This window comes from Lottia gigantea (genome assembly GCF_000327385.1).
Source record: "Lottia gigantea unplaced genomic scaffold LOTGIsca_4, whole genome shotgun sequence".
Lineage (NCBI taxonomy): Eukaryota > Metazoa > Mollusca > Gastropoda > Lottiidae > Lottia > Lottia gigantea.
The window spans coordinates 584,086-656,174 of record NW_008709379.1 but is presented as its reverse complement, the minus strand read 5'-3'; the positions used below and the strand labels follow the sequence as shown (position 1 = coordinate 656,174).

The 72,089-nt window shown below is 32.3% G+C and overlaps 4 protein-coding genes across 4 annotated transcripts; all 4 read right to left on the bottom strand.

Annotated features, from left to right (window-relative positions):
* Positions 1-1,374: 1,374 nt before the first annotated feature.
* On the bottom strand, positions 1,375-7,433 carry LOTGIDRAFT_153592 (hypothetical protein; the record flags this gene model as incomplete). The annotated part of the gene is made up of 2 exons (XM_009059619.1): positions 1,375-2,318; positions 7,373-7,433. The coding sequence occupies 2 exons, from the start codon at positions 7,431-7,433 to the stop codon at positions 1,375-1,377; spliced, it is 1,005 nt and encodes a 334-aa protein (XP_009057867.1).
* A 4,848-nt stretch (positions 7,434-12,281) lies between these two features.
* Positions 12,282-19,778, bottom strand: LOTGIDRAFT_105656 (hypothetical protein; the record flags this gene model as incomplete). The annotated part of the gene is made up of 3 exons (XM_009059618.1): positions 12,282-12,471; positions 18,047-18,220; positions 19,087-19,778. The coding sequence occupies 3 exons, from the start codon at positions 19,776-19,778 to the stop codon at positions 12,282-12,284; spliced, it is 1,056 nt and encodes a 351-aa protein (XP_009057866.1).
* A 1,287-nt stretch (positions 19,779-21,065) lies between these two features.
* LOTGIDRAFT_228707 (hypothetical protein) lies at positions 21,066-28,871 on the bottom strand (the record flags this gene model as incomplete). Its single annotated transcript, XM_009059617.1, has 7 exons — positions 21,066-21,921; positions 23,809-23,902; positions 24,121-24,313; positions 24,545-25,002; positions 25,297-25,419; positions 26,643-26,747; positions 28,794-28,871. The coding sequence occupies 7 exons, from the start codon at positions 28,869-28,871 to the stop codon at positions 21,821-21,823; spliced, it is 1,152 nt and encodes a 383-aa protein (XP_009057865.1). The 3' UTR covers positions 21,066-21,820.
* An 11,905-nt stretch (positions 28,872-40,776) lies between these two features.
* Positions 40,777-42,096, bottom strand: LOTGIDRAFT_153588 (hypothetical protein; the record flags this gene model as incomplete). Its single annotated transcript, XM_009059616.1, has 1 exon — positions 40,777-42,096. The coding sequence occupies one exon, from the start codon at positions 42,094-42,096 to the stop codon at positions 40,777-40,779; it is 1,320 nt and encodes a 439-aa protein (XP_009057864.1).
* Between the last annotated feature and the right edge of the window lie 29,993 nt (positions 42,097-72,089).

Here is a 72,089-nt window from a genome sequence, read left to right as displayed (position 1 = left end):
TGTCACGCATTGGAATTCTGCTGGTAATCCTCTTCTAATTTAGATAATTATCAAACTATTTATGGAGACAATGTGAGAAAAACTGGTATTTTTGACTTCGCGTAGGCTGTTTTTATAACAGCAATTTTCAAAAAAAGGTTGTTATTAGCTTTTATTAGCCGAGAAAGACAGGATGCTATACCGATTAGTTCAGACAAACTTGGCTCGTGCACTAGACCAGTAATCTGTCCCTTAGAATGATACTACGTCTTAGAATAAACATAAAATTTAAAAATTTTAAACTTGACCGTGGACAGACTCATCAGTGATATATTCCCCTCCGTTGAGATGTCTCATTAGTTCATCGACAACCATTCAAAAGAGGTAGATCTGTGGAATAATACAACTGTTTAATGGAGAAAATTCATACAGTAGCGGATGGTAAATATAGACAAAAACATGTCAATATGCATATTCATTTTTTTTTACGATGGTTCTAAATTAGGACAAAATCCTAATTTTATTATCAAAACAAAAGATGGTTCATTTAAAAAGCGATTTATAATCAGACTTGTAGGCTTATATAAAAATATCTAAACACTAAAATATCTCATGAGTAAAATTTCAAATATAGGCCTAAAACAGATCCTTTTTTAATTAAAAAATGTTCTCTCATATCAGGCCTACTTGACATATTTTGACATTTGGTGTATGGAAATAGATGAAATACAACAAGAATCTAAAACAAGATGCAATTTGAGAATAAAGAATTTGATCCTGTCTCTATTATCAAGATCAAGATATTCAATGCCCACAGAGTCAAGATGGAAAATCACTAAAATCTGAGGAACAGGCCCGTAGTCTGACTTGATTGTTCGATGGGGCAAGTAATATATGCGGCGGGGCAGCTATTTTGAACATATTTTGATTTGACTTAAATATCTAAAACACAGAATTACAGATATAGAAATAGATATAGATATTTAGATATGTCAAATTTGATGAAAAGTGAAATTCAGATATAATGAAAGTAGCGCTAAGCAATAATTTCATTTTCAATGAACTCAATGATAGAATTTATTCAACAAATTAAAAGATAATTATAATGTCTAGATCTTTCAATAATTAGATTAAGAAAAATGGACTACTTTCAGAAAATTAATTTTTGTTTCTATTAAAGGTAGGCTCATTTTATGTATCCATTGGTACCATTTTATCAAAATTTATTTTGTCAACTCTCACTCTCACAATTCGTATATAAAAAGCATAAATATTCACGAAAATTGGTGTCATCGGTCCATATCCCATAAAAGGTCACTTACGGTGTTATCATGGAGAGATTTGTGAATTTCAGGCATGATGACGTGACGAAGGGTCCTAAGAGGGGGGAACCCTTCAATATGAAGTGGGCTTCTGTAACATCAATTTAGTTGTTTCGAAGCCTTTGATGTCAACGTCTTTCAACGCGACTTTAGCAACGTATTGTTCAGTTGCTGATTTGAAAATTCCCGTCTTTTGGTAAATTTTGATGATAACTGAGCAGCTCTCTAATTGTCCTATTGTTAATTTTTTAAATACAAAGTCCTCCTCCCAACGTTTAACTTTTTGCAAATCTATTCTCTGTCCTTTCTGTGTCTGTTTTTGTGCCGGTTGTATGGACACTTTAGCGAATAATTTTTCAGAATCTTCAAGGACAGGTGTAGCACGGTGTATAGATACAGTTAACAAATTACGTTTGTGTTCATGAAATATAGTAATCTGTATCTCATTATCGTCCAACTCGTGGTCGCTTATAGAGTCTTTAGTCGCAACATTAAAGTCAAAGAAAACATCATCCTCCTCGCTAAAGACTTCATCCAAACCGGAATTTGTGTAGGATGACGTGGGTGGTGTGGTCCTTGTGAGATAAATTTGTCCATGACTGGATGATTTCAAAATTTGGCCACAGTTCTGGGGATCGTGATTTGAATTATAGGATAACCAATCTTTAGTTTGGCTACAAGTTGATTGTCTTGAAATCGAACTTGTACATCGCATCCTGAATGTACGTAAATCGGAGAGGGCTTTGTTATTATTTTCTGATACTGTGCTCATTGACCTTTTAGTCAAGTTTTTCCGGGACACGATGATCCCTACCGCTGGTTCGACATTTTGGCGCCTTGAGTGATTTTTTAAATAATATTCCTCGTAATTTCGAATTTTTTCTTCCCGTTCAGACTTAGTACGGTGACGACTAGCACGAGTTCCCATCATATTGTACGTTCTTTTCAAGTCCTGGAACCTATCGCTCAGGTTTTCCAGTACTGACACAATCCCCGAGTTGAGAAAAACATCCATACCTGAAATGACAATAATTACAATGATATATGTACATGTCGGCCTCAATAAGATGTCCCAGGTCGAGCTGTCGACTGGCAGAATAGGAGAACAACAACTGGTACTGCTAGCACTTGGTGGCAAACCATGAAAATTGAATCTTTGCCGAACTGAGAAAACCGACGGCTGCAAAATCACAGTTTCTGTTGTGGATGAAGTCGTTGACCTGAATCATTTCGGTTTCAGTCAATGAAAAGTCTTCTCAATTCTTAGATGTGAGTTGAAAGCACATATCAACTACATCGGACATCGCAAGTACAATTAAAGCATGAGGAACTCACCTGTTTGAAATGGGAATTGAAAACAGTAAAGTTGTCTGACAGACCCTGATAATCTTCAGGATAATCCCCGAGGCGTCACAAATCTTGGAACTGGTACTGAAACACCGCAAGGTGCTATCTGGAAATTCTGTAATGTCCCGAAACGAATATCCAAAATCTAAGAACTGGAACTAGATCACTGTTGGAATATTTGAAGCGTGCTTACTGGACAGAAGCGAATTCTGTGTTGACTTCAGAACGTTTTAACTGAAATGACCAAACTGCAATGTCTTATTTGCAACAGGCATCCGAATCAAGATTCCAAAATATTTAGATGCGTCTTGTCTACTAAATTAACCTATGTCTTTAGTGAAGCAGGAATTTACTAATGCGAACTCCTGGATCAAACTAAATGCAAAAACCTCTGATGCCTTTCTTTAAATAAACCCGAAGGTGATAAGTGTCATTAAAGATGTAAATGGAACACCTATACACAACCAGAAAGAAAAAAAAACAGTTTGATGCTTTAATTTCTGAAAATTATTTACTATGGATGTTTTATTAAAGGACAACACTTTATTATGCAAAAGCAACCCGAAACATTAAAATTTAGAAAAACTCTTATGGCGAAATTGTGTGAAATTTACTCTTTTTCACCAAAGGGACATAGTCGTCTTTTCCTTCGCCTGCCCAATATGTTTCCGCGTGAATTTAATCTGGTTAAGATGTAGATGTAGGAGTATGATTGCATATTCATATAAGTTCACATTATTATTTTACACTTTATCATTAACTATTTATTACATAACATATAATTATATTAGCTTACAGTTTCAAGGTAAAACTAAAGTATCATTACAATGTAGCCTAGGTTTCATCTGTAATAACTATCTTTATTTGAGCTGTTAATGTTCTATTGTTTAGGTTAATATAAGTTAGTTTTGTTTTAAAACCACGTTACAGGGTAGGTTATTATTCAGCATTTATTAATATTTAACAGGCATAACTTCTACCTGTACCACATAAATGGAATAATGTAGTTACCTCCCTTTACGACAGCTCCCTACTATTGGCATTGTATCATTGTTATATAATATTCTGTAAGCTATATTAATCTGTACGGTGGCTCACTTACGACATATTTCACTTTTAATTTTGAATTAAAAACATTAATTATCACCTAGGTGAAAATTAATTTTGAATTAAAAACTTTAATTCACTTGGGTGATAATTCAACGAATCTTGTAAAAAAAGTTTTTAATTCAAAATTCTTCAATTATCACCTTGGTGAAAATTAAAGTTTTTAATAAAAAATTACACGAATTATCACCTAATTTTCTCCTGGGTGAAAATTGAAGTTTTTAATTAAAAAAAAAAGTGGAAAATGTCGTATGTGAGCCACCGTAAATCTGTGATATTTGAATATATATTTTAAAGGTTGTATTATATTGTTAATTTTGTAAATATATATTTCAGGGTTTTAAATACATGTTTGATAAAACATAAAACTGAACTGTGTTTTTGCAAACCACAATACTCCGAGATATTACAGGTGTATCATATTGTGTTTTATCTATAGAGTACAATACTTCTTATCTTTGAGATCCCTCTTTAAATCATTTCAATTTAAAATCTTTTCAATAGCCAGTCAATTACAGTGGAGTCATATATAAATTATAAACACTGTGTTCGAAACAGGCCATTTTTGTTTAACTCTTTACAATCGCTTTAAGAAATAGACAGGATCGCAGCTAGACTTGAATGAAATGCACTTCGGAAGAATATGGGAGAGAAAGAAATTATTAACATGTATGAGACAGTATATCAATTCTACAATAAAGTCCAACAATGATAAATGTTTAATTTTCTCAATTTCAAAGAGATAAAGTTTGATTCGACACTATCTCAATGTCATACAATGTCACACTTAATTAATCCGTCCGTATTTTTAGAAAAATTATTTCATAAGTTTGAATTATCATGAACAATTGGCAGAAAGGTGTGATGAAGTCTTGCGAACTATTTCACAAGATTTCTGGGGGCAATCGACGCAACTATACACATCAATTTTCAAGCGTGAAATTCCGACATCAGATTATCTTGCAATAAAAAAGTATCACGAAAGTCCTACGTGCCACTGATATTCTACCTTTGCACTTTTGGCCCAACACGAAACTGATGACAAATTCAAATTTGATAGAATATAGCGCAATACAAATACTTGTAAAGACGATTTTCAGTACGATTTATAGACATAACACTATGGAACAACAATCATGGTTAAAAAAAAATTATGCATAGTACAGGTACAGAGGTCTCTTGTGTTTTTTTCATAATAGTACAGGTACAGAGGTCTCTTGTGTTTTCTTCATAATAGTACAGGTACAGAGGTCTCTTGTGTTTTCTTCATAATAGTACAGGTACAGAGGTCTCTTGTGTTTTCTTCATAATAGGTGTAAATGTATATATAGTTTGCCTGTCACTTGAGACGTTGCTTAAAACTTTAACCAGTGGGTGTTGTTCCATCAAGCTGTGTCTATCTAACATGTACTTATCTGTATAGTTTAACTTTGTTGGTATACACAATAAACAATATTCATATTAGAGTTAATATTATAAGAGTGAAGAAGTTCCTACAAACTCCTATATAAAGCACTGGTCATCTGCTAGATCTTAACGCTCCCTTCACCCTCGGCGAGCTGAAGAAAGCACTGTACAGTAAGAAAGACAGCGCTACTGGTGAAGATAATATCAAGTACAGCATGTTAAAGGAGTTACCAATGGAAGCGTCTACAGTTCTACTAGAATTATTCAACAAATCAGTTGGAAAAGTTGGAAAACGGCAATGGTCATTCCTCTACCAAAACCGCAGAAAGATAAAAGTCTATGCAGTTCATACAGGCCTATTTCTCTGACCTCGACTCTATGTAAAACATTTGAGACGATGGTCAATAATAGACTTAGATACCACTGTGAACTACATGGTCTTATCGATCCCAACCAAAGCGGCTACAGAGAGAAACGGTCAACAATGGATCAAATCGTTCGACTTCAACACGACATGGCCGCCCAACTCGGAAAGAAGAACTACTTCAGCGCAGTATTCCTGGATCTGTCCAAGGCCTTTGACTTAGTCTGGGTTGATGGTTTGCTTTTTAAACTTAATAAACTTGGCATTCGGGGTCGCATGTTCAGGTGGATCCAAGACTTCTTAAGGGATCGCCAGGTACAAGTGAACGTCGCCAATTCTCTCAGTGAGAAGCACTCGTTGGAGAATGGCACCCCGCAAGGCTCTGTTATTAGCCCTACCCTCTTCAGCATTATGATCAATGATCTGGCCCTGGATTATGTAAAGCATATAGAGCTCTCGGTTAGCACGGCTCTATATGCAGATGACAGTTCGATATGGACTGGTCACAATGACCTCAATAAAGTTAAATGGCGTATGCAAACTGCTCTGAACCAAGTTGTTAAATGGGCAAACGACTGGGGCTTCATTATTTCGGAAGCTAAAACCGTCGGTTTGTTCTGCAGCAGAAAGAAAGATCACGACAGTATTGATCTTAGACTGAATGGTGTGAAGATTAAGCATGAGAATTCAGTAAGATTCCTGAGAGTACACTTTGACAAGTGTCTGACTTGGAGTACGCACATTGACTATATCTGTAACGGGTCTACAAAAATCTTAAATGTTATGCGTTATGTTTCAGGTACCACATGGGGAGCAAACAGAGAAACTCTAATGATGATGTACAGGTCACTGGTTCGTTCAGTTATTGATTATGGTTGTATTGCCTATAGCAAAGCAAGTGATACTCAACTGAAGAAACTCGACGTTCTACACATGAAAGCTATACGTATTGCCACCAGGGCAGCCGTAGGTACGAAGAATGAGGCGCTACTTCAGGAGTTGGGAGAGAAACCCCTCTGTCTTCGGAGGGAGGAGCTATCTCTCAAATTCTGGGGGAAACTTCAGTATTTGTCCGAAAGCTGTCCAACGTATTTCAGCATCAGAAGATTTACTCGTGTCGGAAATAACCAGAAGAATCGGAGTATTTTTTACGGGCAAGCGGTCACTGATCTATTGAGAAAGCATCAGCTCGATCAAGTAACGATCCTTGAACGACGCCTATCGGCTACTCCGTTTTGGAAGGTTACCAACCCGACAGTCAATACCCAGCTGATCCAAGCACGAGAACCCAGTGGGAGCAAGAGCTCGCGCTCTTGATCTCATTGATTCCGTGTACGTCGACCATTTGAAGATCTACACCGATGGTTCCAAGAGTAGTACCGCAACAGGTTACGGTTTGTGCATCCCAGCAAAAGGCATCCGCATCAATAAAAGGATCCCCCCGCACTGTTCAGTGTTCACAGCAGAACTTTTTGCCATCAGGGACGCGGTAGCATGGCTGTCCGTCAATTACACGGAGCATGCCGCGATTCTATCCGACTCGCTAAGCAGCCTCCAATCTACTTTTCTCACCTCTTCTAATTGCAGGTCAGAAGTTATTTCCGAAATAAGAAGAATGATCCACAACTACCAAACCAACAACGACCAGAAGATTGAATTAGTATGGGTTCCATCGCACGTCTCCATTCCTGGCAATGATCAAGCAGACCGTTGTGCCAAGGAAAGTCTGAGTCTGGAGGATATCGAGCTTGTAGAATACTCCTATTTGGAATTCTGCAGTATCGTGTCTTCTAGGATCAACCAGAAATGGTCCGACATGCTACGGAACCTCGACACCGCAAGATACCAGATTGATCCGAAGATACCAAACCAAACCAAACCAAACCAAACCATCCATCTGTAGCCATCTGCAAAGTGGCAACCAGACTCCGGACCAACAACTACTAAGTCAAGTCAAATCTTGCCCCCTCTAGAAAAATGTACCGGTCGCTTTTTTAAAATACACCTTTGCTTTTTCCAGATTCAATAGGAGCGGCAGGTAACTAGGTCTGAGTGAATGGCCAACAGTGGTCATTCTGGTCAGGCATTTTATGGTAGATTAAGTGCACCAGTCAGCTGCTCTTGCATTGTCGATCATATGATGAGTATTTTGGTATTTTGATTTTACGTAACGAAAAATAAGGTTATGGCTTTCAGGGCTGCGCTATGCGTAATGGTTCAACAAAATACTAAGTATTCCTATCTGTAGGCCTACTTAAGAACTGTTTTTAAATATCTTTCTGTTTATACTTAGCTGAAGATGAAACCAGACATCATAGCTTTTAATAACATTTTTAAATTTAATTACATTAGAATAGACAATTTGATACAATTGGGTTCGTTGAAAATCATAAAAAGTCTGCAGTAAAGTGTCGTTGGTGACAAAATTATTGGTCTGATACTGGATTGTAATCTGTCCCGTCTCAAAATTCAAAAGATATGATTTGTTTATTATAAATACTAACCAATAGACATATATTATCCTAAATTGTATTCATATGAATCAAACAACCCAAAGCAGGAAAATGGATAAATATTTGATCAAAAAAGACAAATTGCTTGATGGTTCAGACACTACTACGACTGACACTGGTATCAAAACCACAGCGGGCAACACTATAATAACATTAGCACAACTACACGAATATTCTTTGAAGTTATCGACTTGATTCTGAATGAGATGAGGATGAGATTTCAGGACAATCACTGGTTATATAGATCCACTCGTGCAATGTCTCGGAATTCTCAATTTTTTTATCAGGCGGCTCTGACACCGTTATCCAAGCTTGGAGTAGAAATTCCCTCTGTCACTGAACTTTAAGTGTCAAAACAATTTCTCCAAGATAACGTTGCCAAGACAGAAAAGCAGGACTCCAATTTTGTTCTTCAAAAACTATATGAGCAGAAATTGGCTTTCCCTATGCACTGGCTGCAAGCGTTGCCACATTCGGTTCTAGTACCGCTGTGTGTGAAAGCAGCTTTTCAACTCTTACTCTCGTTGACTCACAACAACGACGATCTATGACTCAGCTTTGCCAGCTCAATCTTGTTCTTCTTGTCTTCAACAGGAAGCGTACCCAGAAAATTAACTGGGGCGTATTGTTCAACGTTTGCCATAAAACATACCCGACTACATTTAAACTAAAACGGCAATAAAAACCCAACGTATCATACCTTGTGTGTTTTAACAAAAATAATCTCGAATCTAAAATACTCACGTGAAAGTCCGTGAAAATCGTCTGTTAAGGTGCTTTGCTAAATTGCCCACCTTGATTGCACGTTTGATAAAAACTAGAGACAGCAATGATAAAAACTAGAGACAGCAATGATAACAACTACAGACAGCAATGATAAAAACTAGAGACAGCAATGATAAAAACTGCAGACAGCAATGATAACAACTACAGACAACATTGATAAAAATTAGAGACAGCAATGATAAAAACTAGAGACAGCAATGATAAAAACTAGAGACAGCAATGATAAAAACTAGAGACAGCAATGATAAAAACTAGAGACAGCAATGATAAAAATTAGAGACAGCAATGATAAAAACTAGAGACAGCAATGATAAAAACTAGAGACAGCAATGATAACAACTACAGACAACATTGATAAAAACTGCAGACAGCAATGATAAAAACTACAGACAGCAATGATAAAAACTAGAGACAGCAATGATAAAAACTACAGACAGCATTGATAACAACCACAGACAGCAATAACAAAGATAGTGGACCACGCCCACTGCGGCATGCGGATGGTAAATATTAAAGATTTCGGGGCAAGGGCAATAAATCTGCTTCTTACGGTCGAAAATAGCTCAAATTCAAACTTGATCTTCGTTTTGTGAATATGAATACACATACCGAATTTCATTTGATTCCATTAAAAAATCTAGTTTTTAGAGCATTTACAAGCAAATGATGTTCATAGAAGCATCTTGAAAAATCTTGAAAAAGCCTTAAATTTAATCAGAAGTAAACTAAACTTTTTCAAACCTTTGATTTAGGTCCAATAACATCCATTTTAAGTTTCATCAAAATCGGTTGAAAACTAAGAGAGTAATAGCATATTCAAGATTTTGGAGCAAGGGCAATAACTCTGCTTCTAACGGTCGAAAATAGCTCAAATTCGAACTTGCTCTTCGTTTTATGATTATGTATACACATACCGAATTTCATTTGATTCCATCAAAAACTCTAGTTTTTAGAGCGTTTACAAGCAAATGTTGACGGAGCGACGGACGGACAGAGTGTTTAAGAGCAATTGATGTTGATGGAAGCACTTACTGTATAGAGGTTAAAGGGTGATAACTCCTCAAAACTGGCGTAAGAGGCCTAAATATTAAAAAAAGCCTTAAATTTAATCAGAAGTAAACTAACCTTTCTCAAACCTTTCGATTTAGGTCCAATAACATCCATTTAAAGTTTCATCAAAATTGGTTGAAAACTAAGAGAGTAATAGCATATTCAAGATTATGGGGCAAGTCGATTGATCGCACAAAATATATTATCCAACGTAAAATTCTGATACGGAAGCAGAAGCTACAGAAACTGTCCTGCATGGCAACTGTAATTTTGATTATAATACAATTATCATATAAGTTGTGCTATTTAGTCACGACATATTCTCTGAAAATCACGAAATATTAAATATTTATACGGGGGAGGGGTTTAAAGCAATGGATCAAGAGATCTGAAGGGGTAATAGAAAAAAAGAGGTTGAAAACTCCTGATATAACCTCGGGGGTAAACAGAAACAACTTTAAAATATTACAATATAATAAATTTTAATATATTAATAATCTTATTCCCGTTAAATAAACCAGATTTTACTATCAAGTGATACTCAATCTCATTATATAATGTTAACTCTTCCCAGGACAGAACATAATTCATAATACATATATTGGTCGATCAATTTACATATCTAATAGCTATTTAGCTGAAAGACTCGCTTTCCCTGAAACAGTACCAGATTGCCAGAAAACACAAATGAAGCAAACATGATATTCTTTGAAAGCGATAAACAAAAGGTCTTGGGTATATTTCCCAATGTAAAAGTCTTCACTTACGACAAATTCTTATCTCAAATTATTTTTATTCAACACTCAAATGAAGATAACTTGTGTTCCAAGTCATATGTTTGGTTGATATTTCAATTTAGTTTATCAATTTAATATATTTGCATCTTATTTGTATATAATATACATTATTCAGTAACAATTTCCAGAAACTGGCTTCAAATTTATTCTGAATTGTCGAGAGTAATTAAAAAAAGATGTCTAATGAAACAGATGATCTGAGTATAACCATCATCATTATGCTGTCTTATAACAAATTTATACAAAGATAGCTTGCCAGGCAAGGTAATATACGCCCACTTGCAGCTTTGATTTTGAATAAAAATATTTAGCAGTACAGTAACAATCACCAGTATGAAATACCGGGTATTCAACCTCCAGTCATACACTTCTTTTGAACTCTTTAGCGCAACACTGAATAATATTGAGTATGAGTTATTGCCCTTGTTCTTGAAAACGTGTTCAATTTTTAGTTCGTGAAAACTCTAGATGGCAAATATTCAATCTTCAGCGCGGGACTGAATAATAAAACCAAGTTTTGTCAAAATTCAGCAAAAATTATGCCTTTTAGTGTTTAAGAGCCAATAACTCATACATAATATTTTTCGATTCTTCTGATTTTCAATAAGGTTCATCCTTGAGTGATTACTAACACTCACCAAGTTTCGTTAAAATCCATCAAGAATTGTCCCTTCTAGGGTTACAAGCTAAAAATTGAACGCGTTTTCAAGAACAAGGGCAATAACTTATAATTAATATTTTTCGATTCTTCTGATTTTCAATAGGGTTCATCCTTGGGTGATTACAAACACTCACACAAAGTTTCGTCAAAATCCGTCAAGAATTGTGTCTTGTAGAGTGTTTACGAGCAATTGTGGACGGACGGACATGGGTGACGGCAATATACGCCTTCCAATTCATGTATAAAAACACACAAATATATACAGTAAGCGGTAAATTAGAAGCATTTCCCATATCTCTTGCTGAAAGGGACAGATTCGCCATTTTCGGGCTTGATTTCGGTCTTGAATATATGTAAATTGTCTTCAGAATTACTAGAAATGTACGAAAATCGTATAATTCGTAAAAAATCAAACTGGGAATTTCTTTTCAATATGAGTCTCGAGAAAAGACGAGTCGTCATTTTAACTTTTGATAATTTTGGACACACATGATTTTGAAGGCTCAAATTTCGACGGTGAGCTGTGAAAACTATAACTGATTAACTCGGCTAAAAATGAATCCTTTTTTTTTTTAAAAAAAATGATGAAGCTGTCCCTATAATACAAGTTTGACAGTACACTGAAAATAATATTATACAATTCTGATTTGCCATAAATAGTCAAAGTAATAAACATCATATTCGGCTTATACAACCCACGAACCTCATAACATCGAAATGACCTTTAGAAACAAAGGAGTGCATCATGTGCATCAGGCTCAATTTAGACTTAAAATTTGATTAGCAATTCATCACACAAATTTTAGTTTTCGCTAATCAAATTATCTAAGGTTATGATAAACAATTTGTCTGTTGCAAGCACTTATCAACAATAAGGTTAAAGTTATGACAACTGTTACAAGCAGTATGGTTAGGTGAAGTATTATCTTGTGTAGACATAATAGAAATTTAGACGATTTCTTGTGAATCCGGAGTTTTTAACTGGGGAGTTGGAGAAACATTGGTTTGATGTATTTCTGGGGAATCTTTATTTGATGAGGAGCTGGGTGATTTTTCTCCATCATCATCTAGTGACGGCCATTGAGTTGGTTGTTCTGATTTATTCAATCTTTCGTTCAATGCTTTTAATGCCACTTGCCTGGAAAATACAAAATATCTCCGATTTAGTAAGTAAAGCAGACAGGCTCTAAAAAAATTAGAGGAAACGGAAAATATCAGCCACTGGTTATGTGTCAATGCCGGTAACAGGGGTCACCTCCTCCTGAAACTTAAGAGATTTTACCATTTCAATACATAGAAATCTTCTAACAGAGCAATCAATTTGATGAAACGCATATGTGTATCATTTTACTTCCAAACATTCTCAAATATCAACAGAAGAAATCTACACCAACCACAACATATGAAAACAAGCAACCTCAATCAAACTTCATCAGTCAAACAAAATTTTAAGCTTTCCAGGCAAGGTAATATACGCCCAGTAACAATTACCAATATCTTAAATACAACTATGATATAAACATATAAAATACTCAGTCACACTTCTATTTGAAATAAAAATATTAAAATATAAAACATATGCTTGCAAGTATCGCAAGCGAATACGCCCACCAAAGCCAAATGTGAACTGTAAAACAATCGTAGCCTGTAGAGTGAGCACGAGCCAAAAAAGCAAAAAAAAAAAACGAACGCGAAATCTCTCAAAAAAAATCATCAGATCATCACCAAATCCAATAGTGTACATCTTCATAATGATACTGACACAGATACAAAACATAAAATAATCCATGGAGAATTGTAGCCTGTAGAGTGGGCACGAGGTAAATGTAAACGGACGGACCGACAGACAGGGGCAACTAAAAATATACGCCCATACTTACGTGTGGGCATATAAAAATATGAACATGACAAAATGTCTGTCAACAAAATCTGAACAGATAGCCCGGGAGGTGATCATTTAAACTAAACAATCTATAGTCACGTTGTTCCACTCGGATGTACACTTGGTATTACTTTTTGTTTTATTTCCGACAAAGGTAATGATAAATCTATTAACACAAAATCTAAAACATTTGAGAGCATTAAGAGTGTCAAAAGCTGATTTTTGTTATCCACTAATTACTGAGATTAAATATAGGTTTTTCCTTATCTCATTCCTTACATGGCTGGCCTTGCTACATCCTCATTCATTACCGTGCTGGTCTTGATACATCCTCGTTCATTACTGGACTGGTCTTGATATAACCTCATTCATTACTTGGCTGTAATAGTTGCATGTATATTACCAACATCAAGTACAAGTACTATATAGTTGCATGTATATTACCAACATCAAGTACCAGTACTGTATAGTTACATGTATATTACCAACATCAAGTACAAGTAATGTATATTTGCATGTTTATTACTAATATCAAGCACCAGTACTGTATAGTTGCATGTATATTACCAATATCAAGCACCAGTACTATGTAGTTGCATGTATATTACCACTATCATGTACAAGTACTGTATAGTTGCATGTATATTACCAACATCAAGCACCAGTACTGTATAGTTGCATGTATATTACCAAAATCAAGTACTTCTACTTGAAATGAAAATATAAAAAAACAAACAAAATGTCAACAATATCTGAACAAACTGATAGGCCCAGGTGCTGACCATTCAGTCTAGAGTCATATTGGTGCACTTAGCTGTACACCTGGTATAATCTTTGTTTTTTTCTGGAAAAGGTGTTGAAAGATTTATTCACACAAAATTTATATAAGATTTAAAGGAAAAGTTTATTACAAATTTAAGTAAATATGTATGAAAACAACAAATCAAGTACCAGAGCTGTTTCATATTTAAATTCATGTTACCAAAATCAAGTACCAGAACTGTTTTATGTTTGAATTCATGTTACAAAAATCAAGTACCAGAAATGTTTTATATTTAAATGCATGTTACCAAAATCAAGTACCAGAACTGTATTATATTTGAATGCATGTTACCAAAATCAAGTACCAGAACTGTATTATATTTAAATTCATGTTACCAAAATTAAGTACCAGAAATGTTTTATCTTTGAATTCATGTTACCAAAATAAATTACCAGAACAGTATTATATTTAAATTCATGTTACCAAAATCAAGTACCAGACCTGTTTTATATTTGAATTCATGTTACCAAAATCAAGTACCAGAACTGTTTTATGTTTGAATTCATGTTACAAAAATCAAGTACCAGAAATGTTTTATATTTAAATGCATGTTACCAAAATCAAGTACCAGAACTGTATTATATTTGAATGCATGTTACCAAAATCAAGTACCAGAACTGTATTATATTTAAATTCATGTTACCAAAATTAAGTACCAGAAATGTTTTATGTTTGAATTCATGTTACCAAAATCAAGTACCAGACCTGTTTTATATTTGAATTCATGTTACCAAAATCAAGTACCAGAACTGTATTATATTTGAATGCATGTTACCAAAATCAAGTACCAGAACTGTATTATATTTAAATTCATGTTACCAAAATTAAGTACCAGAACTGTTTAATATTTTAATTCATGTTACCAAAATCAAGTACCAGACCTGTTTTATATTTGAATTCATGTTACCAAAATCAAGTACCAGAACTGTATTATATTTAAATTCATGTTACCAAAATCAAGTACCAGAACTGTTTTATGTTTGAATTCATGTTACCAAAATCAAGTACCAGAACTGTATTATATTTGACTGCATGTTACCAAAATCAAGTACCAGAACTGTATTATATTTAAATTCATGTTACCAAAATCAAGTACCAGAAATGTTTTATATATGAATTCATGTTACCAAAATCAAGTACCAGAACTGTATTATATTTAAATTCATGTTACCAAAATCAAGTACCAGAACTGTATCATATTTGAATTCATGTTACCAAAATCAAGTACCAGAACTGTATTATATTTGAATTCATGTTACCAAAATCAAGTACCACAACTGTTTTATATTTGAATTCATGTTACCAAAATCAAGTACCAGAACTGTTTTATATTTGAATTCATGTTACCAAAATCAAGTACCAGAACTGTTTAATATTTTAATTCATGTTACCAAAATCAAGTACCAGAACTGTTTTATATTTGAATGCATGTTACCAAAATCAAGTACCAGAACTGTATTATATTTAAATTCATGTTACCAAAATCAAGTACCAGACCTGTTTTATATTTGAATGCATGTTACCAAAATCAAGTACCAGAACTGTATTATATTTAAATTCTTGTTACCAAAATCAAGTACCAGAACTGTTTTATATATGAATTCATGTTACCAAAATCAAGTACCAGAACTGTTTTATATTTAAATTCATGTTACCAAAATCAAGTACCAGACCTGTTTTATATTTGAATGCATGTTACCAAAATCAAGTACCAGAACTGTATTATATTTAAATTCTTGTTACCAAAATCAAGTACCAGAACTGTTTTATATATGAATTCATGTTACCAAAATCAAGTACCAGAACTGTTTTATATTTAAATTCATGTTACCAAAATCAAGTACCAGAACTGTATTATATTTAAATTCTTGTTACCAAAATCAAGTACCAGAACTGTTTTATATATGAATTCATGTTACCAAAATCAAGTACCACATCTGTATTATATTTAAATTCATGTTACCAAAATCAAGTACCAGAACTGTATTATATTTAAATTCATGTTACCAAAATCAAGTACCACAACTGTATTATATTTGAATGTATATTAATTGATATTGATAATTTCAACTGAAAATCGGCTCAATAAAAGTTGTTACACTTTGTGTGATTAAGCAAGACTTCGGACATACAAAATAAATAGTCTGTTTTACAGGCCTTTTTTTTCAAAAATAAGGGCAAGAGGGTGAATTTATAGAGGGATAAGAATGCTTAAAGTTTGACAGTAAGGTGTAAATTGACAGTAGGGTGTAAATTGGTAGTACTGATTAGCTAAATAGCTAAACAATTCCAGTTTCTGAAAGGCATGATAAAATCGATTGTGAAAGTGGCTCTTTAAAGTTGTTTTTTTTTATTGATCTTGGACAAATCATGCTTATTGTTAGATCAAATGATAATGAAATATCCAAAAATATCTACCACTTCTGACAATGATGCACTTCTAGTAGACTGTCTGGTTTTGGTCCAACGTATGCAGAACTGGAATAATTAACAAGATTAATGTTTTTATAGTGAACTTAAAATATGTCAACAATTTGTTTAATTGTGCTTCCTTCAGCAAACTAATGCATCTTCCAATGTTTAATTGTCAAAATCAACATCACTTTTAAGTGATATAAAAAGAACCATGACTTAAATCTAGAAAAAACGTGTTCCAAAGAACTTCCGGTTTTACAAAAATAACTCAAGGAAAATAACTCTATTTTACACATTATTTTGGGTGGGCGCAAGCATAACCACGGTTCATTCAGCACTTTGCCTCAAAAATTCATAGACTTTTCAAGGACTCTCGGTTTTGAAATTCAATGACTTTTCAAGGATATTAGTCTGACATAATACACATGTACCTAACTTCTGAACTGTGAAATCAATAAAGACAGTAAATGGAGTTAATCTGTTCTTTGCCTGAAGATGTGTGTGTATTTGCAAATCATCAGGACGTTTTGTCTCCATAACGTGTATATGTGTTGGCAAGTACTGGTGGTGCTGACAAAAATGGGTAGTTATAGCCTAGTTCTTAAAACCAATAAAATTTCTGCTTTCATGGCAGCATTACCAGCAGTGTGACACGTAACTTGTCACATCGCTACTTGACCTACTTTGAAGAGGATTTTTTAATTGGTAGGGATTGTCACCGCCACCAACATTTGAAGACACTGCCATCATCTGTCCTTCCATTGACTTCATCAAACTGACGTGTTTTTCACTACTCATGTGAGATTTCACAGATGCTTGTCCCATTTTTGCAAGGTTTATAGTTTTGTTACAAATTGAACAGAGAGCATGGTTTCGGTTATCTTTAACCTCCATTTACTAAATTCACTCATTTGTAACCACGATCGGTTAAAAGTACATCTTCCGGACATAGCAATAAACTTAGATTAGAACAATGGCGGTGATCAAGATGTACATGTTATTAAGGAGACCATTTTCAAGTGGGCCCAGCTCTGAAATATTACTTTTTTTCAAACAGGTCATTCTGCCAAATTAGCGAAAAAAATAACTAAAATTCGCATATAATTGGGAATTGATCAAATACAGTGAAAATTAAAAGCATGTTATTAATTCAAGTTGATAGACATCGCGAAACGTGAACTTTTAAGTTATATATAGTAACATAATAATCACTGACTCGATCACCATGGTGTGTCCGCGTATTAAATTGTTAAAAATATACACATTTGCAATTTGACTCAACTCAAAATTCAAGGACTTTTCAAGAGAAATTGAGTTTTTTATGGTGTTTTCAAAGACTTTTTTTTAAATCAAGGTATTTCAAGGCAACAGACGTAATTAAAGGGTTTTTCAAGGCTGTACGAACCCTGATAACTTATCAATTACTTAAATATATCAATAAATAGATTTGGAGTCAGGGTATTTGACTGGAGCGCACAGGGCCTGTAAATCAGACTATTTATTTTGGATGGCCTTAGCCGTTTTAATGAAAGGGAATGATGTCCATCGACCTGAAAAAAAAGTATTAGATTAAAAAAATGGATCATGGTATACCTCCTTCTCTCAGCATCTTGTGGGTCTGTACCAGGCAAACTGATAGTTAAAGTAGTAGGTGAACTGACATCATAGCGTCTCTGGGGTTTCTTACATATCTTCAGTTTTACCAGACCCAGAAATATTGTGTTGGCTAATATACCCACTATAGGCTGTAACTGACTTGGAAAAAAACTGAAAAATATAATTGTAAATGGCTAGATATATATTCTCAGACAAATATATTTGCTCACACCTAAGGAAGCAAAGCAGAGATATTGTATAATCTAAATTAAAAACACAAACAGTCCATTTCTTTAATGTAGATAACTGTATAGTACTAATTGAAATTATAAGCTTCAATGCTTATATGTTAAGGACTGCTCATTTCGATGTGCAAACTTCAATGATGCCTGTCCTGTTAGGACCGAATGTCAAATATTAAGGGTGTTGTAATACATGTCTAATACTTCAAAGTTTAAACTCAACAAATTTTTATTGATTTGATTTCAATATTGTCTGATAAAAACACAGGCTGTTACAGCCATTAAATGGCTATATTGACTATAGATGAACTGTAAGTCACAAGGGCAAATACCCATGGGCTATACAAACTCTGTGTTAAGTTTATACAGTCACCCATTAACAATATATTTTCATATTCAGCTTTATGTGACCCACCTCAGGTACAAAACATTCTTGGGCCTACCAGAGTTCATTTTGTAAACAAATCAAAGCATCAACCCTAGTGGCCTCTCTAAGCTGCATAACTACATGACATATACCAGACTGCTATAACAAGGGACATCACATTAAGTTAATGTCATACACTTGGAGACAAAATACTTGGAAATCATTGCATTTTGGCAATGGTCAAGGTATAACAAACTTCGTCTTTTATCTTGACTACAATAGCCATTGTTCTTGTATCACAGCAATTTGTAAATGCAGTGATTTGATTGGATTGTACACTAGCAACTACAGCCAATCAGATGGGGTAAATGATGTTTTATCTTATTCAATCTGTGTGGAAGGGATAAGGGACTAGGGTCAGACATTACCTTCCAAAGCTAAAGTTATCTGCCATGTCTCCACGGTTACCATTACTATGTTTCTGGTAAAATCTTAAATAAATCCAGCTAACGACGATTCCCCAACCGAATAGATATGGATATGCACTGTCCAGTAGACCAATCAAACGTAGAGTTACTGCAGTCACTAATAACAACAAGGGAATGTGGGTATTCCGTAACTTTCCAAACGGTGACGTAAACAAGATATGATCAGGCATTACTTGTTTAACTGCTACGGAAAAAGCAGCTATAAATCCAGCCAGTCCATATATATGAGTGTCAAACAAGTAGTCTGCATTTTTAGTAATAAAATACTCAAATAAATAACAAAAAGACGTTAACAACCCAACACTCACATTTACAATAGAAAAGAAAATCAACATGTCCAGTGCCCCCCATAATGGTTCTAAAAGTTTCCCACACAAAACAACCACTGCAATGTCTATCAAAACGTCCCAAAAATGAAATTCTATGAAGGCATAGGTGATAAGGGAGTAAAATCGAAAATTTGGAGGAATAACATAGCCAGGTGTAATGGTTATGTACGGAACGGCCGATGTAATGAACGTGAGCAAATAGCCGACGGTCACCGTAGCCGCAACAAACTTCACTACAACGCTACTGTTGCCAACTGCAGCAGAAAACTGCTCTTTAACGAATCTAATTTTATTATTTGCCATGGAGGTGGCCATCTTGCATCTTGACGAAAACAATAATGACGTGAAAACTGGGTAGCGGAAATAGTTTCATTGCATTTGATAAATGGAGTTGCTTCCCTTACACGATAAAGTTGCACCTACCGTCGAAACAGCCACATTATAATCTGAACCAAACATTAACTCATATAACTCAATCTCAACATTTTGATTTTCATTGTACAAATTGTCTCTAAAACAATTAATCACGACGGGCTAGAGTCAAATTTATAATTGTAAATTCATATTCATCTTGCTGTAAAATTTTAGACTATATTCAATGTATTTTTTCAAATTACTTGAAAACACCTTGTTTTATCGAAATTGCAAGAACCATAGATGATTGACGATATATCGGTGAATCGATGTATCGCGATACATGCCAAAATACATTTATTGTTTCATGAGGTCGTGTATCGATATCTTATGATAGCTCTCATTTCATACTAAAATGGGGATTTCTTTTATAAGTTTAATGATATAACAATTTTTTTTTCACACTTTTTATACGACAGTGGACGCTAACCACACTTCTAAACTATATCACCAAATATCACAGTTATAAAGTGAATAAATATATATAGAAACTTTGAAGATAAAACGTTAATTTTTAGCCCATATGATATGTATCATATCGTGACCCTCGTATCGTGATACATATCATATCATGGCTTGATTGACGATACCAAACACTATCAGTGTCCCCGATATAAATCAAAGTTTAAAAACCTTTAAAATCCCTTATACAATATATTGGTAAGTTATGTATAATCTACCGATGTTGTCGGGTTTCTACCGCTGGATTCCAGTCAAATTACTGTAAGCCTGTTAAGAAAATATGCTGTTATATTGTAATCGATATAATAAATATAAGGGTTTTCATCAGTGGCGACGCCAGCCCCCTGAGACTGGTGATAGAATAGAGAACATACTGTCGAGGTTCAATTAAAAATGCAGCAGTTCTGTGGAGGTTATAAAGCAGCAGGCCTCCCAAGAAGAAAATTCTTCTTTTCCAATCGGTTTCCCAATATTTGGCTATGACCTTGACATATTTCCACACAAACTTCATAAATTATAAAGCTGACCTTCATTTCAATAACAAAATTTAATATCAGTGTTTATGACATGATGATGATTTATGTGGTTGAAAAATGATATAATATACACGATAATCTGAAATATGTGATGAAAATACTTTAAAAATTACACAATGTAGATAAATCAAGAATAATCTGATCTTAAGGATATTCGCACAAACCTTGTGTTTCCTTGAGCTTTTAATACAATATTTCAATACAGCATGATCTACTGTGAAGGTTGCACAGTCAAGTCAATCGAAAATAATTGAGAGCTGATATATATATATATATATAAATATATAAATATATATACCAAACAATTTGTGTATATATGCTGACCAATTTGTGTATATACTGACCAATTTGTATATAAACTGAACATTTTGTGTATAACTGAACATTTTGTATATATGCTGAAGAATTTGTGTATATGCTGACCAATTTGTGTTTATACTGAACAATTTGTGTATATACTGACCAATTTGTATATAAACTGAACATTTTGTGTATAACTGAACATTTTGTATATATGCTGAAGAATTTGTGTATATACTGAACAATTTGTGTATAAACTGAACATTTTGTGTATAAACTGAACATTTTGTGTATAACTGAACATTTTGTGTATATGCTGAACAATTGTGTATATACTGAACAATTGTGTATAAACTGAACATTTTGTGTATAAACTGAACATTTTGAGTATATATAGACCCTTGTGTATATGCAGATCAATCTGTATAGAATTAGCACTTCTTAATGTACATTTATTATTTATATACAATATTTACAAGACTACAAACACTCAAGAGTTTAATGTCTAATTCTGTAAGCTTGGCAGTATCTGGAAAACTAGATTCAACTGAGCATTTTATTCACATGAGCCAACAACACATCTTTACTGGTACATTTCAGGTTCTGTTAAAATTTGTGGCTTCAGTTTCCCACTCAGTTTAAGGTAGACAAGAAAAATGAAAACTGTCCAAATTTCAAACAACAATCCTGCGTTGTTTCATACAAAACTTCATCATTCCGTTTTTCTTCTGTGACTGAAATATGACCAAAAAAAAATTAATTATACAGGCAAACATCATAACTTTACGAAAATTTAATGGGGTTTTGTCTTAGTGTTTGTGCCAGCCTCTTGAGACAAGGATTACAAATGTGGGTGGGGGGTGGGGGCTAGGGATCTGAGGAAGTGACAAGGTATGTCTGAAAGGGCTCTCCAGCAAGAAAATCAAAAAAATTGATGTGGTGCATTTGGACACATACATTTGCGCAAAAATAAAAAAGTATAAAAATGATATTATTGGGGTAAATTATAGTAGTTCACACCCACTCAGCACACATATTTCGTGGCAATAGGAGCTATATATCAAGACTATAGGCTTGGACTATTTTAAAAAAGCCATTTTTGAGAATTTTAACAACTAATATTTCGCAACTAATATTGTAGTCTTTTGTCTATATCAAGATGAGATGTTCATTATTAAAAGTGTTACTGTCTACTAATATTTTACATCATCAGCTATTCAGACAAATATCAAGAGCACCATGCAGAAAATTTGCATAATTGGACACTATCTTTGGCAATTTCCTCAAACCTTCAAACCTTCATTGAAGTAGAAAATTCAAGATCATTGATTTGAGTTCCATTTCTCTAAAAAAAAACAAACAACACTTTTCCTCATTTAAAAACCTTGACAGAACAAAAAGAAACAGGTAATAACGTTTCGAATTGCAAGACCAAACTCAAAATCCAAAATAAGTTTGGTAATACATTGGTTATAATTGAATAAATATTTCATTATGAAAAGTGATACCAGGTATCTAGAAGAGTAATTATCATACCCTGTCTGGTGCCACAGATCTTACATAAAAACACTTCAAGGTCAGAGAAATTTTGATCTAAAAGTACTATGATGAGATCTGTCTGGTAGAAGTCCCCATAGGATACCTAGACAATTAGTCTCACTTAATTCCAATTTGATGAATAAAAACAAACACTTAACTTTATTTAGAATATATATTAGGCTAGTCTACCACTGAATTATCAACCCGTCAAAACTGGAGATCTTTTAATTTCCAGATTGAAAAATATGGTTAAAATTGATTAATAGTTTATTGAAGTGACTGGATGAGAGAGTTCTATGAATAAATATAACTTTAATATCTCTATAGTCCTACATGACTGTTAGAATCCACCAATCCTTCTATGAGATGGCTACTTTAATTTCAAAACTTAAAATTTAAGGTGCCAACCCAGAGAGAGGTGACAAAACCACTATAAAACCTCTATAAAAGTGTATGTCATTCGACCCAAATTTAATTGGAAACCAAGTATTATAAGACCTTAAAAATTGATTTTAAATTTGGTTAATCTGATTAGATTACTGTATCTTGATATTATCTTAGTTAAATTTTAAACTCAAACTACTAAGTGATGATTTTTTAGAAAATTCATCTTGAAATAATATAAAACATGAACTTAATTCGTAAAGATGTTGACATAATTAAATCAGACTTAGAATTAACGAGGCTAATTTCCCTCTCTTCCCCTGTCAGGAAGCTGTTTTGTCTTGTACAGTTAATAGAAATAATAATGATGTATAATGAAAGACTGTTAACAGACAGATAGGAAATAAAATATCTTCTACACTGTCTACACATATCTTTTTGAGCATTTTAGAAGATCTCTAGGTCTTGAGAAGAAATCAGTAGGGTAATAATTTCCCCAAGAGCCACCCAAGTTCTGAGAGAAATTTAGTAGCCCTTTCGCCTTGTGAAAAAATCCAAAAGGTTTAATTCCCTAACTTAGCTAGACTCAAACAACACATGACTCCAAGGAGTCGGGCAAGAGTCTATCTGACTGAGCTACCCAAGCTTCTAGTGAAAAGTAAAGTTACAATGTACAATGTATGATAAATAATACTAACCTATAGAACCAACTTCTGGTTTAGAAAATAATGATGGTTTCTGTGTTCTCTTCCGACAAATTATTTTAATAACACAACCTAGATCTTCTAATATCTGAAACAATCATACAAGATGAGGAGAAATGGGCTTCAGATCGCCTAATAAATGCACTGGCCTTTGCTTAAAAAATGTCCATCTATGGTTTTTGACTTCCCAGAACCTAAAAGTCTAAGAGTTAACAATCATCTTCACTTTCCCTTGACTTTCTATCAAATACGCCTTGTGCTACAATATTGGGCTTCCACAAAACTCATAACAAATTGCATACATACCTCCAGTAGTTCTTGTGTTGCCACTGGTTTAAGATAAGGATCAAATTTGTCTTCTACAGATTTCCGTGGACAAGATGGACTGGCCATAATAAACAACAATACACCTTCTAACATGGAGCTGAAAACACCACGATTTAAATGACCTTCAGGCTTCCTCCAAGGTCGACAGATCAACCGTACCTTCTCATATGTACTACAAATACATGAAATATTGTCACTCAGTGGCATTAGTCAGATGGTTAAAACTATATCCAAAATTATTTTATAAGTTGTGTGGATGCTCTAGTCTAAATAGGAGGCAAATGTCTCGACTCGAAGCCAAAAATAACGCTTTTATCTAGGATCTTATGTTCAAAAAAGCACCAACAAAATAAGGATGCAAGAAAAAATAACAAAATCTGAAAGAAAGATCCAAGTCTCTTACCTAATAGCTGGTGGACCAGTTGATTCTTCAGTATCATCTCTACGATTGGTTCTTCTTCTTTTTGAAGATCTTGTTGGTTGTTCTGGGGTATCTAATGGTCTCTTAGTGGACTTTGATCTTGTATCATCATCTTTTTCTAGAGCTTCTGTTGATGATGTTTGGTCTGAAACTACATGTTCTGCTGACTCACAAGCTTGTTCTTCAGCAGTAGCAACATGTTCTGAATTGGGTTGGAGAACTTGAGATGAATCTTCAGAATTTTTTGAGGAATCTTGGATGCTGATACTTGATTGCTCTTTGGTTTTTGCAGGGTTAAGGGTTTGTTCTGGAGCAGATGTAGGATTTCCAGACGAAGCTTTCTCTCCATGTTTAGTGACAGTACCAGGAGCATCCTCCTCTTCCTCTACTTTTGGTTCCATAAGTACAATAGTATCTTGAGATGGATTGGCGTCTGAGTCCTAAAAGATAAGTAATTTCAATTAATGGGTAGGGGATGGCACTGACCAAATTAGTCAGTCAGACATTATGGAAATTGTAAAGAGGATTTCTCAACTTTTAATGAGAATCAGGGTCACTTTAGCATCGATTTTCAGAGATATCGCAATTTTACTCAAATGAAGAAAAAATTTTCAAGGTTCCACTTTCATGATTTTCAAGAGAACTGATAACAGATTAAAATTACCATAATGTAATACAGATAGCTGAAAGTGGTCACTATAAAGCATTGAGATGACTATTTTTTTTTCACTTACCTGATTATTACTCTGAGAAAGCCTGGTTGATCTGCCCTTGGTGTTTTTATAAGAATGAATCAACCATGGTCTGGCATGGGGGAAACAAACATAACGTCTGGTATAGATACCCACTGGCAGTATCTAAAAATATATAATACATTAACCAATAATTATAATAATAGTAAATTCTTTATTTTACATATGTCAGAATTAGCTCCATTACACCCAAGTGACATGGGCCTGTCTAACATTCAGTCCATGGGGAGGAACATGACTCTTTATTTTACATGTCTCAGAATCAGGTCAATAAAGTAACATTCAGCCCATGGGGATGCACATAGATGTAATGTATAATAATCCGTCTGGCTTCAATTTGATATAAATACATTAATCCAGATCTGCATTCTAATCACCTTAAACTACACCTGCTTCGATCTTGCCACACTTATTGGCATTATTTTAAAGATAACTCAAAATGGAGACTGTCGGAAATTGATAATGAGTTGACAAACTCAGTTTTAGAATGGAAGCAAGCAACTTTGCCATACAATCTGTTTCCAGATAGCTTGCCAATATAACATATACACCCACACACGTAATATGGTGATAAGTGTGATTCCTTCTGGCTCTTGTTCAAACTTCCACAAAGTCATTAACATTTTCTATCTTTCACAGTGTATTATATGTATGTCCTCATAAGTTTATATTATTTCTTATATGTTTTTTTTTACCATTTAAATTAAATTTGTAATCTGATCAAAGTCAACTGACATTATTTTACTATCTCCCACTGTTTATTATAGGTATGTCTGTAAGTTTATATTATTCTTCCTATGTTTTTTTCCTGTCTTTATCAACTCAGTTTTTCAATTAAACATGAATTGAGATTAAAATTAATCAAAAAATTGTTATCTCCAATGTGAATTATCTTATGTCTGTTTTTTTGTATTTTTGTCTTTAGTCATTCTTGTGTTACAAAATAATCCCACAAGAGTAAGACAAATTGATCTTAATCTTAAGCTAAATACAATAGCACGTGAGAAAACCAATACATTTAAAACCATTCTATATGATTAATACTTGTATGTATAACTCATTTAAGAAGACAAATCATAAAAAGAGTTGAAATTGTAATAAAATTAAATTGAGGGAGATACCTAATCACAAACAGCTAACATACATGGTCAACTTTCATCATATTGTATAAAGACAAGAACTTAAAACTATAGACAGTGGAAAGACCTAGTGATTCCCTGATCAGTAATTATTTCACTTTTGGAACTCAATAAAAATGGATTTCTACATTCTTAACATTCTTTTCAGGAAAACTTAAATTTGGATTGACAGAAAGTTTAAAAATATACCTCAGGCATTGATTTTTGAAAGTAAAATGAAAAACAATTGATTTCAGATCTCCTTCGTGTGGTAAAACATTTAAAAATAATTAGAGAATTGATCACGTAGGTGGCCTAGTAAAATAATTATATACTCTACAGTTATTAATATATATATAATAATCAATATATAGGTAAAAAGAGGTCAGTATAGAGCATTTATGGGTACTAATCATGTCTTCATTTTTACTTGTAATTTCAGTTGACCCACCTGTAAATGGGTAAAGAAAATCCGGGAAAGATCAATGCCAGACTAATAACCAGCTTGTAGAAGGGATCTTTTATGAACTTAGGTTGAATTATCCTTGTTAAAAATAGTTGTTTGTTTCTTTCTTTCTTTCTTTTACAGTCTCACATTTGACCATTCCTGTAACATGTTTGCAATGGTGCAGTTTGGCTGAGAATTTGATGAGTATCTTCTTCATTTGTCTCCACATTTTCAGAACTATGAAGTTTGAATGCTAAAGAAAAAGCAGACCTTCATAACTTTTGTTTGTTCACCTGAGATGCTAGACTCCTTCAAATCCATACTTTTGGTCTACGGGTAGAAGGGACAATAAACTGACACACTAATTGCTACAGACAGTACATCTTAAAGATTACTTTAAAGTTGAATGAAGATGGCAAAGTTTGCTTCATTACATATCACATGACACTTTCTTCATTAGCCAAACCAGTTGTAAAATTGCAGGATATAAAACTCTCATTTCATTTTGAACTGCAGGCATTATAGAAATGGAAGATGAAGATAGCTGCAACCTACAGTATCCTGTCAGAAGAAATAAATTATCAATCCACTTTAATTAGGCCAATTAGTGCACATGATTATTACTTTGAATTTAGGTTGATTAAATATTAAGAGGTTTATAAAGAATGAAATTGGATGATAAAATCTAAAGTACAGGTACTTGGGTAAATTTTTTCCTTACATGCAAAAGTGGAGTTGCCTATAAAAACATAAATGTTACTATCTCCATCAACATTAAAGAAATAACTAAAGCTCTAAAGAAGAAAGAAATTGTAAATTAATCTCTGTAATTGTATACTAAATATTAGATAAAAAACAGACGTTACAATCTCCATACTTAATTTTCTACGCAGATGATAAGTGGAGTTGCACTTATAAACATGAATTGTTTTAAAATAAACCTTTAAATGTCTGAAATTTAAATTCTTCTCAGAATTCCCTCTAGAGTCTGGAACTTTTCCTAATAACTTTCACAGTACATCAGAACTCTTTAAAGAGAGAGTATGACTGTGCTGATTTCCTTGGCTTGGCATTCTTAGAAATATATAATACTTAAAGTTAAAACTGATGGCTTTGATAAAAACAAGAAATATCTAATCAAACTGTTTGAAAGTTAATAAAACAAGGATTACTCCATCTATTGATATTCATGGAAAACAAAAGAATAAGTTTTAAAATGGTCACACAAATTGATAAATCTGCAAACAAGGGATTTTTTTTAACTCATATCCCCCTTCAACTTCCTGTCATTTTTTTTAACTCTGAGACTCCAATCAAACTAAAACTAGAGCAATAAAACTTAAATTTTTAGTTTCCACTATCTCACATATTTTTTTATCAAGAAACAAACTTTACAAGACACACTTTGATTGATTGAAAATACTACTGTTGGAACAGGCCTTTGTAAAAAACTTCTTAGATTCCGTGGCGGAGTCAGGTTTAGGTCCGAGATTGCCCGGACCTAGTTATGAGATTTTTTCCCGAAAAACTGTGAGGGGGGGGCTGCAAGGGGGGGCAACTGCCCCCTCCTTTAGCTCTGCCACTTCTTAGATTGCAATGCAAACAAAAATATCAGAAAAAAAGATATGAAAATTGTAATCATACCCTAGCACATCCAAAGATTAAGATGTATGATGTAATTGATGGTGGTAACTTGTGTTCCAGTTTGACCCCTTTATCAACAGAATTGAACCAATCTGACAAGACTTCCGAAGGTAATCAAGATAAGAATATCAAGGTTGTAATCTACATAATAATGTCGTGTAATAATTGTGGAAGTGGCCATATCGTGAGAAATGGAGTCATTGACTTGTGATTTCTAATTGTATGGAATCATCTGGTTATCATTCCTGACACTACAGTGATTGATCTACTTCGCCTCTTTGAAGTCTTGTTTCCGTGACGATAATTCCATCACGTGTGGCCATCTTTGACAACTCTTCTTCAGCCATCTTTCATCAAACGATTGTTATCTTTTGATATTTTGAAAGGAATAAAGCTTTCTTATTCTCACAAAAAAAAAAAAAGTCTTAAAGACATATTGGGACATTTTCATGAGAAAGTGTGATTCTTATAGATAGCCTCATAGCTCGTGGTAATGATCTTTGCTTAATTGCTGGCTGGAGATCCAATTTCATCTGCCATGATAACAAGGGAATATAACTTATTTAACTTTCACTATTAGAACTGTGTCTTATACCTTGACTGCAATAGTCACACTTCTTGTATCACGGATACAGCGATTGGATTGTAAGCCAGCGACTACAGCAAATCAAAGCTCTTGACAAACAACCTGTTAACATTATAATATTTATTATTTCAGATTTTCTTGGCAGAATTCACTAACATACAATCAAATCAAACTTTAATAATACAAGAACGCTGGTTATTGCAGTCAAGGAATAGACAAGGTTCGTAATAGCCAGATATTGTGATGATGGGTATATGGCAACTTAACATGGCTGTATGCTGTAAGTTCTACACTAAAGTATGTGAACGGAAAGCTGAAAATGAAACGAAAGAATACAGTGGATTATCTATAATTAGTGGCCTCCCGAGACTGGGGGTACAAATAGGGGGAAGACTGACTCAATGGGGGGAAGAGAAGGGGAACACTTGTCCAGTCTGAATTCAAAATGCAACAGCACTGAGGAACCATCATAGTTGCCTCTCATGGACCTTCTGGGCGGGTTCTTCCATGACAATGTTTTAAAAATTGAATTGATTTGGTGCATTCTGACACATATCTTGGGACCAAACGTATAAAAATCATATTTTTAAATTTGTTGAAAATAAAGTGGGGGTACAAATGAGGGTGCAAATCATTTTTTAGGGTAGCCACCACTTGCACCACCACTGACTATAATAAAAATTAAATGACAGTATGTCTTCAGCCCTCTATAATTCACAGTAGCCATATTGCTCCTTTCTTAGTTTCCTGTCATTAAAGCTTCAGATAAGATCTTCTCATCAACTGGCATCAAAGAGTGGGAAATTAATCAAATTGTGTCCAACGTCTTTGATCCTAACAATGGATCACTGACTTTCATGTTTGTTTATTGTATTAATATCATTGTACAGAAATAAAAGCCTGGTTTGTCCATTCTTATAGCATCTTATTATCTTACTTCAAATAACCCAATCAATGAAACAGAAAACTCAGAATGACCACTTTCTTTCTGCAATATAACATCAAGTGAAACAGTTAAATGAAATGGATTGGGCTAATGAAGAAGGGTAATGCCATGCATTGTGCGATGAGGGAAATTTTCAGGTATTAAATGTACATACAGCTTGTAGCACTCAACAACTACAGTGTGTAGTCGAAACTGAAAATGTTAATTATTGTTCTAAAAAAGCTCAATGTTGCTTTACTTAATAACTAATAATGTATTTTACTATTGAACCATTTTAACCCTGTGTTTCTTAATAATAAATATTAATCTCTATATGGTTTGTCTACCACTTCTTATCATTCTATGACTGAGGATGATGGAGGAAACACATCGAATGTTGCTTAAAAATTTAATCAGTGATTGTTGTTCCTTAATAAAAATCTGTACAAGCAATACAATTGTTAATCAAAGTCTCGTCCAAAGTATGGAGAGTAAAAGTTGTATAGTAGTGGACTCCTCTAAAGAAAAGTGCATAAAGCTGTGTCTATAACAGGGCTCAAAGTGTCACCATATACTATACAATTGATTCAGCCAACTAACATCAACTCTTCTTTCTCACTGATAATTATCACAACTTACTACAGAATCTACTTACTCACAGATCATAGACCTCTTCTTAATTAACAGTCAGTGGTGGGTGGTTGATATAATGACTATAATGTAACTTAGCCATTAACCGAAATACCATTCATTTCTTAGCTTTTTGATGATGTCCTATGTGTATACATGTTTGTCTATATGCCAAGTATCATAAAGTATGGATACACTACCAGCATAAGCATATTGTGGAATGTTGTATTGCAATATATTGATTCACGGATGTATTGGGCCACCAATATTTGTCTATATGCTAAGTATCATAAAGTATGGATACACTACCAGCATAAGCATATTGTGGAATGTTGTATTGCAATATATTGATTCACGGATGTATTGGGCCACCAATATTTGTCTATATGCTAAGTATCATAAAGTATCAATACATGATGATACAACATCTCAGGTATATCACGCCATGTTACTGATATGGTATATCGTTCAAGCACTACTATAAATGATGTACTGATATAAAATAGTATGCTTGTCTAACTTATCTTGTCCATCAAATGAAAGAGATAACTACAATCGTAGTGAAAGCACAGGTCAAGGCACTCGATATTTCTTCTTACCTGAAGAGGATCTATCTTATAATCACACATGTCTTGGAGGGTTATAGTTAAAACAGGCCAATGGCAAAACAAACCAAAAGAAAAATCTAAAATTTGGTCATAAACGACCCTCAAGTCAAAACAGACCCACAAAAAAGTCAAAAATGGTGATCAGATCAGCTGTTTGATAAGGCAGGTCAACTTTCAGATATAAGACTTTAGGTATGAGCAAGGTAAGCAGATGTAAACAAACTGATGTGGCTCCACGCAGGGCTTGCTTACTATTACACCTGATACAACTTTTCATAGTTAAATACTTATTCACTTATGATTGATGTACTTCCTCATGTGAAATGTTTGTTAGGTGTTAGTTGTGACTAATGTTTCGCCAATATGTTTAGATTTTGGGTTTTCATTTTGCAGTGAAAATCATTGGTACTTGGTTTATTTATTGATGATCACGGTGATTATTGGAAGATATTATTCACCATCATTACGCCATGCATAAAATGTTTAATAAAGCCAGAATACTATGAATATTAAATGAGAATAAATCAGAAATATGTCCCTACTGATTATATCTTTCATGGTTAGCACAGAAAATTAATTATATTTTAATTACCTGGAACCTTGGATCAAGTAGAAATTACCAAGTTCAAATCAACATGGAATATTCTCTTATTATCATGCTATTAGGCCTAATCTGTTAATCTGCTGAGTGTGTATGTCAACTTTTCTCATAGCTTCAAGTCCAAATATTGGATTTACACCAAATTTCAATCCAAGTTGCTTTTATGAGGATTTTTACATACAAACCATGCATGAAAGGAAAGAATGAAAAAGAACCTTAGCAACGATATCACCTAGGTTCACCAGCTAAGCCTCTTGAAATTCCCAGATTACCCATACACCAGCTAGGTCATAGAATGTTGAAAAAAATACTTGACAGACTTGCAAACAGATTAGAAACCACAACTATTTATAATCAAGTTTCAGTTAGGGTCAAGTATTTTCTGTGGGTGTGGGGGCCCCTGAACTTGGTTCAACTAGCTCTTAGAGCCCAGAGCAAGTTTCTAACAACTGAATATAGCTTACAGAGTAAAGAGCTAGCAAATGTTTGACTCTCAAGACATGATGAATTGATATGACAGTATAAAAGAAACATAAAACTTCAGATTGTCTTTAATAAAAACAGGAAACAAAGGAGCTTCCTGCCCTCATTTATTCCTGCAGGACAATAGTTATAGTTGTATAGAATTTAACATGCTACATCCTCATTTATTATAGTAACTAAATATATATTATAGTAGCCTATCTAGAAACAAAACATGTAGAGGAATGGTAATCAAGTAAAGACCAACAAATATACATTTATCTATTATGTTAGCACCTTTTTAGGCAGCAAACAGCATAATACAATAACAATACACATTTGGCAGGTTTAATTGAAGAAAAATAATTACTAAATATCGTGATCAATTGACAGCACAGCTAAAGTCTACACAAATAAAACCAAAAGATCTAACATGGGGCTTATTCTCGAAAACTTTTAAGAAATGCAGTGATTTAGTGATTGATCAATCAGATGACAGGAATATTAAAATCAAGTAATGTTAATTTTTTCGAGAATAAGGTCGCCTGTATTTAACTGAATAAACAACCTCATCATATCTATTAGTAGTAGGAAATATAATATAGATGACAATTTTAGCACTTTGAAATATCAGAGATATCAAGACGATTAAAAAGATAATATCTTCATTATGACAGACTGTTAATTAAAATGAAATATAATCTTTGAATAACATTTAGAAATAAAAAGAACAATAGATAAAAAAAACCCAATATCATAGATCACATGTGCCACTGTTGGCAGAGACTAAAAGACAGTGAGGCTAGAACAATATTATGTTTGCAGCAAAGAAAAGGTTTATGTGTATCAGGTATACTGATAGCATTGATTTGCAATTTTCAATCAGATGTCTCTCATAAGTATAGAAATTCCACTAAGTGTTATATTTCCTTAGATATTATTAGTAGCTCCTGTGATGGTGAAACAGACCTCTGACATATCCCTCTCTCAAATATACACAGGCACCTATATCTATGTATGATTGTAAAGACATTAAACCACAAAACACCCAGTCTAGGGCTATCTCATTTCCAGTATTGAATAGTTTAGTTAGTCATCAGAAAGCTGTTGACACTGAAGCTTGCGAGCAACATCCACTGACCAAGTCATAGTGTGGTATCAGGTGTTCATCAGATGTTTACTAATGTCATTAACTAACCTAGTTTGCATAATTACAATCTGAATCAAGATGTAGTCTGAAAACACACACATACTGCATAATTCACTTCTACAGACAGAAACAGACCTCCCAATGGAATTAATATCTGATGTTTCTGACAAACCTCAATTGCCCCTTTAAATGTCATTTCAGACAAACTTACTTAACCACTACATCTCCCACAGATCAAAAGTGACAATGTTTTTGTAAAAAGTGTAAAGCAAACTCAATAATAAGACTAACTAAGTCATGGTTTCTTCAGTATAAGGTGAGAATTGTAAAGTGTAAGACCCTCCCTGTAGAATTCCTGTCAACTGGTTCTGACATACAAGCAACAAGTTTCAAAGGTCAGAAACAGTGTTGTCATAATGCTGATCTATTCCCCAATTGAACTTTATTCTGGCTACCAGTCTAATTAAAATTAGACCTAACTTCCATCCATATTTTATTAGTTTCGTTTTGAATGTTTTAGTAGCTTTTAGCTTTTTACGTGACTACTACAGTCAGGTCTAACACTGTCCTTCATGACTTTTCATTCTGTTAACCTTTGCTTGACCTGCTTAGTCTTAATATGTCTCCGATTACACCTATTGTTTGCCTCAGATTATTCCGTCGCTGGAAAGGGCAGCCACGTGATTGGTTAAAACAGAGGTCGAGCAAAGGTTAACAGAATGAAAAGTCAAGAAGGACAGTGTTAGACCTTACTGTGGTTGTGTACAAAGCTAATAGCTAATAAAACATTTGAAAAGAAACTAATAAAATACCAATGAAAGTTATTTAAAATCAGACTGTTCCAGATACCAGCTTTCATTAATCAAAACCATCCCCCATGTTCATATACACAATATCTTAGTAACTCCTCTCAAAATCTCAGCTAGTTTTAGCCTAACTTGAACCCTTTCACCTCAATCAATACTTTTGTAATTTCAATTATTCATTGATGTTACAACCATTGTAACCTGAGCATAAAAATGGCAATAACCACATGGGAAATAAAAATAACAGCATGAACTTTTTTTCGTTGAGTTATAGACAAATTATTTCGATTTTCAGCCCTGATAATCGATACATGTTGCTAAATTTGAGCTGATAACACAAATAGTTAGACCACTATATCCCTCGTAATGACAATAAATATAAAATACCATTGATGCAAGTAATGCCACATGTCAACAAATTTCAATCAAAATAGACTCTTCTAAATATATCACACCCACCCACCTGTCAAAGGTATTTATTTTGTTTCTGACAAATATTGTCTGATAATAATAGATAAAAGTAAGACAATTCTGTCAATCAAAAATCTCGCTCAAAGTATGGCAAAATCGAGAGTAAAAGTTGTATAGTATTGGACACCTCCAAAGAGAAGTACCATCAGTTGTTTCAAAAAGAGTAAGCATGGTCTGCTTCGCACAGGACACCCTCAACTACCACAATGGTAAAAATCATGAGATACAACCAGATCAATTCATACCTGACCAAACAAATCAGCCAAAACGCCAGAAACAGATCTATTGTAAACTGTGCAGGTCAAATGGTTAGAAATAAAAGGAAAATTGTGTCTCCAGCCTCTTGCTTTGACTGAATTTATGTTGTATGACAGTGTTTGCTACAATTCCAAGCTGGCTCAGATGGAAAAGAGGTTTAATTAACTGGAGCTCATCTGATTTATTACTGCCAACACAAACATTCCTCATTAGGACAGCTTTATTGGAAATAGGTTAACTTTCCAATATTAGACTAACTTGTTATGAGCAAGGTAAACGACCAGGGACCTTATTTCTGAAAAATTAACTTAAAATGGAATTAGTGTTCGAAGCATCTGATTGGTTTGATAGATTTTAAATTTAGATTTGTTATCAACCATTATTATAAACCAATCTGCTCAATTTTACTGATTGTCTCAATTCATTAACTATGATTATGTGAATTAAATAATTCTTTTCCAAGTAACAATAATAAGAGATGATAATATTGCATAGAAAATAAGTCAACATTGACTCATATCCACCTCAAAGATAGAAATATCATCATCCTGATATCAATAAGCAAAATATAGCTCATTTTAATATAATAAAATGTTCATAAGATTACAAACAACTAGATATTTGATAGTTCTAATCAGACAAGACTGGTTGGTCTCAATGGAATTGATAACAAATGTGTAATAAAATATATTTCTGAATGTGGTAAATATTTATATTGATATCTTATCACTGTTCATCTCAGTAATATATTGATTTGAAAGATAAATCACTGTTTTAACACAATATTAAGATTAGATTTGATCAGCATGAAAGACAAATGAATATAAAACATACCACAATTACCAGCTTACAGAGTATACATTTCACAACTCAAATGTCATGCAGGAAATTTTATGGTGGTTATGATGAACTTCTTGATGAATACAATAAATCTGCTTCTGACAATTTAGTTATCTATTTCCTCAGGAATGAAGTGATCTGGTTGTATCTTATGATTTTGACCATTGTAGTAGTGGTGGGTGTCCCACATGAAGCAGGTATATTGCGTACTCTTTTCGAAACACCTGCCTGATGGTACTCCTTTGGAGGTGTCCACTACTAAAATACTTTTACTTCCAATTTGCCACTCTTTGTACGAATTTTTTTTTATTATTTATAAAACTCTACTTGTCAGAATCTCATCTTGTACTGCTGAAACATATTTCAGGCATTATATCCTTATCAGGGCAAAAGATATAGAAATGGTAGTAAACTTCCCTCTATGAATACATTGTGGTTGTTTATAAATGAGATAAAATTTCTGAATGAGAGAGGAAAGGAAGAAAGAAAGGACACTATTTTACAAAGATAACAATCTATAGGCTCAATCTACCAGCTTGTTTTTGGCCTTGGTATTGATCATTCCTATTCTGGGTTTACTGGAAAAATGATGGACAAAAAACGGAATATTTATTGATTGTTCTGTTCTACCTGATGCTTGCTCTATCCATGCATATGTTTGAACATCAATCTAATGTTCTCTATGTTTCCCTTCAACTTTCTTTCCCCCCTGAAGAAGGTACTGATTGTGTGTTATTATAGCAGTTGACAGAGCAATTACCTACAATTATCTAGTAACGCCAATATTACTTGACATTTGAGAAGAAGACAGTGTATCCTTATAACTTGTTATTAGTTTTCTTGTTACATAGAATTAGTCTGCTACTTCATCGTAAATTAAATTCAAATAGTTAATATTAGCTGTATGGACCATCTCAATGTCAAGCTAATGTTTGAAATATTGCTACATTTTCATCACTTTGATGTTTGGCTTTTACGAGGAATATCTCTGATGAAATTATTTTAATGAATTGCAAATCTGTAGAGTAAGATCATCTTTATGTGGTTGTAAAGAGGTTTTCTAGCTATTTAATGTTTATGGCTTCTATTTGCATCATTCCAATTTACAGTTAGATTAAAAAAAAAACAAGTACTAATGATCCAAACAGCAAAAGAAACATGAAATCATTTTTCAGTCAGATGTATGTAGTTTTTGAAGTTGTAAAAACAATTAAGAGTTTATGATGTTACTATCACAAAAGCTGCTAATATTACCTTAGGATCTCTGTGATATCTACATCATAAAACACTTCTTGGGATTGCAGTATCCACATAGGTCTTACTGAAAATTACAATGGTGCAAGTCCAAAGCTCTTCTACTGAACTGAAGACTAAGATCTGCCATGAGTTGAGGCTTTAACCAAAGATTAAAGGCTAAATGATTTGCACTCAACTGTTGGACCCATTGACTCTACTAATGGTACTATTAGCTGACCCCCCTGTCAAAGGTCAGGAACAGAGTGAACTTCCCTTACAATGTGTTGATTTGTACTTAACTTCCTCCTTCTAATGGTGTTATCAATCAAGTGAAGCTGGTAGACATTTCTGGACTTTTTCTGAGATAATTTGAAAAATGTTGATCCTCCAGACAGATCAATGATTTATCGCTGAATTAAAGTTAAACAATATTTAAGGATTGAATGGAATTGTTTTTGTGTTTATTGGTTGATATTATATTAAACAGAAATTTCACATGTTAAATCGAATGAATGGCGAATGTTGTGGTGTATTCATACGCTGCATTCAAAGTTGTCATTGGAGATCACTGAAGATCTATTTTACTAAAGTAACTTGTAGGTAAATGAATACACATTATTCACAAAGGTTCACTGTAGTTCAATACACATTATTCACAAAGGTTCACTGTAGTTCAATACACATTATTCACAAAGGTTCACTGTAGTTCAATACACATTATTCACAAAGGTTCACTGTAGTTCAATACACATTATTCACAAAGGTTCACTGTAGCGCTTGATATTTAAAGTTAAACAATATCATTAGATGGCTATATTCTGTATATAATGTCATCTCATGGTCTAACAGTTCTCAATGATTCTTGTTTTAATACCACAATATTTTAATGCAGCCATTTTAAACTAATCAGTTTCAGGAAATGAATGATTTAACAGTCAATGAAGGAACTGTAAAAACGTCTAAATAAGCAAATAAAGACAATTTTAGCACATCCCACGCATAGTGAATGGCTAAAAATAACCAGAAAATACAAGTAGATACATCGCTAATATTAGAAATCAAAAGTAATTTCCAAACTAGGGTGTACTTAAAGCGAGTCCTGCTTTTCCTAACATGGCAAACAATTTTTGTTAAAGTGTGTAGTTCTAATATCTTGGTATAGAGTTCCTGAAGGGAAATTCTATATCTGTACTATTAATATCCATCTGTATCCAACTGATATTTTATAACAAAGATGACCTTCAGTGGGAGGTAATTATCCATGTTACATTGCTTTAAGCTATTCTCCATATGATGACCAGTTTATTACTGAGCATGTTTTTATTCTTTCATCTGTCAATCACTCAACTGTGTTAAATCTCTTCCTCTAGCCAATCAACTCTATCAATCAAATCATAAACATTCAATAAAATCAATTCTCAGGACAATTACTGAAGGGAATGGGTCGTTTTAATATTGATGCTGATATCTGAAATTTAATGTAGGAAATTTCGTATCCAGTTGACTTTGTACCTTTAAAGAGTTTGTATAAATAAAACAATTAAATTTGTGATCTTTTTATAGTAAGAAAAATTGCTTACAACCTAACTCATGTGTACAGGTTATTTTTGTATCATCAGTTAAACATGATCCATGGTCCACAAGACCCTAAATTACACAGATCAAAGACAGGTTAAAAAAAAAACTGAGATCTCATAGAAATTCATATTAAATGAAACAGTAGTAAATATTTCACTGGGTTATATCAATTACAATTGATCAAATTTATAGTTGTAACCAAATAATGAAATTTCAGACTATTTTAATGATTTAAGTGTTATGGGTCATTGGAATTCGCTTCTACTGCCGATATATAAAATTTATTTGTATCTGTCTCAGTGTTATTTTATTAGCAATTGGTCCTACTAACATTTTCACATACCAGTGATCAATATCTATTGCTTTGAAGCCTCAGCCAGTGTTTTCTTTAAGGGGCATTCTGCTTTTTTGTAAAAAGTTTTCATTATCAAAAACCTTGTAAATTATAGCTGAAAATATTTCTAAAGTATGAATTTGTTTTTAAAAGGTCCATTGAAAACAGAGAGTAATAATTGTTAATTAAGCAGTTTGATCTAGTTTTGACTCAATATTATTAATTGAAACCTTTAGAATTTGTAGGAGACATATTTTTCTACAATTAAGCGTCTGATTTACTCAGATTCGTACAGTAGCTTCCAAAAAATATACCGATCTTAAAAACCTTAAGTAGTGTTTATAAATATTTTTGATGTTTTTAAACTTTCAGATAAGTTAAAGGGTACGTTTCTCTAGATTTTGGTGTATATTTTTCACAAATTAGAGCAAAACAATTTTTCGACCTACAAAATAGCAGAATGTCCCTTTAATATTTTATTCATAAAGTCTATATCTATTTATTGGTTGGTGAATGAACAGTTATGAAGCGTTTTACAACACTATTAATGTTATGACTTTCAATCTCATTAACAATGACAGGAAGACAAAATAATTCATCATTTCCATGTATAAACAGTCTAGTTTTACTACGTAGGTGTAGGTGAATATCTGTTGCTCTGTGAACCCAGCAAGTGCTTTTGTGCAGCATTATCAACTGTCATTAAGGTGTTGTTGGTAAGATAGGGCATGTACATATATGTTCGTACAATAAATATCACATGGAGTCTGTTTTTGTCAACTATGTCTAACTTTCAGAGTTCCTTATTTGGCATAAGTAAACTTATGGAGTGAAAGTCATGAAAGGAAACAAATATCTAAAAAAATGCCTTGTTGCTAGTTTCAAAGTTCTGAAGTATCCCTTTAGGTATCGATGTTTTTTTTAAATATTCTAACAAGAATTTCTATTGATAAAAGCACAATAAATAATCATAAAATCTTCTTTATTGATTTCATTTAATAATTCATAAAGTGTTTGGAGAAAGAAAACAAATAAATAATAACAATAACAAGGAATAATTCAATAATATCACATTTTTTAATTTCAGATTTCAATTCTTTTTTTTCAAGAATTTTTGGTTTTGTTATTTAAGTACTTTAAGTTAGTGCAAATGAAATTATCAATCTCCCTAATACTCATTTGGTACTTGTATGTAGGAATAACTTCCAATAACTTAAACAAGTTGCCTTTCACTACATTTTAGAGTAAAATATAGAAATTGGCTGAAGTCACAAAATACACAATGTTAAAAGGATAAGGATTCCATTTGACAACTTAATAAAAGAAGGTCAAACTATGGAAAGTTAATCTGGATATATAAATCATTCAAAACTGTCCTTAAGTGAATGACATACGAACAGGCAGTTTCAGATAGAAAAAAATTACCACAAATAAGTTATAAGTCACAGAACAGATGCAAAAAACAATGGTTATAAGTAATAAAAATTATGGCATTTTAAAATATAAAACAAAGCATAATAATGAGATAATCTAGATAATCTTGATATTATTGGGTCATAGTAACTGGTGGCGTCTGTGGATGACCAAGAGAGGGAGCATGCCCCCAGCAAAAAATAGGCTGGCCTGGCTCCCTCCTCCAGGGGACTTTTCTGGCAAGATTTCCAAAATCCGTTCTGGCTACAAAAAATTTGCAGAAAATAATAATGACATTTTTTCGATTCCTTAGAAAAGTTTTACATCAAGCCTGAAAATTTGTTAATTATCAAATCAAGATGGGCTTTCACTTTTTTCGGTGTTAATATTTTGCCAATCTGTAGGTGACAGCCTGGCGTCTTGGCCAGTGTAAGTTGGCATAGTTAAATTATTCGCGTCTTTTTCTGCATGATTATTGTCCGACCCATCCGATTTATTCTCACTATAAATCAATGGTACGTCTATACTGGCTTTATGGCGTTTAAAACTACTTCCTCGTAACGTTTGAAACAGTCCGTTCATTTCCATGGCATTCACATGGTTACTAACCACACTCCACTTCCTGTGACCTTCTGAAGCACTTAATGATCGAGTCATTTTCTTCAGTTCATCTTTGTTAAAGAAACAGGCACAAAATAATCTCCAAAATTCTTTACGAAATTTTTTACCGAAAAAATAATATGGCAAAATATTAATTGCAGAGTTTAAAATGACAAGAAAGTTTGAAACTTCACTAAAAGTGTGATAATTTCGACTGAGTTTTCCTAAAGTTGAAAAAGCCCACATCATACGAGCTACCAATGCTGGAACTTGACAAATAAGAAAGGTAATGACTACACCGATTAACATTGTGGTTGTATCATTACGCTTCTTTTCTCGAACGTTAATTTCCTTGCCTTTCTTCCGTGATAAATGAACAGCTCGGATTAGAAAGGCATTGAGAATAGCTAACAATAGAAATGGTAGTCCACATACACAGATTAAATACATCCATGAATGAACAATTTCTTTATAATATTTATCATTTCCTGTTTTAGTTAATTGTATTAAATACATTGTTTCTGTAGAATTTCCCACGGAAAAACTCAATATCTGAGTATAGTACTCGAAAAATCGTGGAATATTGAATATAATCCCTCCTAAATATATACACATGACAACACGTTTAGCCCGTCCTCGGTTGCACATTGATTCTGCTTTAAAGGGGTGACAAATCATAATATAACGATCAATGGTGAACGCCAGAGTCAGCCATATTGAAGTGACTTGAAATGTAATTGTGATTGGATGTACCCATGGAAACAAAAAAGCGTAATAAGTTTGATACAGGGGAGATAATCCATCAGATGGCACTTTAGTATCTTCTAATAATAGTAACATAGTGAAAACGAGCACTAACATATCACAAAAGGCCAACGCTGCCAAGTAAACATAAGTTGATGAACGCATGATGCGTCGCGTTAACACTATAATGGATAGTATATTTCCGATATTTCCAAAACAACATATTATCATGCCACCAATACCCATTAGATAATATTTCAATAAATTCGTATCGTCATGCTGGGATGGGACGTCCAGTTCCGAGTCATAGCCACTTTTATTCCAGCTCATTTTGATCTGGTATGAAATTTCCAATTTAGCAGTCTGTGTGTCACATTTGTTATAATCTATTACAACTTCCCCACATACTAATCACTGTGTTACTCTGATCAAAGAATCTGCAACTTGTGATGAATACACTCCTGCGCAATAAGCATCAAATTTTTCCAAATTCTTTCTGCATCTCTTACTTTATCTTAAACTTTTGTTAAGCGAGTAACTGATATTTATTTGTTCAGAAGAACAATATAAAGGAATTTGTCTTGATTTAAATCTAATCCATTAAGATTCCACTTCTCTTGACATTTCAATTCTTTATGGTAATTCTGATGTTCTGTGAAGCAAAATTCCTTAGTTTACTTATAAAATTCAACTTTACTCATCAAGTAACAATGAGCACTAATATAATTTTTACTGAAAGTATTCCAGTGCTGCATGTGAAATCTTTATGTCCACATATAGAAAAGATATATCACTCCAACTTCTATTTTCAGAATTCTAAAATGACAACCTCTCCTTTTAAATTCTTCTTAAACCGTATAACTCTGATCGGCTTAGAAGAACAAGAGACAAATTAAAATCAATTTATTTTCTTGCTTCCTCATTAATGCTTGTTTGTGAGATGTAAATCTATGGCTTCATTAGAGATCTGACAGAAGTTTATTGACTGTGATATCTTTGATACTGTTTATTGGACTTTAATACTTCTATCTTTCACTGTATCTATCTGAAATTAAAAAGAAAACCACAATAGTAATGGGAATAAGGAGAAATAAAAAATAATCCTTTAAAACTCAAATCCTTCTCTCAAAAATGAGAAGCTAGACCAGGGGTGGATCGGCTGCCCAATGCCCTATTAAAGCCAATCAGGTGGCCTGGGGTAAATTTCTAGCATATTCACTTTAAAATAAGACCTATCATGGACTATAGAAGGGCATGGCCCAATGGCTCTCTCCTTAACAACACTACTGTACTACTCCTTCCTTTAATTAAATACAAGGGATTTGTTATCAGTTTTCATTTCATTTAAAACTAGTCAAAATCAGACACAACAGTTGAAGTTTAAGGGTTTCATAATAAAATAATAACTTGAACAATTAAATCATGTCCACAAACTAGGTCTCTGTTAGTTAATAATTAATTATCAATAATTTCTATTACAACTTGTTTAGATCTATATTTCTATATTGATGAACCAATTTAAAATAACATTAAGGAAACAAAACTAAAATTCGCACAAAAACATTTAAGGCATAATCCTCATTAAGTGAAAAAACCAAAAAACTCAAAATCATTATATTTCTAGGCAATCTTAATTACAATTCAGAAGACGATGAAAAAAATAAACACAGAGATATTTTGGTAGCGCCATTATTTTGATAAAATGTACAATATAATGAAGAAACCCTCCAAACCCTGAAGAATCTGAATAAGAAATCAATAAAGTTTCCCATCATTTAAATTCTAATGAAATAAATGAACTCAGACAATACAATTAAAGAGTTTATATTCATCAGCAGTTTTACTTACAACTTTTAAACTTCATTAGACACCTTGGTATATACTTGACATTTTAGCATAACCACTTCTTACAGGGATAATCCTTAGGGCAATATGGTTAGAGACTAAAAGGATTCAAAAGGTTTTTTTGGCATATATATCCACATGGGGAAAATAATAGCTTATATACACACAATCCTTATATCCCTTCTGAAGCATATGGTACTGGCCCTTATCAAACTATTATTTCAGATGGAGCTTCAATCCCAGTAATGATTGAAATATAACTTATTCACTTCATATCATTAACATCCCTATCATTATAAACTTTGCTTGCTTTAGTTATCTAATTGTACAGAAACCTGCATCTAGCCTTGGTCAAGGTTTCAAAAAATCTTCAGTCTGCTAATTCTGACATTTTAATAAAGCTTACTTCCAGTAATTTGTACCGGTGTACAAAATTGTCGTGGACATATGGGGGACAGACAAGCAGAAAATACTCTCTTTGATCCCTACTTTAAGAGATAGTATATTTGAGCATTTCAATTGAATCCAGTTATCCCATTGTCAGGGATGACATAAAAACTCATATAGTGAAATTGGATAAAGATTCTCAGAGCATTGTTTCCATGGAAACTAATTATCTATTAAGAAATTTAAGATATTGATTAAGGTAACAATATACACTGGCTGTAAAATGACACACTCTACACTACTCTACTCTGAATACACTCTAAGAGCTCCAGCAGTTGGAAGAAACCAAAATATTAAAGAAATCAGATTATTAAAATAAAAAGTGACTTTAAATTCCTTTATTTGAAATAATGATTCCTAAAATTCAGAATGGTAATACCAATATTTCTAGTGGCACTTTATCGATCTAACCAAAACATTGACAAAACTCACTCACTTCCAAATAAACTGCAATGAGTCAGGTGCCAATGTCAATATTTCCAAATATTCCCAAAAATCAAAGCCTTGACAAAGTAATTCAAATGATTGATCATTTTTGTTAGTTATTTGGATTCATTGGGTCAGGAGACTGGAAAAATCTCACTATTTCTAAACCTAAAAATCTTGGTAGAGAAAACAATACATTTGTATAACAAATTAACAATATCTGCCATAATAGCCTCTCCAATGCCCAGTTGAGAAATCTAAACACACTCCCTGCTAGCAAACACCCACCGAAAAGACTTCCCACATAGAAGGACAGCTTTAAGATAAAGAAGAAATAATTTATCAGAGTATTTGATTGTTATAAAGACTGACGATATAAAAATCTTCAGGATGTCATCAGAATCAATTCTCTGGTGATCAACTAAATACAAGATGTGTGTCTACTGTATAATCTAGCCAACTGACAAGCTAACAACCAGGAATCCCTAGTGACCACTATTTAACTAGCTCTTCACTAATCTTCTGATTTGTATTTCCAGTAAACTCTTGACATTAGATGATAAATAATTAGTTGGTCCGAGTGTTAAATTGATTTCACAAAATCTGAGAGTATTTGATAGCCATATTGAAACAAAAATACAGAGAAATGTACAACTTGAAATTAAATGTCTGCTTTAAGCATTTGCAACAAAATATGAAGAAAGTATGTAAAGATATCAACTATGGTAAAATCTTAATTACACGAAAGGCAAAAAAATAAGATTGAATCATACAAATCACTGGAAAATCTAAAACTTGCAAAACTTAATGTTGCTTTCAGCAATTTAAACAAAGTGTTAATGATACTACATCTTAGAATTAATATAAAATTTAAGAATTTTAAACTTGGCGAATAAGAGCCAGTAGATATACCTGGTGTCATAAATAACATAACAGGATCCTTATATAATCTGATAAATCTAAAATACTTAAGTAATTATCCTTAAATATACAATTTGCTATTGAAAAAGGCTTAATATTATGATTAGTAGTATCACTTTAAAAGAGCACAATGTACAGAAATCAACTGTCATAAAATCTAGAATTCATAAATATAAAACTTGCAAAATAAATTGGATAGAGCCATATCTAAACAAAAACACGAAGAGATCTACAACTTGAAATTTCAACAAAATATCAACTGATTTAAATTGATTTTACACAATCTGAGAGTCTTGTATTGAAGAAAGCCATATTCAAATAAAAACACTGGGAAATATACAAATTGAAATGGCCTGTTCCAGCAATTTTAACAAAATATGAAAAAGGTATGTAATGATATCAACTGTGGTAACATTTTGAACACTAATTAAAAGAAAATGGGTTGGGAAAAAAGGTTGAATAATTCAAAACTCTGGGATATCTTCAACTTGAAATTAATTCTCAGAAATTTAACGAAGTGGAAGAAAGAAAAAATGTACAAAGATCAACTGTAATAAAATTTTGATTACACGAATAAAAAAACTGCACCGAGCAGTTAAAAATAATTTTTTTCTCTTCAATTGTGTCTACAGGAGTAATAAATGGTGCACATCAAATCAAATTCCAATTTATATTCAATACCTATTCAGAACTTTGACATTTCATTTCCATGATTGGTTTTTCAGTTGACAAATCTGAAATATTTTCAAATGATGTTCAATTAGCGCTACTACTAGCTACTGGAAAGATCTCTCAATCGCAGCCTTGGATGATAAATCTCAATATAATGCATGGTACCATGCTGCTAAATTCATTCCAGGCATCTGAGATTCATATGGTTGAAAAAGTTTTCAATATCATAATGTTTCATTTCATTGATCTTTATATGGACAATTATTTCATGTTTTTTTTTCCTACAGAATTTATTGATACTACTGGTATTATATAAATACTGAATTTTCCATTGTCTTTTAAAATTGATAGAATTCAGAGCAATTAGTTTACCACCTTTTACATGAATTCTATAAATTGATCAATTATTATCAACAAAATATCATTAAGTTGATGTGTTTTAAAATTCCAGACTAATCAATTGTTCAATTTATTTCAATAAAAAAGCAATAGGATTTAAATTGCTGAAAAAATATAAAATATTTTCTAATGACATTTTGAAAACATTTTTTTTAGATCATCTGTCATAATATAATAAATATGTTCCAACAGAATCCTAAATATATTCTTAAAGTATTATTTTCTGTAATCACACAACTCAAAATATTGTAGGGCCTTGGCATTGAGAAATCACTGTGGATAAGATTGAACTCAATGGCATTATTTTATCATCTTTTTTAAATTTCAAATTATTCCAATAATTAACAAATGTAGGGGTCACACACATGAAAACATGTTGATTTTACCATGAACAAAATAAAAAGTGATAAATATCAAAGATATTTTCATCCTAATAATTGTTTCCTGAAATTGATAAAATTTGATTACTGTTTCAAGTTCAGGTAATTTAAATTTTTTTTAAACCATGTGTAAATGAAATTCACAGTAATTAGTTCTGAAATAAAGAAAACTTACTGATATCATGTTTTTGAAATGTCAATTAGGAAAATAAACTGAAGGTTAATGAAGTTTATATTATACATGTTAATTATTATATAGAAATAGAAATATTTAAACAGAACTTGAATCATGTTATTTCAGAGTTTCATGCTATGCTATCTTGAGATAGTTGTCAACGTATGTTATAACAACATGATTCAAGTTCTGTTTTAATATTTCTATATTGCTCTACAAGTAATGTTTTGAGCACTATTTTAGCACTGAAAATATTTTATTCTTGTATACATCAAAATATATGGATTAAGGAATGAACACACATTTTCACGTTATGTTAATAAAAGCCTGATGATCTTTTTGGAGTGAAAGCGCTAGCTTTATATTTGGCGCGTTCTTTTCTGAGTGTATTAATTTTGATATAGACCATCTAAGAGCAGTACATTAACCTGTTTTCCTATATGTTTCGATATTTCTATCTTATTATCAGATACAAAATAACAATTAGAATAGGTCAACTAATAAACTTCTCTTTAATAAATCTTTCAGCAAATTAAGGGCATGGTTAATTGCCATTTTCGAGGGTTGATTTGGGTCTTGATTATATATAAAATAGTCTTATAAAATAGTACTTAAAATTCACAGATATTGCATAATCCCTTCAAATATACTTTAAACTATAAATTTCACATTCTATTTCTATATATGGCAGAGTTTCAAGAAAAGACAAGTCGTTATTTTAACTTGCAAATGCAGATATAATTCTGAACACACATGGATTTGAAGGCTCAAGTTTCGATGGTGAGCTGTGAAAACTGTAACTAATCCATAGCTTAAAAAAAAATTTTGTTTCTGAGACTAAGGTACGGTTGGTCAACAGATGATGCATCTGTCCCTTTAAATCTTTTTTTTTAAATAAATGTAGACGATCTTCAAAATCCCAAAAGTTTCTGGATAATCCTTTTTAAGATGTACATTAACATTAGAATTATTTAAAATAGGCTTTTATAATTTTAAACATCCTAACAGATTTAGATTGTACTATATGATTTCGATTAGAGTAATCATTGTTGAAGGCCGATTGTCTTCCTTTAGTTAGTTAATCAAATTTTAACTATTATCTTTATTTGATTTGGAAAAAAATTCAAATTAGTATTAATAGTCTTAACATGCATGAATAGATATATAATCATGGACTTATTTAGAGATTGAAATCTGGATTTAAAAAATTATTCTCAGTCCAATATTTTAATATTTTTAGATTGAATGTAAAATTGCTGTTTTGGTACTGTTTTTAATACCACCTATACATGGACATCCCTTTACATGTTTATTATTTGTGACTGAAGTAGACCATTGAACTTACATAAATTGCAAGCGAAGCAAATGTTTGTTATTTAACGTTTCACACGTAACTTCGAGCTTAAAAATATATTTTGACCTCTGTTTATCACATAAAAAAACTTGATTAAACATGGAATATGCTAACAGATCCAAACTAAATAATAACTAATAGCTTTGAAATGTAAATAATAACTAAAAAATATGCATAACTAAATGATATCTTTGACATGTAAATAATAACTTTGAAATAAATTATAATAACTTTAAATTATAAATGATTACTTTAAAATATAAATAATAACTTTAAAATATAAATAATAACTTTAAAAAATAAATAATAACTTTAAAATGTAAAAAATAACTTTAACATATGAATAATTTCTTTAAAATATAAATAATAACTTTAAAATATAAAAAATAACTTTAAAATATAAATAATAACTTTAAAATATAAATAATAACTTTAACATATAAATAATAACTTTAAAATATAAATAATAACTTTAACATATAAATAATAACTTTAACATATAAATAATAACTTTAACATATAAATAATAACTTTAGCGTATAAAAAATAACTTTAAAATATAAATAATAACTTTAAAATATAAATAATAACTTTTACATATAAATAATAACTTTAAAATATTAATAATAACTTTAAAATATAAATAATAACTTTAACATATAAATAATAACTTTAGCATATAAATAATAACTTTAGCATATAAATAATAACTTTAACATATAAATAATAACTTTAAAATATTAATAATAACTTTAAAAGCATCTATCAATGTTCAACCTCCTAAATGATGTTATATCAAAACCACTATTAGAATCAGTGTCTTGTACTCAACACAGACTTTCTCTTAAAACATTTGTTCTGGTCTATAGATCACAGGTCTTCTTTCACATGCATGACTTTACTCAGACATTATTTTCTCCAAGATTAAAGCTTTAACAGAGGGTGGTTCATCAATTAATATAATGGAATTAAACTACATATCCTCTACTCTGGTTGATAAAAACAATCTCACTTAAATACTCAGTAAACCTCCAATAAAAGTAGGAAATTATCCAGACATACAAAGAACAGCTAAGAAAACATGGAAATGGGTTAGTAAATACCTTGATTTTTTATGAGCAGTTATAGATTATCCAAAAATAAAAGAACACTTCTGTAAAGTTTTGATTCTGGTGTATGACACAGTTCATCTCTCATGCCTGCTGGCCCCAGATGCACCAGGCTATGGAAACTAAAATGATTCAAAAAATGAGGAAATTCAGATGCATCAAGAAGCCTAGTGATTGTTCAAGTCCAACATTTAATTCCAACTTCGAGCTTTGAAATTTTCTTTTCCTGAACAGTTTACCAGAGCATAATAAAATCAGGCTCAAGTATTCCAATAAAAAAAATCCCTTCCTTCAATGGATTCAACTCTAAACTATGAAAATGTATCAGGAACTTTCACAACTTTTTTATGCCCAATTCCAAATTCCCAACATCTGTGGTTAAAATAATTATTCAGAGAAAACTTTACCAGAAGGTCTAAGCTGGCTATGTTGCTGAAAAAAATAAGCAATCCAAGACAAATACCATTCTTTGATGGATTCAGCTCTAACCTATGTACATGTATCAGGAACATTTACAACTAATGTATTCCATTCCAATTTCTCAACCATAAGATGATGGAAATACCACGACCAGTTGGTCAGTCCTTGCAGCCATCAGCTTTTAATCCAGTCACTATCACATGATATAAGAGTTAATCCTATTGTTAAATTATTCATTCAATTATCACAGAGACCATAATTAACCCAGGTTGATCAATATAATTTGTTGATAACATAATTAACTTAATATCATAGTAGCTGGTAGCAGAATGGATGAAAGTCATAGTAATATACACCCACCACAGCTGGTAAACTTTCAGCATACAGGATTGATCCTGCATTTTTAACAATGTGTAACAAAAGTAAGCTTAAAGGGATTGTAAAGGGTTTTCTAAAGTTTCTATGTGAGGGACCCTGAGAGCATCAATTTGCACTATTCTAATTTTTAGACAGATGTCTGTGGTTCCTGTTTGATGACATCACTAATCACAAAAATATGCTTCCATATTACGTTATCTAATGCTTTAAGTGATGTCTGACTGATATACATGACAGGCCTTCGGGATTAGTGACATTATCTAATACTTAGTTTTAGTGGAATTTATGTAGAAAACCTCTTTATAATCCCTTTAACCAGTAACAGTATACTAGGTAATATTGTCTGTGGGTCAAGAGTGTCCTAAAGGAAAGTTCTTCTTGCTTTGTTCTTGAGTAACAATAAACCAGAATCAATCACATTTCTCAGAGTCTTACAATCAATTGAGAGATTTCCTCTTTTTGATCAAGATGTTAAAGAGTTGCTGTAAGCTGTAGGTTAATCAAGATTTAATCATTGAAAGATTATAAGAGACTGTAAGTAACCTAGACTGTCATCTGATCTACCAGATATAATGAGAACCTATAAGCAACAAACTATACACTATTTCCCTGATCCAAATCAGAGCCAGTGCCACATTATAGGCACTGCAATGTGATGCATTTAATAACTTGTCTGCCTTACAGTCTTTAATTTCTATCTGAAACCCTTGAATGATTAATTAAATGACAGAATAGTCCAAAGGATTATGGTGCAGACTACCAGACTAGCTTTTATTTCATTATAATCCACATCTTACTAATAGAACATAGAAATCAACAAGATATGGAATAAATATAACATTACTAACAATGTGGGCGTTCCGAAAGACATAACACATAAACAATGTGGCATCAGATATGCTAAAGGGATGAAAATGGTTAACATCAAAAGCAGAAGTGAGCGGGATGAAGCACAATTTGGCACCGATTTTGAGGAGTCAATATTGAAAATCTACATATCAACTTGACAATCTTACTCACACAACAGATTAGATATACTAACAGATTGAAAATGTCTGAAATTAAAACCTTCTGTTTTGGAGAGGTTGAGAGGTTTGGGGGTGGTGCTGGGGGAAGTCTGTGGTTGGGGCAACTGTCTTTAGATATTATCAAGGCAGTTTTGGGGTGGAGGTGGGAAATATTTTGGCATCAATTTTGGATAAGCAAAATAGCATAGCAACATAGCAACTTGACAAACCTAATATTTAAGTGCAAAGACTGGCAAACCACTAACTTGATTGACACTTCTATATTTGAATTAATTAAAATGGTACCTTTTTTGAATTCCTGATTATCAATAAAAGTATCCTATATGAACTTCAAACATTCAAAATATTGAGAAATATGCACATTATAAACCACACAAATTACAAGAACCAAGTTCCATTGACTGGAATATATGAAGAAAGAATAAAAATATACACATCATAAAACAAATAACATTAGATTTCAGTAGACTGGAACATACAAAGAAACAACACCTGAGGAGATGATCCAGTAACTATATTGTTATTGTGTATAAAAGAGAAACCTGTTTTCTGTTTGACTTGATAGAAGTTGGCTGATCATTACTACTGATTATTCTGATCAAAAATTTATCTGGTATAACACTATACACCTCAGTAGGTAGCCATTCAAATTGTCTATCAGATGGCAGATAAGAAACTCTTAGCTGGAATTTTTCTCTAGTTCAGAAACCATGGTGCCACATTTATTTTCTACTGAGAATGACAGTCAACTTGGTGACAAGGTGCTGTTCGTATAAATCTCCCTCTAAGTGGGGGTTGTCTTTTTACCTTAAAACATGGCGTATCTGTTGGCTACTTTAACCTGCCCACGAATAAACATCATAATTCCATTGGGTGTAATTTTGTTGATTTTATGATAAAATTTACTATCCAGTAAAAGAGTTAACTGGTTTGAAATTTTCCCACAGGAGGAGGTCTTACCAATATTGCTTAATAGTGTAAAATCATTGGTCAACTAGTAATTAATTGTGTGCTTTAGGCCTCGCCTGACTCCTTCCCAAGGTAAAACATAATACGACTGGTTGTGGTCTTGCCTTCCAGTTACAGGACTTCCAGTTACAGGCTTTCCAGGGAATCTTTCTCCAGGTAAAACAAATAATAACTGCCACTGCCAATTAACTAGGTGAGTGCTGTCCTAGCCAATCTAAGAAATTATAATATGGTTAATGGTTGGTTGGTGAAAAGTTAACGGCTGCTTCCAGTTCATGGTTGGTGATCTTTTTAAGACCTTTTTACAAAAAACCAATCAAATTATAAACTGCTAGTTTGAAACTTTTTCAAATTAAGAAATTATTTGATCGAATCATGATCAAACATCATGGTGGTATTATTCAGATAGTCTCTGTAAGACTTTTCAACTAATTTGCTAGCTTTGAAAATGTTGGTCAGCTGAGAAAGTTATTGTCTTTAAACCAACCAAGCAGAGATACTAGTGATAAGTACTCTCTCTACGAATACTTTATTTCTTTTTGTGCTCCACTACAACAACAACCATGAACATTATTTCTGGTTCTCCTAGACACATATATTTTCCTTTAAGAGAGTTTAAAAAACCTGTAATAATCTAATATTGTCTTTCCATTGCTTATATATTGGGACTATCTGAATAAAAATTGACTCAAGTTAATCAAAATTTTCTCCAAAGCATGGCAATATATAAAAGTTGTATAGTAGTATTTAGAGAAGAGTAAACTTTGTGTGCGACATCCGCCATTTGTATATATTGACCATTCAACCATTGTGATTCTGTGGTACCAAGTAAAATCTTCATATTAAATTATACAGAAACAATAAATTCTCAATTACCTTATTAAATTCCCTAATCAAATGATCATTAGTGAACAAGAAAATACCATCAGAAGGACTTAAATATAAAAACAGAGCAAAAACAAAGTTCTTTCTGCAACAGGAAATTAATTTTTGAAACAAAACATCTTTATAAAGTATATAGTACTCAGGTTATCATTTCAATAGCTAATCTGTTATGAAATGGTTATTTAATACAGATAATGCCAAAGATATAATATACTTAATCAAACACTTATATCATTTCTGTTATTCTATAATTCTCCTGTCAATACCATGTCAAATGTGAATATTTTTTCAGAATACATACCACTTCATAAGAACATTTTTTTTCAATAAGATGTGAATAAGATCAATTTAATACAAAATTATTAATAAAAGGTTATATTGGAATCACACACTGGTATCATTTCTGTTCTTCTGTCAATACTATGTCAAATATTATAAAGCTTTAAATTCTCTTCAGGATATCTATTTGGCTCAATATCATTGTATACATTGACAGCTGTCATATAAATATTATTCAATAAATATCAGATTTATATATTACATCAAGCAAAAACATTGTGAATTAAAAGCAATCATTTTATCCGTATCTATTTATCCTTAAAAGTAAAATAATATATTCAACAGGGTGATTTGATTAGGATTGTACATCACATGATTTCACTTGGCGCTCAAATATGAAGGCTGAATTTTATGTCCTACTTTTCTGCACCATGTGGGCTAATGAAGACGGACAACGCCATGCAAGATGCAATGAGGGAAATTTTGCTAGGACAGCAGCATTAGCCTTCTCTTTTTCGATTTCCAACTGTCGAGGGATCTTTAACGTGCACAGCCTCGGTTTGTTGTCCCATCCGAACGATATGTTTATTAGAGAGGCTAAGCCACCATCCCATCTCCCCAGCACCTGTTTGATTGTAAAATTGTAACAGCCTGATAGAAATGATACCTCTCTAATCATCCTTTAGTCTTATTTAAATTCAGATTCAGACTAGAATCTTCACCCTCAAAGTTTCTTCCTCCTTACATTCAAGTTCTCACTAACAATTCAGCAAGACATCTTACCAAGATGTATGAAATGTATACATATTTCTGATAAGAACATTAGGCCAAACATTACTCCAAGATATGTTTAATATCATGAAACATATCATTTGTATGTTAACCTATAGATTATCAAAAGAATATATACCTTGGCAATATAATAACGACAATTCAGACTCATTTGAGTATCATTTCAGGCCTACAAGACTGACACCTTAGTAGTGCCAATACAGAATCATCATGTAATACTTATGTAGTAGTGTCAGACAGATATCTAATGATATTACCACAACAAAAACAGTGTGATTATCATATTTATACTGCCAACAATATATTTATCAGATATTCCTATATCATATTGTCTTTTTTTATATTTGCATTCAAGGAACCAAAAGATCCAGATATTGAAAACTGAACTAAAAAGATGATTTTAGTATTCCAGTCATCTGATTGGTCAAACACTGAAATTGATTTTAAATTTGATTTTGTTATTTTGTTAGAATTTTATTGAAGTTTTGGAGAATAAGGTTCCATGTCACAATTACATCATATTATTCTTATGCTTAGTTCCTGGGTGTTTTTATAAGAATTTGTAATATATTTTTTGATATAAAAATTTAGAGAAATTTGACAATGTTTCAAAAAGAATCATAAACAATAAAAGAATTTATCTTTATATTTCAAATTTATTTCTATCAAATAAAAAGTAAAAAACAATGGCGCCAAGGAGACTCAGAAAATATCAATCTGTTTTTTTGTTCAATGGGTTGATATTATAAAATCTATTTAATAACCCATTCAGATTAAATATAGAAGAACAGTGACAATACACCAATGGCGTCAATAAGAATCAGCTAATTCTTTTAATCCTATAACATCAACACTACATTGTATTTATCTTTATAGAATAGAGAAGATTTGTTTGTGAAATATTAATCAGATTTCTATCATATCATTGTAGAAGAATCAGACAATTTTTAATCCTAAACCAAAGACACACATTGTAAATACATTCAAAGTTCAACAACTACGAATCAGATTTCTATCATTTGAAATTGTATAAGAAAAAAATCCTTTTTTAAGGTCTTAAAGTAGTCAATATATTTAACAATCAAGACCAACGACATTCGAATACAGTGATAACATGAATAGTTTAATAGTCTTACATCTTAAACATTCTGCATTACTGATTGTATAAAAACAAAATTTATCCATGAAAAAACAATCAGATTTCTATTGATCAAATATAAAGAACTATAAAATTACACTAATAATGCCAAATGTATAAAAACCACAATATTTAATGCTTTTTCATAGTTGATTGTTTCACTAGGTTACATTGTGTTATTTTAGAATCTGAAATTTCAATCATTTACAATATAAAGGAACATTAGAAAACATTAGAAAACATTAGAAAACATTAGAAAACATTAGAAAACATTAGAAAACATTAGAAAAGTGTATTGTCTTGAATTTAACTTCTCACAAATCTTCTTTTAAATTTTTGAATGAGGCAAATAAATGGGAGTAAATTAACTATATAATATTGATTGATACTAAATAATACTTTTTTAAGTAATGCATTAAAAGTAACCAAAGGTATTACAACTACAAAAAAAAAACTAAATTAAAACTGAAGACAAACTTTTTTTTAAAAGTTCTTCTTTCTTGATGACTAAACTAAACATAGTATCAAAGTTGACATAAAACATGGGACAACCTTTTACTGATTTTACTACAGACTCCATGATATGTTGTAGGAATTAACAGAACACATGGTAACTTTTCTTGAAAAGCCAAAATATGCCAAAACACATATCAATGTATTACAAAACTAATTTAGAAATATTAAAACCATCCTGAAACATGATGCTACTCAGAGTTTCGAAACCAAAGTTATAAAATTCAAGTAAATGTAAAAGCAGTAAAAAGTTATGGCCTATCTGAACCATTTTAAAAAAAAGTTGGATATAATAGTAAGGAAAGGGCAATATAAAGATAACATAACATCTTCAACTACACTCAATTAGACCAACATCAAAACTCAGATAACAAACTCAAACTGTATGAATAGAAAAAGCCATATTTACAGAATTATTATAAAAAAAGTTTTATACCTTGTTATGTTAAACCAATCTGATAAGAACATGTAAACCAATCACTCTTAAAAATCAAATCAGAGAAAATCCAGACAGACCCGTAACTGTGCTACCGGCTGTGAGACCACGACACTAGTAACAGTTAAAGACGATAGTTGATCAATGAGGGAGATAAATGAAATGATTTCACCGAGTCATAGCCTCTATCATAAACCAATAACTGGTCATAAATCATTGATCAGCCAATCACTGACACTTACAGCCTGGAGACTCGCAGGATTAAAACCGAATCTCTTAGCATTATTAAACTCCTTCTTACCTAATTACTGAAAAATGTAGGAGAAAACTAAAATAATAAAGGGAGTGAAATGTAAATTCAAAACAATTTGGGAAGATTGAGAGGTAAATTATTCTTATGGAAGCGAGCAGAATTAAGACTGAATCTTATAACATTATCAAAGGTCTTTCTTATCCAAATGAAATGAAATGACGAGACAAGGCACAAAACTAAAAAGAGGTGGTGAAAAACTTCTAAGGAAAGACTGACAGACTGAAAATGGGAATTTTATCCATGAAATGATTGACAGCTTTGAGTCTCGCTGGATTAAAACGGAATCCTTTGTAGCTAATTACTGAACAATGCAAGAGAGAAAATAAAAATGCATACAAGCAAGACAATTCCATTAATCAAGACCTTGTCCAAAGTATGGCAAAAGTAAAAGTTGGACTCTTCCAAATAGAAGTACCATCAGTCTGAAATGATAGAAACAACTGCAATTGGAATGAAACCTCTAGAATATTCCAACAAAATTAATGACAGCCTGGAAACTGACATGATTAAGACAGAATCTCTTTTGACACTATTAAACTCATTTTAACCTAATTACTGAACAATGCCACTAACAAGTGGTGGATAAAACAATTCTATAGAAAGAATGATGGACTGAACAGGGAAATATTCCTTTGGAAACTAGCAGGATTAAAACATAATCTAAAAAACATTATTAAACTCCTTGGTCAGGCATAAATTGATCTGATTGCATCTTATGATGTTGACCTAAATTGTAGTGGCGGGTGTTAGCGTGAAGCAGACCATTCTTACTCTTTTCGAAACACCTGATGGTACTTCTCTTCTTACAACTTTTACTCTCAATATTGCAATACTTTCCATGAGATTCGAATTAACGGAATTGTCTTGCTTTTATTAAAATATTCATGAAGAGTAAATTCTTGAGAAAGAATGAGGGAAAACTTGAAGGGGAATTATCCCTATGGCATGAATGGCGGGACACTATATAAGGTTCTTCTTATCTACTGAACATTGTAAAACAAAACTGAGAAGTAGGAGAACAAATTTCAAAGAAAGAAAAGAAGAAATCTAAACTGGGAATTGTCCCCATGGAATAAATGACAGCTCAAAAACTTGCAGGATTAAGACTGAAAGTGTCTTTAATAAATCTTTTTTACCTAATTACTGCAAAATGACAGTACAAAAAAACTAAAAAGATGTGGAGAAAAAAGGACAGAATTAGAGACTGAAAGGGGAACTATGGAATGAATGACAACCTTGAAACTTGCTGAACCAAATCTCTGAACCTTATTTGGTTTCCCCTTAACACAAAGAGAAGAAATGTTTGGTGTGAAGATCTTTTATTTAAGTATTGAAATATGAATCAACATATATCTCTATAATAACACTAGCTCAAAATCTATATTCCAGTTGGGTTTAACTAGTACAAAATTATGCATGTCCTTCTTACCTATACTTACTGAATGACAGAAGTGACTGCTTACAGAGAGACAGTTCTATAACTGAATGAAAGTTGAAAATTGAAAGGGAATTATTCTACTGGAATGAATAACAGCCTTAAAACTAGCAGAATTTCAAAGTGTTTCTCGCATTTTCCTTTTATAAGAAAGTAGTTAATGAGAATGGTTGGAATGGTTGAATTCAAAGAATGGAATAAAGAAATGAATGATATTGAACAACAAAATATAGAAGAATGAAAAAGTAAAAAAGTTTCTAAACGGCTTGAATTTATTGCCTAGTGATAGATTAAGGCCAAAACAAAATGCAGTAACAACTGTGGTTGACAAGGATGACACTTTCTAGCTGGTCCTTGGCATTAACAGAATCATTAATTTCAATGAATGATTCAATGTCAATGAAATTTGATATATATATAAATTTTGTACATCTTTAACATTTAACATTTCTTTATGTATTTTAAAAAAGAAGAAAAAATCAGGAAGTGTGTCAAGTCCCACGTGATTTCAAGTAAAAAGAATAAAGACAGAAATACAAAAAAAGTTCTTTAACAATAATTCAATAGAAAAAAGATTTCGAATTTATAATAACTGTCTTTCAAAATATTTGTTAAAGTTGTCAAAACAAATCATTATTTTCTTATAATTTTGAAAATAAAATATAAATTAAATTTGAAGAAACTTGACATATAATCTGATATTTAACAGGTGAAAACTATTATTCAAATGACAAAAAAAAATCTATATATCTCTATATACCTAACAAAACTATTTTTCAAATCATATGGTGAAAACTAACATATATACCTATCCAACTTTCCTTATCCAATAACAATCAGAAAACTGATTTTTTCTTGAAACTTCGTCAATCTTCTAAACATCTTTTTCCATTTACACAATTTTATGTTGCAACTTACAATTTCTATTTCTATTGTTTCGTAAATATCAAGTTTTTCAAGAACACAAGAGGATCATTGTAATCAGAAAAGCAAATAAAATGTCTTGCATTCTTATTTCAAATCCAATCATATCTACTTCAGTGATCTATTTTCGTCAAATCCCGTTGATCTTTTAAACATAAATCTCTCAACATTCAGCAGGGAGTAAAATAAAATAATAATCTTTTTCCAATTCAACGCTGTGATCAGTAATAACTCTTACGATAATCGCTAAAATATCGAGCCAGAAACAAATTACACCAGTAGGGGGCACTGGTGTCTTGTTGTAAACAATCTATACTTGATTAATGATTTGGAAATGGAAAACGTTTTGCTTCAATCTTGATGAAGTGCGTAAAAATCTACTACAAAAATACCGACGTAATTATCATACAAACTTAAACTGATTGAACGTGACGATGTAAAACACATGAACATTCATTTTACAAACATCTTCATCATCAAATCGGTGTTGTTATGGGAGAATCAGGGTTTCCATCACAGGGTGCCCATCACAAAGTGCCCATCAGGGGTGCCCTAGAACTGAGGTTAGCCTGGCTCGCCCACCCCACTCTCACTTTTCTTATTAAGAGTTCCGGAGCTGTGAGCCCCCTTTGTTAACTCTGTGTCTTTTACTTTCTCCCTTATGTCTTTTTTTTTTCACCATGTGCTACTATCAATTAGAACCTTAAGATCATTTCATCAAAAATAGAAGGATATGGTTCTGTTATCTTTAGTCTTAGAGCCAAACATCAGCTATTAGTTTCATTTTTTAAAATAAAAATTTGATTTCAGATTTCCTGTAATTTCACAAAATATACAATGGAACATTTAACTGACTACTGTCAGATCCAGGTCTCTATCAATTTTTTTAACTATCAGTCACGAACAATGACGTCATGACCAGGTAATACCTGTGAAGGAAAATTTTCAAAGGCGTGACTCACCTACATCCACTACAAAAGTCTAAATTGAGTTTTAATTACAAATTATATATTGTTAATTACTTTACAGGTCATTGAACGGAATAAATTAGCTTAATAATTAGTATAAATTATATTGTATATATATTGAACTTTGCTCATGGATGTAAGTCATCATTTTATTTTACATATTTACTTTCAAATAAATGTGTTAAATGGTCAGGTAACAGTAGCAACACTTTTTAAACATGTATTTTTGTTAAATATATACAAAACTTGACCAGGATTTGTTCAAATAAAAACCTTCAATGAAAGAGTCAGCACGTATTGGACTGATTGGTTTTATAACCTATCTCTTTCCCCATAATGATTTGGAGACTATATAATTATTGTGATTGGTTTACAACAATTCCAATATCTTGCTCTTCTAACCCAAGTGACGAGAACAATGATAACGAAGGCAGGTAATTAACGAAGTAATAATTGATGATGTTCTTCAATAAGTAATGACAGATAATGAATATGATTGTGTACATAGCTGGGCAGATATCAACACCTTCCAGTTCATTGATCTAAATATATGTAATTGAGCGCTAAAGGTTCAAAACTTTCTAAATGGCCCCTGAATTGAAGTGATCAACACAAGCCCATGGCTTCAGTGCTGCCCTTAGCTGTAGTCCTGGGTGTATCATCCAATTTATTTGTTTTCTTTTAACAACCTCTGAAAATAGGCAAGATTCTTCACCCTGAGTCTTGTAATTGAATTTCACAACCTTCAAAAGAAAGGCAAGACCAATTACCTTGGTTAGCCTTCAGTTGATATCTGATCTTCTAAAAACTCCCCCTCAGTCATTATCTGATTATATATATCTTTGAACAAAAAGACTGTCCTGTTGCGTGTTTGAATCCTTCCTCAACAACTATTATCTTAGATCATAAGGATAAAACTGATATTTCACAAAATGACACCCACATTATGAAAGACCACAAGCAGATAAAAATAATGAAGAAGACATAAAATGATGCTAATCACCATTCTGTATTATTACAATGGTAGTGTGACAGTGTGTACCAATTCATATTTCAAATTTTAAAACTAGGTTTATATGAATTAAAATCTTAGATAAAAGTGCATATTAGGGTGAAATCATTTTTTAAAAAAGTTCTAAGCAAATAAAGTATTATTTCTCTATTGACATCAATTTAAAAAACATATTAACTCACCAATATTCATATTTAAATCAATACAAAAATAAAATATTTCAATGAATATATTATTGGCGATTGGGATACACAGGACTTACTGATAATTCACACTTTAGATAAGAGCTCTTACTAAAGAGGAACCAAGAAGAGTTTGACAGACAACATTGGATTTGGACCTTGGAATTCAACAATCACTGTATATCAGACAATAACCCGTCAGAAATCTGGTAACAATATAGATTGTAAAATATATTCTTAATGTAGGTTAAGTTAATAGGGTATAGGTTAATTTCCTGTCAAATCATCATTTTTAGTGAAAGTAGGTCATCTTAATTGTGTCTTGATTAGTTTATACAGTAACGTTGTTAGCGGCAATCTTCCATCTGCTCTTACTCTTATTACAATTTATACTGAGAAATCAAAATACCTATTAACCTAGACAAAACCAACAGTATGTCTTAATGATACTGACTGCAAGGTCTTGCCTGGTCATTTTTTGCCAGAATTATGCCCATATTGTCACAGGATTCTCGTAGATCTAAAATTAGAGGCTGGTTGTTTGGGATTACAAGTTTTTGTAAAGAAAGTCGATAAAAGCAAAAAATAAGCAAGATATGGATAAAGCCCAATTGACTGAAAGGGGGGAAGGGAAAACCAATTCAAAATCTGGCAACTCTGTGAAACCGCATAGACAAGGGAGCCTCCAACTGAACATCTGAAAGGGATCTGCACAAGAGAATTTTCGAAAATTGATTTGTTGCTCTCTGACACATATTTTGAGGCAATTGGGGGTACATAGAGCCTACTATTTTTTTCTCAGGGGTGGTATGGGGAGTGGGGGGGGGGGGGGGAAATGCCTACTGGTTCAGCCACTGTTGAAGACCAAGACAGGTTGAGCTTTACGGAAGCTGACGAGGATTTCCAAATGTTTCTGACCATCAGAGAGAAAAACCTCTTAATGTGAATAAAACTAAGAAGATGTCAAGATGATTATGACTTCCATCAAAATACTTGATCTCTGAAGATGACAATCAAAATCCTAATGGCTTGCCTGATAACTGAATTTTCTATATTAAGAAAGTTTTTTTTAGTCTGATCTGATTCAGACTGATTGACTTTTCAACAAGAAATCACTGTTGACCTACAAATTTGAAGGTTAATGGAATCAAAATAAGTCATTATCATTGAAAGGAAAATGCTTGAAGAAAACAGTATAGACAAGATTCAACTTATAGGGATATTAAGTCAAATGGTATTGGAAACATTAACATTACAATCTGGTAGATGATCGGAATCACAAAAGGATGGAAATGGTGCAAGTATAAGCTAGATAAATGTTATTGGTAAAGAAAGTGACAACTCAAGTCCAAGAAAACTGTTGGCTAGAGAAAACTGGCAGAAATCATTGGCTAGAGAAAACTGGTAGAAATCATTGGCTAGAGAAAACTGTTGGCTAGAGAAAACTGGTAGAAATCATTGCCTAGAGGAAACTGGTAGAAATCATTGGCTAGAGGAAACTGGTAGAAATCTTGGCCAGAGAAAACTGGTAGAAATCTTGGCCAGAGAAAACTGGTAGAAATCTTGGCTAGAGAAAACTTAATAAGTTGATATATTGGTTGTTAAAAAATCACTTACTAAATATTAATTTGAAGTATATGGTAATTGTAGGATGCCACTCAACTGAAATATTGTCAACTGCCCACAGAAAAATATAAATAATTAAATTAGAAATCCAATTTCCTTCTTTAATTGGATGGAAACTAATGGCCACTTCTTGGTTGAGAATCTTCAAGAAAATGGTAGAATCTATCATCTCAATCAAAAAAATAATGATGGTTAAGGATTGGATAAAATGGGGTTAATGCAATATTGTAGTCTTGATTACTAATTAGTATTACAAAAAAAACCTTAGCACTATGGTGTCTGTCAATGGCTACCTTATCGATTTATTCTTCAGTAGACAAGAGGATATAGAAATTCACTGAAAAAAAACGTGATGCAAGAAGTAAAATAAATTGGGGTTATACCATTTTAGTCTTAATAACTTATCAGTATTATGAAAAGCCTTTAGTATTATGGTGTCTGTAAATGGCCAACTTGTCAATTTATTCTTCAGTTATAGGGGTATATAAATACAGTGAAAAAAATAATGATGGTAAGAATAAATTGGGGTTATACAATTGTAGTCCTGATTAATAATCAGTTAGGGTTAATCAGTATCATAAAAAAAAATCCTTAATATCATGGTGTCTGTGAAGGGCCAACTTGTCGAATTATCTTTAGTAGGTGTATATAAGGAGATGTACAGTGAAACAAAAATTAAGGTAAGGGTGTGAAAAGATACAGTGAAAATGTTGTTTCTTGACAATTTGAAGAGGTGTATTTACTATATATAGTATATAAGTAATTATTTATCATTACTGGTGATTGGAAACTAATGTCAAATTTATACAGTAATCTTGTTTGCAGCAGTAAGTTTTTTTCAGCCTCATCCATGTACTTTTTAAATACAGCAAATTTTATCTACCGTGTTGATCTTTACTGTTCCCTTACTAATTGTTGCTAAAAATAATTCAAATTGTTGGATAACATAGGAATATATATAAATTTACACAATACCCATAATATAGAATTCATACAGGCATATAATTAGATGTGTCATTTAATGTTTGGTCAAATGATCATATTAATGACCAAGCTTTCAACAAATTGAAGGGTAGCCCATAGCAATGAATTAAGGTGTATTCAGCCATAAATATTTCAATGACTATTTAGCTTTGACCTTTTGTTCTGATCGGGTTTTAACGTGTAAGTGACCCTAGGTCAGAACTTGGGCAAACGTCAAAGTATCACTTATAATTGAATAACTCTCATTGAAACAACGAGCTCCGATTCAATGTCACCTTCGTTCGTGGAATTTTACACCATTATACCATCCACTAAGAAAAATAGTGCCAGACCTTCTCACACTATAATGTAGACTGTAATTATCTTAGTGTAATAATACCAATTTCTTAAATAACATTGATAATAAACATACACAATAAAAATAGTACATTTGCTGGAGGTTTTTTAGATTGTTTTAATGACTTCTGAAAGTAGGTGTAGTATTGTACACCTTACTTATATAGTGTGATAGAATCTTCGGTTTGTTTTGCGCAAAATTAAAAGACGACAATTTTTACTGTTTACAATTTTTACAATTCCAACATTCTTTTCTTGTCCCTATTATCTACACTGACACTGGAACCCTTACCCTCCAGATCAGATAGAAAGATTTAGTCTATTTAGTCTTGCCTAGTGTGAGACTCATACATCATGGAATTTGATTTCCAATCATTCCAATCAACAGATCATTTGGGCTGAAGGTTAGATGGTATGGTTAAACGATGTGTTTAAAGTTCATGGTCAATCAAGTAAAAGGTCTAGAGAGGTGCAAATTATCAGGAAATGAGCGTTATTTTCACATTAACAAAATATATTAAAATATCTTGTCCAGTAGAGAACGATCTTTATTATGAAACTTTGGATTTAATGTCACACATGCAATTTTCATGCAATAAGAGCTATTCTAGTATATATAATTACTTGATGCTTGATGTCCGGTAGAGGATATTGACCGTGGGTCATCTGAACTGCCCTGCCAGTTACGAATGACAAATAGAGCCAAATCAACAGCCATTATTTAGCACAACATGTTTGTTTTAATCTAAGAGACAGGGGGATTACAGGAGATCTTTCCTTGGGGTCTTACAGCACAGAAAGAGACAAATATTTTCTGTCTTCATCAGTACTTGAAACACCAGTATTGAATTGCTGGTAACCTGTTAAGATCCAAAAGCTACAATATTTAGTCACAGAACCTGTTATTCTCTTCAACCCTGACAATAAAATCACTTGAATGATAATAGACAAGATGTTTGACCAAAAAATATTAATTGTTCCTTCTTATACCCAATAATAAATAAACACATAAAAAATACATAAACAATCATACTTGTAAAGTTAATCTATTTATAAATTCAAATCGATCTGAACTGTATCTATGAACATTAATATGTCATACAAGATATCTACAAAAGCACTTGCTAAGGATTCTAACTGTACTAGTAATGATGATTATCGTTAATATGACTTAACCTAAGATAACCTTTTCTATAATATTAAAAGTAATATTGCTATAAGTTATGCTTGCCTCACCCTCAAACTATATATCTCTTTCGATCTTTCAAATACCCAATATTTAAAATCAGAAGTCAAAATAAAAATGCATAAACAAACCTACTTGTAAAGTTAATCCAATTGTATTGAAGTTTCGTATTACTTGGCCTATAGACACAAGATAGCTATAAAAACACCGACCGAGGATACACTTATTCTAAGTATACAAATAGGTTTATTAATGTTGTTATGACTTGATATGAAAGTTGTTGACTTCAGAAAAACTGTTCTATGCTTGTATTTAAAGTAATATTTCTATATAAAAAACAGTGGCCTACTAACAAGTAAACAATGGCCACCATGTTGACTTTCTAGTATACTAATATAAACTAATGTGAAAAGTAAAATAGAAGTGATTTGTTCAACAAACTAGAAATAATCCAAAGTAATTGCTTATATCTTCTTTAATCTCTATCTATCTCAGATTATCCCCATATTCATAATATTACACATCCAGCCTTATTACCACTTCATTATACAGCAGGTCAAGGGCAATAACTCATAAAGTTGTTTTTGATAAGACATATGAATATAAAGACATAAAACAAGCATAAAAGTGAAATTAATGATTATAAGCAGAACATCATAAAATAATTTTCTGAAAAGCCCGAAAATATCGGTTTCATTCATGAGTGAAAAATCAAACCATAACACAAAATTCAGGGCTATTGATTTGGATGTAGTTACCAGTCTTTACATAATCACTGCCATTGATGTGGAGAGGTCAATAATAATTACATTCAATATTAGCCATAACCTTTGACAAATAATATTCTTAAAAATCTAAACCAGTTACTGATTTGGGCTTGTTTCTGAAATCATTGTTAATCCATGTAAATGTATGCAGTAGTGTATTAAGGGAGAGAGACATTGTGCTATGACCTCCCCCTCAGGCCTATGATTGTCTTGTTTTGAAGTAAGAATTAAGACCTCTAATTGCTCAAAAGTCATCTCAGGCCATCAAAATTCTGTTGGATTCTGCAGGCCTCTAGCAGCCCCAGACCCTGGCTTCAGAGGGCTTTGACCCTTTTGGCCTCGACATTGACACAGAGCAACATTGTTAACCTCCTTCTCTGTATACTTTGTAAATTAAAATTTTATAAGTATTGTTAAAAGCAATATTTAACAAAGACATTTTTGCACATCTTGGGATGTTTCTCCAATATCAAACAAGATGTTAGATTCTTAACTTTAAGATATTTCCTAATACCTCTTTTGTCCGTCTCAAACAAACAAAAGACTTGAATATTATTTGATAATTAATGTGAACAGGTTATAATAGACAAAGCTTGAGATGTCAATCAAAAAGGAAAAAAATCACAAGCAGATAATTACATAACCTTACCCCCTGCAGTGTTCCTTTTTACCACTAGGGTGAAAGTGATCATGGATGGAAACCTGTATTAATGTGATACATAGGTCTGATATAAGATTCACTAAACATAAAATACACTGCTCGGAATAATATCATAAAATATTACTGGATTTAGGCAGAATTTAAGCAAAAGAGAAAGCAAAAATGGACTTTGAAGCTCTAGCCTCTCTTGTCTTTTGATAAATATGTTATATCATTGTAAATATGTGAAATTAAAGGAAAGACACAACAATAAGGTATATATTGAATAGTTTTATAAGAAAATAGAATCAAGTCAAGGTTTTAGAAGGGAGGCTCAATGAATTGTCAATAAATGCCAGCATGTTAAATCATTGTTAGATTTTGGTTTTTTTCTTTTCAACATATTCTGCTCTTTTTGAAAACAGCGAATGAATTTAATGGACAATTCAGATTGAACTGACAGTAACCTAAAAAACTCTGCTGTATGGAATTAGTATGCATGTTTTTTTACAAGTAGGCTTTGCTAACATTAGAAATCCTACAGGGATATTTCTTAAGAATGTTATATATTAACTTGTTAAAGACTTAGGTCACCCATTACTGGATTAACTTGTAATATATCACAGGTTAAAGTGTTAACTTTCTCACCATACAGTATTATTGTATTAATATCTAACCCTCTTATAGCCCTTGACATCTCTTATCATTCTAACATGTAATCATAATAATATTGCTAATTGACTAATAGGTTAGTTTTGTATCTCATAGTGAGATATTTCTATATTAACACCCATTTTCAACCATTTTACACATTACTAGTAATTATCTACAACCATCCCTTCAATTTACACTGAACTGTCGCAAATTTATACCCTGATGTAAATGTGTTAAATGACGAGGTAAGGTGTACTGTAAATGGGGATTGCGAAATCCAGCACCTTACACAACACTGGACACAATATGTAAATATCATGTAAGAATCGACAAATTAAAGGGACAGAAGCGCCATTTTGGGGGGTTGATTTGAATCCTGAATATATATAGTCTTCAGAAGTCCTAGAAATGTATGAAAATCACATAATTCCTTCAAAAATATCTCAAACTATCTATTTCTATATATGTCTTTTTTATATGTGTCTTTTTTATATGTGTCTGGCAGTGTCTCAAGAAAAGACGACTTGTCTTTTTAACTTTCAAACTTTCAGATAATTCTAAACAAAAATGGATTTGATGACTCAAATTTCAGCGGTGAGCTATGAAAACTATTACTCATTGGCTTAACTTAAAGATTACCGTTTCTGAGACTTACGTACGAATGGGCAAAAATATGGCACATATTAAATGAAACTGACATGTATGTATCCCACTTTCAAATAATATATTTTTTATCTCTTTGAAAAGGTTTGAGACAAGGAAATGGAATTTTATGTCCTGCTTTAATTCTCTAGATTAGGCTAAACTAGACAGGACATGTCACTACCGACAGGCAGTTATACTGAGTTGAAAATCAGAAGGTACTTTCTGCATAAACGTCAGAATTGAACACCTACGTTATCAAGCAAATGTCTACCTTGCTAAACACCCTAAGCTATCTTTGAACCTCGGAAGAAACATACAATAAATTTCCCAGTTTAATTTCCATTCTGGACGGAAAACTATACATTTGAACTTAAAATTGAATTGTCTAGCATGTTGGTATTTTTATTTCCAGACCGGTTTCATTCCAATTTAGAGAGAAAACTGTATATTTATTTGAAATTGATCTTTGAAAAAGAAATGTAAAAAGCAGTAATATGAGTTTCAATGTTCCGCTGTCTAGGATTACAGAAATAATCATTATTATGTCATCTCTCTCTCTGATTGATATGAAACTTGAATATGTGTGACTGTTGCTGTATGATAGATTAATATATCTTGACGTTTCCTAAGGAAGAATGTAATGAAAAAAAAGATGTCAGTCAAAATTGCAAAAATGATGAGATGTGGTTGACAATAAACACAAGGGAATATATTATGGTATAACACAATCGTTTAATAACAAAGTACATAATGTTTCAGCACAATTTATAGTGTCATTATCAGATGAAATGAAGAAGAGGGGGTGAATCATAATAGGAATAGATAGTGCTTGACAATAACGCTATACACCCACATAGTTGAAAATTTAATGAAAATGAAATGAAATGAATGCAGTTTTCTGAGTTTTACGTCCTACTTTTCTGCAACATGTTGTCTAATGAAGATGGGTAACTCCATGCTGGGTGCAATGAGGAAAATTTTTGCCAGGAGAGTGGCATTAGTTAGATTTCCAACTATCAAGGGATCTTTAACGTGCACAGCCTGTAGCGCACGGGGCCACATACCGAATTTCATTTGATTCCATCCAAAAATCCAGTTTTTAGAGCGTTTACAAGCAAATGTTGACGGACGGGGGTGCCGACAATATATGTCCACATAGAGAGATTTTTTTTTTTTGTAAACAGTATTTTATTCATAAATATATTCAAAATATATACATTATCAAAAGGATTGGGGAACAGGCTGGGCCTATATTACCCCTCTCCATAGAGAGATGTGGGCGTATAAAAAAAACAGTGTTAGAAATTAAGACCCCAGGACATCCAAGTACTAAAATAGTTTTTGAGAATATGTGCCTGGGTCTGACGACAGATTCGATCTGATCAAGTTTTCCAGTTTATTGAAAATCAATAATGCAATTAGATAATACAATATGATAGGCATGTTCTTTACTACTAGTGATTTAAATGCATTCAGCTGGAATATCATGATACAATCACTGACATCTGTATAACAGTCTTGATGGTTATATGTTTTATTCTAAAAATAAAATCTTGTACTTTTCCTGAGTGCCATGTTTAACCAGAAATTCAAATTTTGACCTGACATTGAACTAAGCAAGTTTTTCTTAATGACTTGAATCCTGATTAGAAATGAAGACGATCGAATTAGACTTGTTTTTGTTTCGGTCCTGTCAATTAGACTTAATTTGATTCTATCTGAGGAGAGTTCTTCACAATAAAAATACTGTTAAGAAGCACGAAACGACAGTATTCATTAACGGCACTGAATATGTTGATTTCTAAGCTTGTTAAAGGGCAAAAGTCAATGAGTAAAACAATTAATCAACCAAGGCCTTTATCTTTTCACAGTTGGATACTGTATTCTTTCTGCCTTTCTTTCCCTTTAGCTGCTGTTATTGTTTCAATCTTCTAATAAATTTTATTATGAAGAATTGTTTAAACTGCTATCTGGTTATACCATAGCTACCTGCCGCCCACTAGTTTATATAACAAAACGATCAAAGGGAATGTTCAATACAATGTTTTAAGAATATAATACATCTTATTATGAAAAGTTATTTGGAGATACAATAAAACGGAAGTGCCGGTACAACACAGAATCATTTATGAGACCCATCACAACTGTTGATACTGCTCTGTTTGATTGTCAATTAGGAAACCAATTACATCTTACAGTGATTCTGTTTCCTTTTTTAAAAAATAATGAAAACTAATATTACACAAAAGGATTAGATCAATTCAAGCTACTGAAGCCTGTAAGAGTAGAGTCGTTTGGACCAATAACTGGAGAAAATGGAACTTTTCTGCAATCTATACATTATAAATCAATTCAAATAAATGGAGGCTTGTTATACTACAATCATTTTTTACCAATAACTGGTGAAATTGAAGTTTCTTACACTCTGTATTCAGACAATCAGGGGCAGTTTTCTACAAAACTTTGTTATGATGTACTAATTAAAGTAATTTCATATATTTTCTTCCAATCAAAATCAATATTGGTCATTCAGCAAGAAATTCAGATCTGGTATCAACCTTGTCAATTAGACTTAAGTTAACTCCATTAGAGAAGAGCTCTTCACAATAAAAATACTGGTAAGAAGGGACAGAAAGATGGGATTTGTTACTGAAAGTTGACACTGATTTTTAAGCCTGTTAGAAGATCAGAAGTAGGAAAATATTACAAAAATGTATCTGTCAAAACCACTATCTCCCCAGATAAAAACAATCCAATACCAATCAATATTCATTCATTACCCCCTAGAAGAATGGTTTTCAGCCTCACTTCCTTTCCAACACTCTTCTGCATCAGTTTATCACCAAGACGGTCAACATCATGTAGTATGCAATGAGAGAAAAGTTTTCATGACTATAGCCTTGTCCTAATTTTGAACTGTCAAGAAGTCCTTAACATTTCTAGCCTAGGCTAGACAATCAGTCCCTTCAACCCTCATCACTAACGTATGATAGATCAACAGTGTTAAAAAAAGTATTATCTAGACCAATGCATGAGTTTCACCTGGGATTCTTAGTCTAGATGACATATGAAACTGGTTGAACCACCCAGCTCCAAATATAATAGAAGTTCACATATTTCAAATGTCATAGAATTCTTGTGAAACAGAAGCATTTATGTTGGAATTTGATTTGTACTGCAATCTATAAATGTCCTCTGATAAATTTAGATTCTAATTTTAACATTGAATCAGACGGTATTAAATCTATTAATAAGTAATTATAGAGTAACATCACTTGAAATAATTACTTTACCTTAAATAGACACAACCTGATCTACAAGTCTTAACATTTAGTGTTGTCACATTTCAAAAGAGACTTCTCGTCTGAAATAGTCAAAAATCTATTGTGGTAGCTAAAATGTCCCTCAGAGCATTCAGAAATTCATTTTTTAATTTGTGGTAATTTGGGACATTATTGACTGAAATAAACCCTAAAACCTCTACTAGTACTTCTCCATTGACAAAAAAAAACTCTGTCGGTGTCAAATTAAAAAAAAAAAATTAGCCGTGGACTTAGCATTAAAGGGAAAGATTCGCCACTTTCAGTGGTCAATCATACCTTGGTCTCAGAAACTGGAAGTGTTCAGCTTATCTGATTGGTTATAGTCTTCAGAGCTCTCTGTCGAAATTTAACTTTCTCAGCCATGTGTATCCAAAATTATCCATTTTTTAGAGTAAAAATGATTTGTTTGAGGTATATTTGAAGCGTTATGTGATTTTTCTACAGTTCTTAGTTCCAGTAGTTCTGGAGACTACATATTCAAGTCACAAATCAGCCCACGAAAATGGCAAAAAGGATTATAGATTATATCTGTGTCAAGAGTGATTTCAGTGAACTGTCATAGGCTAGACCTGTTAATAACCAGATAATATAATACAAACATCACATCAGAGATATCTCTTCACCATGAAATCAAACAAATCAACTTGAAAATAAAAACATTAAAAATATTTCTACATCACTAGGTTTAAATGAAGTGAAAATATCATTTCAATTAAATTAGTTAGATAAGAATTTTCATAGACTCATTTTATTAGGTTATGA